This window comes from Chelonia mydas, chromosome 28 (genome assembly GCF_015237465.2).
Source record: "Chelonia mydas isolate rCheMyd1 chromosome 28, rCheMyd1.pri.v2, whole genome shotgun sequence".
Lineage (NCBI taxonomy): Eukaryota > Metazoa > Chordata > Testudines > Cheloniidae > Chelonia > Chelonia mydas.
This window is the reverse complement of record NC_051268.2, coordinates 650,616-718,115: the sequence shown is the minus strand read 5'-3', so window position 1 is coordinate 718,115 and position 67,500 is coordinate 650,616. Positions and strand designations below refer to the sequence as shown.

The 67,500-nt window shown below is 57.3% G+C and overlaps 2 protein-coding genes across 4 annotated transcripts; both read left to right on the top strand.

Moving 5' to 3' along the window:
- The first annotated feature begins 15,978 nt into the window (after window positions 1-15,978).
- On the top strand, window positions 15,979-21,170 carry LOC122463933 (serine-rich adhesin for platelets-like). Its single transcript, XM_043537070.1, has 2 exons — window positions 15,979-20,940; window positions 21,081-21,170. Exons 1-2 carry the CDS (start codon window positions 15,979-15,981, stop codon window positions 21,168-21,170), a joined length of 5,052 nt encoding a protein of 1,683 aa, XP_043393005.1.
- Window positions 21,171-22,622: 1,452 nt separating this feature from the next.
- LOC102943252 (mucin-17-like) lies at window positions 22,623-62,271 on the top strand. 3 transcript variants are annotated; one of them, XM_043537190.1, is made up of 18 exons: window positions 22,623-24,847; window positions 25,232-25,357; window positions 26,328-26,446; window positions 44,630-44,691; window positions 45,294-45,427; window positions 45,904-45,963; window positions 46,729-46,900; window positions 47,365-51,062; window positions 51,447-51,572; window positions 52,543-52,661; window positions 53,096-53,157; window positions 53,760-53,905; window positions 54,416-54,484; window positions 55,453-55,624; window positions 56,265-56,432; window positions 59,450-59,574; window positions 60,053-60,132; window positions 61,132-62,271. In XM_043537190.1, the coding sequence occupies exons 1-18, from the start codon at window positions 22,717-22,719 to the stop codon at window positions 61,165-61,167; spliced, it is 7,605 nt and encodes a 2,534-aa protein (XP_043393125.1). In that variant the 5' UTR covers window positions 22,623-22,716; the 3' UTR covers window positions 61,168-62,271. The 3 variants fall into 3 exon arrangements, with proteins under 3 accessions (XP_043393125.1, XP_043393124.1, XP_043393123.1); XM_043537189.1 differs by lacking the exons at window positions 22,623-24,847; window positions 25,232-25,357; window positions 26,328-26,446 and adding exons at window positions 39,248-42,595; window positions 42,980-43,105; window positions 44,077-44,195 and having other exon boundaries at window positions 59,450-59,562; XM_043537188.1 differs by lacking the exons at window positions 22,623-24,847; window positions 25,232-25,357; window positions 26,328-26,446 and adding exons at window positions 39,248-42,595; window positions 42,980-43,105; window positions 44,077-44,195.
- Window positions 62,272-67,500: the final 5,229 nt, after the last annotated feature.

Sequence of the window (67,500 nt, the reverse complement as noted above, 5' to 3'; positions counted from 1 at the left end):
GAGGACAGGACACTGGGCTGGATGGATCTTTGCTCTGACCAAGTAGGGCCGATCTTATGTATGTGTGTGGGGGGGTCCAGCCCGAGTGGGTCTGGGACCCTAAAGAGACATGGCCTATGTGGGGGGAGAGCTGCAGCAGGGAGGGGTTACCCGTGGGGATACAGGGCCTGGGGCGGGGCTGGAAGGGGTGTGCATGGGGAGGGGACCCCTGGTGGGGTGGGGGGCTGGAGTGGGGAGAGTTTACCTGTGGGGTGCAGGGCCCAGGGGGCACGGGGAGGAGGACCTGGGGGATGGTGTCAGGCCTAGGGGACTGGGAGGGCAGTGGCTTCATGGGGGCTGGGCCCTTGGGGTGCAGGAGGGATGAAGTGGGGAGGAGTTGGGGTCACAGGGTGAAGGGTAAAGCTGTCCCTGGGCCCCGCCCCCTGTACAGGTGAGCCCCTGGCACAGGTATACAGCTCCCCCTAGGTCCTGCCCCCTGGACAGGTGGGTGGCTGTGGGGCTTCCCTGTCCCCACACCTTGGCTCCGACTGAGGCTACCTGTTGCCTAGCGCCCTCTCTGGTGTTGTCCATCGCCTAGTGATGGGGGCTGGCTCCAGTTCCTGGAAGAGGCTCTGCCAGCCCCTGACGTGGGTGCGGGGAGCCGCTGGCCCCATCCCTTCGCTGTCAGCTTGGCCCCCCCCCTCCCCGTCCTGGCCCTGTTTGACTTTCTCTCCAGTGTTTATCCGTGAGCAAATATTGGCACCTTGGCATTAGCCGGGCGGGCTGGGCGAGGCCTTGGCTCTGCTGGGCTCCTCTCCCCGGGGCTCCGATGAAGCTGTGGGGCTGCGGCTCGGGACTGGGGCGGGAGGGCATGTAGCCTGTGCTGGACGATCCCCCTCGGTCCTAAATCCTACCCCCAGCCCCTGTTGCTAACCTGAGCCTGTCCCCTGCTCTCACCCCGTCCTCCCCTATTGATCGGTATCTGCCCAAAGGGTCGTTGGCGCAGCCCCGTGCTCGGGGTGTCCTGAAACCTCTGGAGCTGGGGTGGGACGACGGGGGCTGGATCCCGTGGTGAATCGCCCTGGTCTGTCCACTCCCAGCAAAGCACCAGGGGGACAGGGGCCATCAGGCTGGATCCAGGGGTCCCCTGGGTCTGGCCCAGGCCGGCCATGCCCCATGGGTGACCCCCACCACTGACCCTGATCCCCACAACCCAAATCACAGCCCTTAACCCCTCACTTGGACCTTAATGCCTGCCCAGGAAATGAACCTTGACAGCTAATGGAAACCTCATGCCCTGCCCGTAAAGCTGGGCCAGCTTCCCTGCCAGTGCACCCCCCACCCAGACAACCTCCCCCGTAACCCCCGCTCCATCGAATGACCCACCCCGACGCTGCACCGTGGCCCCGAACTACAGGGTCGAGCGCTTTGCGTGCACCGGTGAATTCACCCTCGGGCTGCCCGGGGAGCGGAGGGGCAGTGCTGGCCTTGTGCACTGTGCACACAAATCTTATACCCATTACCAACGGCAAAGCCGGGCAAGGCCCAGGGGAGGGAAAGGACAAGTAACAGTGACTCAACAACCCGGCCAGGCATGGAACCCGGGCTCCCAGTCCCCCCCTCCTGCTCTAACCACTAGACCCCACTCCCCTCCCAGAACCGGGGAGAGAACCCAGGAGTCCTGGCTCCCAGCCCCCCTGCTCTAACCCCCCAGCCCCCCTCCCCTCCCAGAGCCGGGGAGAGAACCCAGGTGTCCTGGCTCCCAGCCCCCCCTGCTCTCACCCACCAGCCCCGATTCTCCTCCCAGAGCTGGGGAGAGAACCCAGGCATCCTGGCTCCCAGCCCCCCCTGCTCTAACCCACCAGCCCCCGCTCTCCTCCCAGAGCCGGGGAGAGAACCCAGGCGTCCTGGCTCCCAGCCCTCCACCCTGTCCCTGTTACGTCACCTGCCAGGCGAGGCCGGTCTCTGATGCGCACGTCCCCCCGCCCTGGCATTTCTCAGGTACCCAGGGTGACCTTTGCTTTATTTGTTCTGTGAAATCTCAGTTGTTATTTAGAGTCCCATGGAACGTGCGCTGGGATGGGCCCTGGGCGCCAGCCCAGATGTCCCGGCAGGTGGAGAGTTCTCTCCCTCCATGCCCCGGGCTCTGCCACCGGGAACCCCTCACCCCCTTCCTCCCTGCGCCCGGGGGATGGGCACCCCCTGCTCCCACCCATCCCTGAGCCATCTGGGGCCTGGTGGTTCCACACTGCATCCCAGCAGTGCCGCGTGGCTCCGGGCGCTGCGTGGTTCCGTGGGTCGCCACGGCAGCCCATTTGGTGTCAGGCGGGTCCGTGCATGGCCCCGGCAGTGTGGCCCCGGGCAGGTGGTGCCCTGGCTCTGTTCCGGCACAGCCTCCTTCCCCCCAGGCTGGGCCCCCGGCCGGCCGGCCAGCCGCACCCCCCCCTCGGTGCCCTCCAGGGATCACAATTTGCTGAGGGCTCGGGCTGGAGGGAGGAGTAGCCCCCAATTGACAGGGTTGCTGAGCCCCCACGAATCCCGCGGCTCCTGTACCAGGACCTAGCTTGGGGAGGGACCCAAAGCCGCGCCCCCCTGCAGCGGGCCGGTGTTCCCCTTTAAGGGGCTCGGGCCTGGGCCGGCCAGCCCCAGTCACTCACCAGAGCCAGCTGGGCCGGGGCAGGTGTTTGTTATAAAGGGCTGCCGGGCAGGTGCTGCCCCAGGCAGTGGGGCAGGCTGGGCTTTGGGGGAGGCCCAGAGCTGGGGAACCGGTGGCCTGGAGGGGCTGGGGGCTATGCAAGGAGATCCCAGGGGATCTTGTCAGACAGGGAGGTGGCGGGTGGGGAGAAAACCCAGGAGTCCTGGCTCCCAGCCCCCTCTGCTCCGACCCACTAGCCCCCACTCCCCTCCCAGGGCCGGGGAGAGAACCCAGGAGTCCTGGCTCCCAGCCCCCCCGCTCTAACCACTGGACCCCACCCAGAGCAAGGAAGAGAACTCAGGAGTCCTGTTAGGAAAGGGGTACATAACAGGACAGAACATCTCATGTTGCCTCTCTCTAAATGCGTGGGACGCCCGCAGCTTGAGTCCTGTGCGCTGATGTGGTGGCCCCGTCTCCGAAAAGATCTCCTGGGATTGGAAAAGGCTCAGAAAAGGGCAACAGAATTGGTTAGGGGTGTGGAACGGCGGCCGTACGAGGAGAGCTTAATAAAACGGGGAGTTTTCAGCTCGGGAGAGAGACGGCTAAGGGGGGGTATGACAGAGGTCTATAAAATCATGACTTCTGGGGAAAGCAAATAAGGGAGTGGTGTTTACTCCCTCTCATAAATAGGGCTAGTGACACCCAATGAAATTAATAGGCAGCGGGTTGAAAACAAGCAGGAGGAAGTATTTCTTCACCCAAAGCACAATTTGTGGAACTCTTTCCCACAGGACGTGGTGAAGGCCAAGACTATAACAGGGTTCAAAGAAGAACTAGAGACCTTTCCCTGAGGAGGGTTGTGACGAAGTGGGGCTGTTCTTAATGTTTCCTCTGAATCGGGTGGGGGTGCCTCAGTTTCCCCTAGGCAGTTCTTAAGTCTCTAGGGGGTGGGGTAAGGGTGTATGATCATTGCAGAGCCCTAGAGGGCAGGTGTGGGCAGGGGTCTGGACACAGAGAATGGCCGACACCCTGTTTCCTGGCCACGGATGGCCTGGGCCCTTTCCCCATGCGAGGTGAGAGCTAAAGGGTTGGAGAACAAAGGAATCCGGTGACCCCCTGGCCCGGGACAGGGACAAAGCCCAGAGGAGGAGGGGCTGGAGGGAGTTTCAGTTTGGGGCTGGCTGGGACATGGAGTGAAGTGCAGACGTGGTTGTCTGGCTCACTGCCCCCCAAAATGGACCTGGCTGAGGGGTCCTGTTCTCTGCACCTACAAACTCTGTGTCAGACCTTGTTCCTGTCATTTAATAAACCTTCTGTGCTACTGGCTGGCTGAGAGTCCCGTCTGACTGCGAAGTTGGGGGGCAGGACCCTCTGGCTTCCCGAGGACCCCGCCTGGGCGGACTCGCTGTGGGAAGCGCACGGAGGGGCAGAGGAGGCTGAAGGCTCCGAGGTCAGACCCAGGAAGGGGGAAGCTGGGTGAGCTGTGTGTCCTTCCCATAGAGGAGACTCCCCCAGAGTCCTGCCTAACTTCGTAGGGAGCAGTTCCAGAGCATCGCCCGGGGACTCCGTGACAATGGTCCAGCAATGGCTATTAGCCAGGCTGGGCAGGGCTGGAGTCCCTAGCCCCTGTTTGCCAGAAGCTGGGGATGGGTGACAGGGGGCGGATCACTGGATGATTCATTCCCTCTGGGGCCCCTGGCATTGGGCACTGTTGGCAGACAGGACACTGGGCTAGATGGATGTTTGCTCTGACCCAGTATGGCCATTCTTATGGCTCCCAGCCCCCCTGCTCTAACCACCAGCCCCCACTCCCCTCCCAGAGCCGGGGAGAGAACCCAGGAGTCCTGGCTCCCAGCCCCCCTGCTCTAACCACCAGCCCCCACTCCCCTCCCAGAGCTGGGGACAGAACCCAGGAGTCCTGGCTCCCAGCCCCTTGGCCCCGCTCTAACCCACCAGCCCCCACTCCCTTCCCAGAGCTGGGGAGAGAACCCAGGAGTCCTGGCTCCCAGCCCCCCCGCTCTAACCCATCAGCCCCCACTCCCCTCCCAGAGCCGGGGAGAGAACCCAGGAGTCCTGGCTCCCAGCCCCCCTGCTCTAACCCACCAGCCCCCGCTCCCCTCCCAGAGCTGGGGACAGAACCCAGGAGTCCTGGCTCCCAGCCCCTTGGCCCCGCTCTAACCCACCAGCCCCCACTCCCTTCCCAGAGCTGGGGAGAGAACCCAGGAGTCCTGGCTCCCAGCCCCCCCACTCTAACCCATCAGCCCCCACTCCCCTCCCAGAGCCGGGGAGAGAACCCAGGAGTCCTGGCTCCCAGCACCCCTGCTCTAACCCACCAGCCCCCACTCCCCTCCCAGAGCTGGGGAGAGAACCCAGGAGTCCTGGCTCCCAGGCCCTTGGCCCCGCTCTAACCCACCAGCCCCCACTCTCCTCCCAGAGCTGGGGAGAGAACCCAGGAGTCCTGGCTCCCAGCCCCCTGGCCCTCCTCTAACCCACCAGCCCCCACTCCCCTCCCAGAGCTGGGGAGAGAACCCAGAAGTCTGGGCTTCCAGCCCCCCCGGCCCTATCTCACCAGCCCCCACTCCCCTCCCAGAGCTGGGGAGAGAACCCAGGAGTCCTGGCTCCCAGCTCCCTGGCCCCGCTCTAACCCATCAGCCCCCACTCCCCTCCCAGAGCTGGGGAGAGAACCCAGGAGTCCTGGCTCCCAGCCCCTTGGCCCCGCTCTAACCCATCAGCCCCCACTCCCCTCCCAGAGCTGGGGAGAGAACCCAGGAGTCCTGGCTCCCAGCCCCCCGGCCCCGCTCTAACCCACCAGCCCCCACTCCCGTCCCAGAGCCGGGGAGAGAACCCAGGAGTCCGGGCTTCCAGCCCCCCCGGCTCTAACCCATCAGCCCCCGTTCCCCTCCCAGAGCTGGGGAGAGAACCCAGGAGTCCTGGCTCCCAGCCCCCTGGCCCTCCTCTAACCCACCAGCCCCCACTCCCCTCCCAGAGCTGGGGAGAGAACCCAGAAGTCTGGGCTTCCAGCCCCTCCGGCCCTATCTCACCAGCCCCCACTCCCCTCCCAGAGCTGGGGAGAGAACCCAGGAGTCCTGGCTCCCAGCTCCCCGGCCCCGCTCTAACCCACCAGCCCCCGCTCCCCTCCCATAGCTGGGGAGAGAACCCAGAAGTCTGGGCTTCCAGCCCCCCCGGCCCTAACTCACCAGCCCCCACTCCCCTCCCAGAGCTGGGGAGAGAACCCAGGAGTCCTGGCTCCCAGCCCCTTGGCCCTCCTCTAACCCACCAGCCCCCACTCCCCTCCCAGAGCTGGGGAGAGAACCCAGAAGTCTGGGCTTCCAGCCCCTCCGGCCCTATCTCACCAGCCCCCACTCCCCTCCCAGAGCTGGGGAGAGAACCCAGGAGTCCTGGCTCCCAGCTCCCCGGCCCCGCTCTAACCCACCAGCCCCCGCTCCCCTCCCATAGCTGGGGAGAGAACCCAGAAGTCTGGGCTTCCAGCCCCCCCGGCTCTAACCCATCAGCCCCCGTTCCCCTCCCAGAGCTGGGGAGAGAACCCAGGAGTCCTGGCTCCCAGCCCCCTGGCCCTCCTCTAACCCACCAGCCCCCACTCCCCTCCCAGAGCTGGGGAGAGAACCCAGAAGTCTGGGCTTCCAGCCCCTCCGGCCCTATCTCACCAGCCCCCACTCCCCTCCCAGAGCTGGGGAGAGAACCCAGGAGTCCTGGCTCCCAGCTCCCTGGCCCTGCTCTAACCCACCAGCCCCCACGCCCCTCCCATAGCTGGGGAGAGAACCCAGAAGTCTGGGCTTCCAGCCCCCCCGGCCCTAACTCACCAGCCCCCACTCCCCTCCCAGAGCTGGGGAGAGAACCCAGGTGTCCTGGCTCCCAGCCCCCTGGCCCTCCTCTAACCCACCAGCCCCCACTCCCCTCCCAGAGCTGGGGACAGAACCCAGAAGTCTGGGCTTCCAGCCCCCCCGGCCCTAACTCACCAGCCCCCACTCCCCTCCCAGAGCTGGGGAGAGAACCCAGGAGTCCTGGCTCCCAGCCCCCCCGCTCTAACCCATCAGCCCCCACTCCCCTCCCAGAGCTGGGGAGAGAACCTTGGAGTCCTGGCTCCCAGCCCCCCTGCTCTAACCCACCAGCCCCCGCTCCCCTCCCAGAGCTGGGGACAGAACCCAGGAGTCCTGGCTCCCAGCCCCTTGGCCCCGCTCTAACCCACCAGCCCCCACTCCCTTCCCAGAGCTGGGGAGAGAACCCAGGAGTCCTGGCTCCCAGCCCCTTGGCCCCGCTCTAACCCACCAGCCCCCACTCCCCTCCCAGAGCTGGGGAGAGAACCCAGGGGATGCACAGGTAGGTTCTGCCCTTGAAATTCTATTTATAGCTGGTGTTTTGTTTGCCGTAACAATAAACGAACTCCAAGGGCATGAGTGTTGGTAACGAAGGCTCTTTGAAGCGCTGATTAACCACTCATCTCCTTAAGGAGGGAAACTCCTTTTTATAAAAGGCAAATTAGTTATGTCCTGCCCTGACGTCAATGCAGAGTTATCAGGAACCGAGCGGAGAGGGGGTGCCATGCGAACAGCCAGTCACGTGAGCACACGGGGGTCCCATGCGCTGTGATGTCAATGCGCATGCCTGGCCACAAGTCCCACCTGTTCACACATGGGCTGCGCGCTGTCACTCACGCGCGTCCCACCTGCTCGCACGTGGGCTGCGCGCTGTCACTCACGCACGTCCCACCTGCTCGCACGTGGGCTGCGCGCTGTCACTCACGCGCGTCCCACCTGCTCGCACGTGGGCTGCGCACTGTCACTCACGCGCGTCCCACCTGCTCGCACGTGGGCTGCGCGCTGTCACTCACACGCGTCCCACCTGCTCGCACGTGGGCTGCGCGCTGTCACTCACGCACGTCCCACCTGCTCGCACGTGGGCTGCGCGCTGTCACTCACGCACGTCCCACCTGCTCGCACGTGGGCTGCGCGCTGTCACTCACACGCGTCCCACCTGCTCGCACGTGGGCTGCGCGCTGTCATTCATGCACGTCCCACCTGCTCGCACGTGGGTTGCGCGCTGTCACTCACGCATGTCCCACCTGCTCGCACGTGGGCTGCGCGCTGTCACTCACACGCGTCCCACCTGCTCGCACGTGGGCTGCGCGCTGTCACTCACGCACGTCCCACCTGCTCGCACGTGGGCTGCGCGCTGTCACTCACGCACGTCCCACCTGCTCGCACGCAGCTAAGTGCTGTCGCTCACACAGCCTTCCCCGCACGCCCCCATCCTCCAGGGTAGCGAGGCGCTCGGGGATGCGGGTGGGAGTCGCGCCCCCGTTCACAGGCCGGGCGTCGCAAACCGGGGCGGCTCAGCTTAATTTCTGCAGCGAGGGGAACACCAGGCCGCTGGCTCGGGTGAAAGACCCGGGGTCAAGTCCCTGCTGCCTGGAGGGAAGCTCGACACTGCATATACCCCCCCACCAGCCGTCAGCCCCCCGTCAGCGCTAAACGCAGCAGGGTCGCCGGGCCTCGGGGCCTGGGTGGGACCCTCTCCCCTGATATTCCTGGCCCGGCGTGGGGGGCAGGGTATGTGGGTGAGGATGCAGCAGGAGGTGCCCAGAGGCCACGGGGATGGGGGTGCCTGGAGAAGCTCCTGTGCAGAGCAAGAAATCCCCCTCCCCCGCTCAGGCGCCCGGCCCCCCGCTCTCTCACGCGCCCTCGCCCCGAGTTCCAGCAACAGATTTCCTCCAAATATTTGCCCAGCTATGGAAACAGTGCGTCGCTGGCAGCTCCCTGCCCCGCGCTTGGCACCGCCCGGCCTGCGGCCCCGGGCGGGCGGCAGCCCCCCACCCAGCCCCCCAGGGCTCTGGGGTGCCAGCTGCCAGGCCCCGCTGGCAGTATGGGGCCTGGGGTGGGGCCCGGACTCCCTTATCAGCCAGATCGTTGTGGTTTCCAACGCCCGGGGGCCCCTCCTACCTGTTCTCCTCCCTCTATGAAATCCACCAGCCACCCCGAGCGAGCGGCACTTCAGCTCCGAGCAGGATCCTGGAGGCCACCTGGGTGCATCCTCCTCTCCAGAGCCTGGCCCTGGCCCCCCCGCCCATGCGGACCCCTGACTGGAGCGGGGGGATGATGCCGGTGGTGCTCTGCCTCTGGGCAGCCCTGGCCCTGGCCTCCACGGGGGGTGAGTACCCAGGGGACCCCCTGGGGGAGGGCGAGCTGTGGGGTGGGGGCCCCGCTGAGCTCCTGGGGACGCAGGGTGCTACAGCATTGGCTGGCACCCCCCCCCCATCCACTGCAGCCCCCCATGGCTGCCTGGACACCCTTCGGCCCCCCGTCTCTGGCATCCCAGTCCCCCATGGCACCCTATAGCATGTGAGTGTGGGGGCATGAATGGAGGAGGGGAGGGGTGGAAGGGGTAGCTGGAGGCAGTGGAGGGGAATGGAAGGGTGGGGGGCACAGGGGGATGGATGGATGGAGGGGTTAGGGGGATGGAGGAGGGGGGTGGAGGTGGGGGGGGATGGATGGAGGAGGGGTGTGCAGGGAATGGGGGATGGATGGTTGGAGGTGGGGGGATGTAAGGGTGGATGAAAAAGGGGTTGAGGGTGGAGGTGGGGGAATGGATGGAGGAGGGGTGTGGGGGGGTGAAAGGGGGGGATGGAGGGGTGTGTGGGAGGGATGGAGGGGGGGATAAAGGAGGGGTAGGGGGGTGGGTGGGGGGAGGGATGGAGGAAGGGTGTGGGGGGCACAGGGGGATGGATGGCTGGAGGTGGGGGTGTGGAGGGGTGGGTGAAGGAGGGGTTAGGGGGATGGAGGAGGGGTGTGCAGGGAATGGGGGATGGATGGTTGGAGGTGGGGGGATGTAAGGGTGGATGAAAAAGGGGTGGGGGGATGGATGGAGGAGGGGTGTGGGGGGGTGAAAGGGGGGGATGGAGGGGTGAAAGGGGGGATGGAGGAGGAGTAGGGGGGTGGGTGGGGGGATGGATGGAGGAGGGGTGTGGGGGGCACAGGGGGATGGATGGCTGGAGGTGGGGGTGTGGAGGGGTGGGTGAAGGAGGGGTTGGTGAGGGGGGGCATTGGAGGGTGGGGTGGGGGCGATCTGGAGCCCCTCTCCCCGAAGGCCTCCCGTGTCCCAGCCCCCAGCTTTCCAGCCCTCCCGGTGCTCCCCGGAGTCTCCAGGAAACGTGTCGTGGCAGGAAACCTCCAGGAATGGACCCGACCGCAATTGGCAACACCGGGTCCCCGCCCTTCCCCAGCCGCCTGCTCGGTCCTGGGGTGCCTTCGGGGAGCTCTGGGCTGGGGGGCGGCTGCAGCCGGGTCTGTTCGGGCCCCCTTCGCGCCACCCCAGGCAAGGGTGTGTGTGCCCCCCCCCCCGCACTGATCACAGGCGGTGTGAACCCTCTGAACGCTGGGTAGTCAGGCAAAGTGCAGAGGGAAACTGAGGCAGGCATAGAAATGTGACAGAAAATTCCCCCTTCCTTGCCTACCCCCCTTCTGGGACAATGCAGCCGGCTGGGACTGGAGGGGTTAGTGCCCCCTGGACTGGGCAGGGGTGGGGCTGGGGGCATCGCCCCCCCAGACAGGGCAGTCCCATGGGTCAGGAGTGCAGCGATGCTGGTGCCTTCCCTAGGGGAGGGCAAATGGGGCACCCCACTGCAGGGATGCTGCTGCTAAAAGGCTGTTCTGTAGTTGCCCCCCTGGGCTATGGGGCTGGACCCTGCTCCCCCTTTGCCCCCCCGCACCCGGATCTGTCCTCTCCACCCTTCAGTTCTATGGGGCTGGTCCCTGCTGTCCCAGGGCCCCGCACAACCCAATCCCTCCTCCGCACCCTGTGGTTCTGTGGGGCTGGTCCCTGCTGCCCCACAGCCCCCCCACCCCTCGGATCTGTCTTCCCCACACTGAGGTTCTACGGGGCTGGATCCTGCTGGTGAAGGTCTGTGGCTGTCTGGCCTTGCCCCCTTGCTCTGCGGGGTGGGGAGGAAACGGAGGGCGGGGAAGGGAGAGAGAGAAGCTACTCCAGATGAAGAGGGTTTCCACAGGGGAAAACCGCACTGGTTTCGTTCCTTGATTCCTGCCCCTGCCCTGAGTAGCCCAGGGCGATACCTGGCTGGCACACCACGGACATGCCCAGCGGGCAACCTTGGGAACTGAAGGGACTTCAGACAGAGCCACGTCCCCTCATCCCTCAGTGTCGGGGGAGTGGGGGCTGATAGATAAGGTACTGGACCAAAAGCCAGGACTCCTGGGTTCTCTCCCTGGCTCTGGGAAGGGAGTGGGGGCTGGTGGGTTAGAGCAGGGGGCTGGGAGCCAGGACTCCTGGGTTCTCTCCCTGGCTCTGGGAGGGGAGTGGGGGCTGGTGGGTTAGAGCGGGGTGGGGGGGGCCTGTCTCCAGGACACCTCACCCGGCTTCCCCCTTCCTGGGTCTGACCTCGGAGCCTTCAGCCTCCTCTGCCCCTCCGTGCGCTTCCCCCAGCGAGTCCGCCCAGGCGGGGTCCTCGGGAAGCCAGAGGGTCCTGCCCCCCAACTCCGCAGTCAGACGGGACTCTCAGCCAGCCAGTAAAACAGAAGGTTTATTAGACGACAGGAACGTGGTCTGACACAGAGCTTGTAGGTGCAGAGAACAGGACCCCTCAGCTGGGTCCATTTTGGGGGGCAGTGAGCCAGACAACCACGTCTGCCCTTCACTCCATGTCTCCAGCCAGCCCCAAACTGAAACTCCCTCCAGCCCCTCCTCCTCTGGGCTTTGTCCCTGTCCCGGGCCAGGAGGGCACCTGATTCCTTTGTTCTCCAACCCTTCAGCTCTCACCTTGCAGGGGGGAAGGGCCAGGCCATCTGTGGCCAGGAAACAGGGTGTCGGCCATTCTCTGTGTCCAGACCCCTGCCCACACCTGCCCTCTAGGGCTCTGCAAGGATCATACACCCTTATCCCACCCCCTAGATACTTAAGAACTGCCTAGGGGAAACTGAGGCACCCCCACCCGATTCAGAGGAAACATTAAGAACAGTCCTGCTTCATCACACTCTGGGAGGGGAGTGGGGGCTAGTGGGTACGAGCAGTGGGACTGGGAGCCTGGACTCCTGGGTTCTCTCCCTGGCTCTGGGAGGGGAGTGGGGGCTGGTGGGTTAGAGCAGGGGGGCTGGGAGCCAGGACTCCTGGGTTCTCTCCCCGGCTCTGGGAGGGGAATGGGGGCTGGTGGGTTAGAGCGGGAGGGGCTCATGCCGGGGAAAGGAAGCTGTTTGCATAACGGTCCATAATTGTCACTGGACACATAGTCCTACCAGAGCTGGGGATTAACCCCTCAGTTATCAGAAGCACCGGTATTTGCCTTTGTGAGGTGGAAGGTGATCGGTGTGGGCTCAGGGACCCAGGCAAGCAACAGGGCACCTGGAAAGAGGTGCGGAAAGTGCAAATGAGAGAGAGAAATTGGGAGGGGGGGCAGGAGGGGTCTCAAGGTGGGATTTCCAAAAAAACCAACAAAATTTGGTGCCCAGCTCCCAAAGGAATGGCCCTTGGGGTACATAAAAAACAAAGGTCCTGTTGTAAAAACCAGCTTCAAAAGCTAACAGAGGAGATGCAAATATCATAGAATCATAGAATCATAGAATATCAGGGTTGGAAGGGACCCCAGAAGGTCATCTAGTCCAACCCCCTGCTCAAAGCAGGACCAATCCCCAACTAAATCATCCCAGCCAGGGCTTTGTCAAGCCTGACCTTAAAAACCTCTAAGGAAGGAGATTCTACCACCTCCCTAGGTAACGCATTCCAGTGTTTCACCACCCTCTTAGTGAAAAAGTTTTTCCTAATATCCAATCTAAACCTCCCCCATTGCAACTTGAGACCATTACTCCTCGTTCTGTCATCTGCTACCATTGAGAACAGTCCAGATCCATCCTCTTTGGAACCCCCTTTCAGGTAGTTGAAAGCAGCTATCAAATCCCCCCTCATTCTTCTCTTCCGCAGACTAAACAATCCCAGTTCCCTCAGCCTCTCCTCATAAGTCATGTGCTCTAGACCCCTAATCATTTTTGTTGCCCTTCGCTGGACTCTCTCCAATTTATCCACATCCTTCTTGTAGTGTGGGGCCTAAAACTGGACACAGTACTCCAGATGAGGCCTCACCAGTGTCGAATAGAGGGGAACGATCACGTCCCTCGATCTGCTTGCTATGCCCCTACTTATATATCACCCAGAATGTACTTGTAACAGGCACAGTGACAACCTCAGGAACCAAGGAGACAACGACTAGTAAATGGATCACAACACACAACAGAACAGAAATATCTGAGGCCATCACCACTCCCAGCACTTCAAACCCGACCTCCACGGCTGAGACCAGCAGCAGGTCTGAGTCCATCTCCTCGCCCAGAGCTTCCAGTCCGAGCTCTATGACCGAGAACAGCACTGAGTCCGAGTCCGTTTCTCCGTCCAGCACTTCTAGACCAACCTCTGTGACTCAGACCAGCAGCATCTCCGAGTCCATCTCCTCCCCTAGAGCTTCCAGCCTGACCTCCAGGGCGGAGAGCAGCACCATCTCCGAATCCTTCTCCACGCAAAGCACTTCCAGCCCGACCTCTAGGACTGAGACCAGCACCTCTGAGTCCATTTCCTCGCCCAGAGCTTCCAGCCCGACCTCTGTGGCTGAGAGCAGCACTGTCTTCGAGTCCATCTCTACGCCCGGAGCTTCCACCTCGACCTTCACAACCAAGATCAGCACCAACTCTGAGCCTGTCTCCATCCCGAGATCTTCCATCCCGACCTCTATGACCGAGCCCAGCACCAGGTCCGAGTCCGTCTCCATGCAAAGCGCTTCCAGCCTGACCTTTGTGACCGAGACCAGCACCTCTGAGTCCATCCCTCCATCCAGCACTTCTAGACCGACCTCTGTGACTCAGACCAGCATCGGCTCTGAGTCCGTCTCTACGCCCGGAGCTTCCACCCAGATTTCCATGGCCGAGACCAACACTGTCTCTGAGTCCGTCTCCTCACCCAGAGCTTCCAGCTCGACCTCCACGGCTGAGAGCAACACCATCTCCGAATCCGTCTCCATGCCAAGCGCTTCCACCCCGACCTCTAGGACCGAGACCAGCCCTGTGTCCGAGTCCATCTCCTCGCCCAGTGCCTCCAGCAGAACCTCCATGGCCGAGAGCAGCACCATCTCCCAATCTGTCTCCATGCTAAGCGCTTCCAGTCCGACCTCCACAGCAGAGACCAGCACTGTATTTGAGTCGGTCTCCTCCCCTAGAGCTTCCAGCCTGACCTCCACGGCAGAGACTAGCACCGGCTCTGAATCCATCTCCACGCAAAGCACTTCCAGCCCGACCTCTAGGACTGAGACCAGCACCTCTGAGTCTGTCTCCTCGCCCAGAGCTTCCAGCCCGACCTCTGTGGCTGAGACCAGCACTGTCTCCAAGTCCGTCTCTATGCCCAGAGCTTCCACCTTGACCTCGACAGCTGAGAGCAGCACTGTCTCTGAGTCTGTCTCTGTGCCCGGAGCTTCCACCTCGACCTTCACAACCAAGATCAGCAGCAACTCTGAGCCTGTCTCCATGCCGAGATCTTCCATCCCGACCTCTATGACCGAGACCAGCACCAGGTCCGAGTCCGTCTCCATGCAAAGCGCTTCCAGCCTGACCTTTGTGGCCAAGACCAGCACCTCTGAGTCCATCCCTCCATCCAGCACTTCTAGACCGACCTCTGTGACTCAGACCAGCATCGGCTCTGAGTCCATCTCTACACCCGGAGCTCCCACCCAGATTTCCATGGCCGAGACCAACACTGTCTCTGAGTCTGTCTCTTCGCCCAGAGGTTCCAACCCAACATCCATGGCCGAGACAAGCACCATGTCGGGGTCTGTCTCCTCGCCCAGTGCCTCCAGCACAACCTCCATGGCCGAGAGCAGCACCATCTCCGAATCTGTCTCCACACAAAGCACTTCCAGCCCGACCTCTAGGACTGAGACCAGCACCTCCGAGTCCATCTCCTTGCCCAGAGCTTCCAGCTCGAGCTCTATGGTCGAGACCAGCACTGTCTTCGAGTCCATCTCTATGCCCAGTGCTTCCAGCCCGACCTCTGTGGCTGAGACCAGCACTGTATCCGAGTCCGTCTCTACGCCCAGAGCTTCCACCTCGACCTTGATGGCTGAGAGCAGCACTGTCTCCGAGTCCGTCTCTGCGCCCGGAGCTTCCACCTCGACCTTCACAACCAAGATCAGCACCAACTCTGAGCCTGTCTCCATGCCGAGATCTTCCATCCCGACCTCTATGACCGAGCCCAGCACCAGGTCTGAGTCCGTCTCCATGCAAAGCGCTTCCAGCCTGACCTTTGTGGCCAAGACCAGCACCTCTGAGTCCATCCCTCCATCCAGCACTTCTAGACCGACCTCTGTGACTCAGACCAGCATCGGCTCTGAGTCCGTCTCCTCGCCCAGAGCTTCCAGCCCGACCTCCATGGCCGAGAGCAGCACCATCTCCGAATCCGTCTCCACGCAAAGCACTTCCAGCTCAACCTCTAGGACTGAGACCAGCACCTCCGAGTCCATATCCTCGCCCAGAGCTTCCAGCCCAAGCTCTATGGCCGAGACCAGCACTGACTTTGAGTCCATCTCTATGCCCAGTGCTTCCAGCCCGACCCCTGTGGCTGAGACCAGCACTGTGTCCGAGTCTGTCTCTACTCCCAGAGCTTCCACCTCGACCTCGACGGCTGAGAGCAGCACTGTCTCCGAGTCCATCTCTGTGCCCGGAGCTTCCAACTCGACCTTCACAACCAAGATCAGCACCAACTCTGAGCCTGTCTCCATCCCGAGATCTTCCATCCCGACCTCTATGACCGAGCCCAGCTCCAGGTCCGAGTCCGTCTCCATGCAAAGCGCTTCCAGCCTGACCTTTGTGACCGAGACCAGCACCTCTGAGTCCATCCCTCCATCCAGCACTTCTAGACCGACCTCTGTGACTCAGACCAGCATCGGCTCTGAGTCCATCTCTACGCCCGGAGCTCCCACCCAGATTTCCATGGCCGAGACCAACACTGTCTCTGAGTCCGTCTCCTCGCCCAGAGCTTCCAACCCAACATCCACGGCCGAGACCAGCACCATGTCGGGGTCTGTCTCCTCGCCCAGTGCCTCCAGCACAACCTCCATGGCCGAGAGCAGCACCATCTCCGAATCTGTCTCCACGCAAAGCGCTTCCAGCCCGACCTCCACAGCAGAGACCAGCCCTGTGTTCGAGTCCGTCTCCTCACCTAGAGCTTCCAGCCTGACCTCCACGGTGGAGAGGAGCACCGTCTCCGAATCCATCTCCACACAAAGCACTTCCAGCCCGACCTCTAGGACTGAGACCAGCACCTCCGAGTCCATTTCCTCGCCCAGAGCTTCCATCCCGAGCTCTATGGCTGAGACCAGCACTGTCTTTGAGTCCATCTCTATGCCCAGTGCTTCCAACACGACCTCTGTGGCTGAGACCAGCCCTGTGTCCGAGTCCGTCTCTGCGCCCAGAGCTTCCTCCTTGACCTTGACAGCTGAGAGCAGCACTGTCTCCGAGTCCGTCTCTGCGCCCGGCGAGAGCAGCACCATCTCTGAATCCGTCTCAATGCAAAGCGGTTCCAGCCCGACCTCTGTGGTCCAGACCAGCACCGGCTCTGAGTCCGTCTCTATGCCCAGAACTTCCAGCCCGACCTCCATGGCCAAATCCAGCACTGACTCCGAGTTCGTCTCCTTGGCCACCGCTTCCATCCCAACCACCATGTCCGAGTCCATCTCTCTGTCCAGCACTTCCAGCCCGACCTCTGTCACTCAGACCAGCACTGTCCTTGAGTTCGTCTCTACGCCCAGTGCTTCCAGCCCGACCTTCACAACCAAGATGAGCTCCAACTCTGAGTCCGTCTCCTCCCCCAGATCTTCCAGCCTGACCTACACGGCTGAGACCAGCACGATCTCCGAATCCATCTCCACGCAAAGCGCTTCCAGCCCAACCTCTGTGGCTGAGACCAGCACTGTGTCCGAGTCCGTCTCTGGGTCCAGTGCTTCCAGCCCAACCTCCACAGCAGAGACTAACACTGTCTCCGAGTCCATCTCTACACCCAGTGCTTCCAGCCCAACCTCTATGACCAGCACCATCTCCGAATCCGTCTCCATGCAAAGCGCTTTCAGCCTGAACTCTGTGGCCGAGACCAGCACCTCCAAGTCTGCCTCCTCGCCCAGAGCTTCCACCTCGATCTCTAGGACCGAGACCAGCACCATCTCCGAATCCATCTCCACGCATAGCGCTTCCATCCTCACCTCTAGGACCGAGACCAGCACTGCCTCTGTGTCCATCTCCTCGCCCAGAGCTTCCAGCCTGAGCTCTATGGCCGAGACCAGCACCTCTGAGTCCATCTCTCCATCCAGCACTTCTAGACCCACCTCTGTGACTCAGACCAGCACTGTCTTTGAGTTGGTCTCTACGCCCAGTGCCTCCAGCCTGACATCCACAACAGAGACTAGCACCGGCTCCGAGTCCGTCTCCACACAAAGCGCTTCCAGCCCGACCTCTGTGGCCGAGACCAGCACTGTCTCCGAGCCCGTCTCCCTGCCCAGATCTTCCAGCCCGAGCTCTATGACCGAGACCAGCACCAGGTCCAAGTCCATCTCCATACAAAGCGCTTCCAGCCCGATCTCTGTGGCTGAGACCAGCACCTCCGAGTCCAGCTCTCCGTCCGGCACTTCTAGACCGTCCTCTGTGACTCAGAGTAGCACCATCTCCGAGTCCATCTCCTCGTCCAGAGCTTCCAGTCCGACGTCCATGACTGAGACCAGCAGCATCTCTGAGTCCTTCTCCTCCCACACAGTTTCCAGCCCGAGCTCTACGGCTGAGTTGAGCACCAGGTCCGAGTCCATCTCCTCCCCTAGAGCTTCCAGCCTGACCTCCACGGCGGAGAGCAGCACCATCTCCGAATCCGTCTCCACGCAGAGCGCTTCCAGCCCGACCTCTAGGACTGAGACTAGTACTGTCTCCGAGTCTGTCTCCTCGCCCAGAGCTTCCAGCCCGACCTCCACAGCCGAGATCAGCACTGTCTCCGAGTCTGTCTCTATGCCCAGAGCTTCCACCCCGACCTCTAGGACCGAGTCCAGCACTGTCTCCGAATTCGTCTCCACGCAAAGTGCTTCCACCTTGATCTCTGGGACCGAGACCAGCCCCAACTCCGAATCCATCTCCATGCATAGCGCTTCCATCCTCACCTCTAGGACCGAGACCAGCACTGCCTCTGTGTCCATCTCCTCGCCTAGAGTTTCCAGCCCGAGCTCTATGGCCGAGACCAGCACCTCCGAGTCCATCTCTCCATCCAGCACTTCTAGACCCACCTCTGTGACTCAGACCAGCACTGTCTTTGAGTCGGTCTCTACGCCCAGTGCCTCCAGCCTAACCTCCACAGCAGAGACTAGCACCGGCTCTGAGTCCGTCTCCACACAGAGCGCTTCCAGCCTGATCTCTGTGGCTGAGACCAGCACCTCCGAGTCCAGCTCTCCGTCCGGCACTTCTAGACCGACCTCTGTGACTCAGATCAGCACCATCTCCGAGTCCATCTCCTTACCCATAGCTTCCAGTCCGACATCCATGACCGAGACCAGCAGCATCTCCGAGTCCTTCTCCTCCCATGCAGGTTCCAGCCCGAGCTCTACGGCTGAGTCCAGCACCAGGTCCGAGTCCGTCTCCTCCCCTAGAGCTTCCATCCCGACCTCCATGGCCAAGACCAGCACTGTGTCCGAGTCCATCTCCTTCCCTAAAGCTTCCAGCCTGACTTCCACGGCAGAGAGCAGCACCATCTCCAAATCCGTCTCCACACAAAGCACTTACACCCTGACCTCTAGGACTGAGACTAACAGTGTTTCCCAGTCCGTCTCCCTGCCCAGATCTTCCAGCCCGAGCTCAGTGGCCGAGAGCAGCACCATCTCCGAATCCATCTCCACGCAAAGCGCTTCCAGTCCGACCTCCACAGCAGAGACCAGCACCAGCTCCGAGACTGTCTCTATGCCCAGATCTTCCATCCCAACCACCACGTATGAGTCCATCTCTCTCTTCAGCTCTTCCAGCCCGACCTCTGTGACTCAGACCAGCACTGTCTTCGAGTCGGTCTCTACGCCCAGTGCTTCCAACCTGTCCTCCACAGCAGAGACTAGCACCGGCTCTGAGTCCGTCTCCTCCCTCCGATCTTTCAGCCTGACTTCCACGGCCGAGACTAGCACTGTCTCCGAATCCATCTCCACCCAAAGCGCTTCCACTCTGACCTCTAGGACCGAGACCAGCCCTGAGCCCGAGTCCACCTCCTCGCCCAGTGCTTCCAGCCCGACCTCCACAGCCGAGATCAGCACTGTCTCCGAGTCTGTCTCTATGCCCAGAGCTTCCACCCCGACCTCTAGGACCGAGTCCAGCACTGTCTCCGAATTCATCTCCACGCAAAGTGCTTCCACCTCGATCTCTGCGAAAGAGACCAGCACCAACTCTGAATCCATCTCCACGCATAGTGCTTCCATCCTCACCTCTAGGACCGAGACCAGCACTGCCTCTGTGTCCATCTCCTCGCCGAGAGCTTCCAGCCTGAGCTCTATGGCCGAGACCAGCACCTCCGAGTCCATCTCTCCATCCAGCACTTCTAGACCCACCTCTGTGACTCAGACCAGCACTGTCTTTGAGTCGGTCTCTACACCCAGTGCCTCCAGCCTAACCTCCACAGCAGAGACTAGCACCGGCTCCGAGTCCGTCTCCACACAAAGCGCTTCCAGCCCGACCTCTGTGGCCGAGACCAGCACTGTCTCCGAGTCCGTCTCCATGCCCAGATCTTTCAGCCCGAGCTCTATGACCGAGACCAGCACCAGGTCCAAGTCCATCTCCATACAAAGCCCTTCCAGCCCGATCTCTGTGGCTGAGACCAGCACCTCCGAATCCATCTCTCCGTCCAACACTTCTAGACCGACCTCTGTGACTCAGAGTAGCACCATCTCCGAGTCCATTTCCTCGCCCAGAGCTTCCAGTCCGACGTCCATGACTGAGACCAGCAGCATCTCCGAGTCCTTCTCCTCCCACACAGCTTCCAGCCCGAGCTCTACGGCCGTGTTGAGCACCAGGTCCGAGTCCATCTCCTCCCCTAGAGCTTCCAGCCTGACCTCCACGGCGGAGAGCAGCACCATCTCCGAATCCGTCTCCACGCAGAGCGCTTCCAGCCCGACCTCTAGGACTGAGACTAGTACTGTCTCCGAGTCTGTCTCCTCGCCCAGAGCTTCCAGCCTGACCTCCACAGCCGAGATCAGCACTGTCTCCGAGTCTGTCTCTATGCCCAGATCTTCCAGCCCGACCTCTAGGACCGAGTCCAGCACTGTCTCCGAATTCATCTCCACACAAAGTGCTTCCACCTCGATCTCTGGGACCGAGACCAGCCCCAACTCCGAATCCATCTCCATGCATAGCGCTTCCATCCTCACCTCTAGGACCGAGACCAGCACTGCCTCTGTGTCCATCTCCTCGCCCAGAGCTTCCAGCCCAAGCTCTGTGGCCGAGAGCAGCACTGTCTCTGAGTCCGTCTCCCTGCCCAGATCTTCCAGCCCAAGCTCTGTGGCCGAGAGCAGCACCATCTCCGAATCCATCTCCACGCAAAGCGCTTCCAGTCCGACCTCCACAGCAGAGACCAGCACTGGCTCCGAGACTGTCTCAATGCCCCTATCTTCCATCCCAACCACCACATACGAGTCCATCTCTCTGTTCAGCTCTTCCAGCCCGACCTCTGTGACTCAGACCAGCACTGTCTTCGAGTCGGTCTCTGCGCCCAGTGCTTCCAACCTGTCCTCCACAGCAGAGACTAGCACCGGCTCTGAGTCCGTCTCCTCCCCCCGATCTTTCAGCCTGACTTCCACGGCCGAGACTAGCACTGTCTCCGAATCCATCTCCACCCAAAGCGCTTCCACTCCGACCTCTAGGACCGAGACCAGCCCTGAACCCGAGTCCACCTCCTCGCCCAGTGCTTCCAGCCCGGCCTCCACAGCCGAGATCAGCACTGTCTCCGAGTCTGTCTCTATGCCCAGAGCTTCCACCCCGACCTCTAGGACCGAGTCCAGCACTGTCTCCGAATTCATCTCCATGCAAAGTGCTTCCACCTCGATCTCTGAGACCGAGACCAGCACCAACTCCGAATCCATCTCCACGCATAGCGCTTCCATCCTCACCTCTAGGACCGAGACCAGCACTGCCTCTGTGTCCATCTCCTCGCCGAGAGCTTCCAGCCCGAGCTCTATGGCCGAGACCAGCACCTCCGAGTCCATCTCTCCATCCAGCACTTCTAGACCCACCTCTGTGACTCAGACCAGCACTGTCTTTGAGTCGGTCTCTACACCCAGTGCCTCCAGCCTAACCTCCACAGCAGAGACTAGCACCGGCTCCGAGTCCGTCTCCACACAAAGCGCTTCCAGCCCGACCTCTGTGGCCGAGACCAGCACTGTCTCCGAGCCCGTCTCCCTGCCCAGATCTTCCAGCCCGAGCTCTATGACCGAGACCAGCACCAGGTCCAAGTCCATCTCCATAGAAAGCGCTTCCAGCCCGACCTCTGTGGCTGAGACCGGCACCTCCGAGTCCAGCTCTCCGTCCGGCACTTCTAGACCGACCTCTGTGACTCAGATCAACACCATCTCCGAGTCCATCTCCTCGCCCAGAGCTTCCAGTCCGACGTCCATGACTGAGACCAGCAGCATCTCCGAATCCGTCTCCACCCAGAGCGCTTCCAGCCCGACCTCTAGGACTGAGACTAGTACTGTCTCCGAGTCTGTCTCCTCACCCGGAGCCTCCAGCCTGACCTCCACAGCCGAGATCAGCACTATGTCCGAGTCTGTCTCTATGCCCAGAGCTTCCACCCCGACCTCTAGGACCGAGTCCAGCACTGTCTCCGAATTCTTCTCCATGCAAAGTGCTTCCACCTTGATCTCTGGAACTGAGACCAGCACCAACTCTGAGTCCGTCTCCACACCTAGAGCTTCCAGCCTGACTTCCATGGCTCACTCAAGAACAGTCTCCGAGTCCGTCTCCATGCCAGGTGTTTCCAGCCCAATCTCCATGGCCAAGTCCAGCACTGTCTCCAAGCCTGTCTTCTCACCCAGTGCTTCCATCCCGACCACTATGGTTGAGTCCAGCACTGTCCCCGAGTCCATCTCCACGCCCAGAGCTTCCACCCTGACTTCCACTGTAGAGGCCAGCACAGTCTCTGAGTCCTTCTCCACTCCCAGTGCTTCCAGTCTGACCTCCACGGCTGAAACCAGAACTGTCTCCAAGTCCATCTCTACACCCAGTACTTCCAGCTCGACCTCCATGGCTGGGTCAAGCACCGTCTCCGAGCCCGTTTCCATGCCCAGTGCTTCGACCCTGTCCTTGACGTCCAAGTCCACCACCATCTCGGAGTTAGTCTCTACACCCAGGGTTTCCAGCCTGACCCTCACGTCTGAGTCCAGCACCCTCTCCGAGTCCGTCTCCATACCCAGCATTTCAAACCTGAGTTCCACGGCTGATGCGAGCACCGTCACACAGCCAACAGTCTCTGAATTCACCACCAATGGGACAACTGTGACATTGGTTCCACCCCATCCAACTGGTACTGAATTCACAAGGACAGAGACTACCATGGCAAGCACTCCTTCTCTTCCAATGACAGAGACATCCACACACAATGCGATATCACCTTCTTCAGGGCATACCACAATGGAAACAAGCAACAGTGAGACAACCTCAGCAACATCCTCTCCACCGGCTACGGTGCCCAGCTCTTCCACCCAGAGCACCTTCTTGACTTCTGTCTCTCCCACAACACTCTCTGAAAGCATGACGGAGAAAACGACTCTCTCAGGAACGGTGTCTACTCCAGCTTCAGCAGAATTGACCAAGAGTGAAACAACATTGTCAACAACACCCTCTGAGTCTGCTACATCTGAAACATCCACCAGTGAGACAGCGTCTACAAGAGCTACTCACTCTGCAGTTGTTTCAATGTCTTCCAGGGAGATAACAAGAAGTGTCTCTCTCCCAACACTACCTGAAAGTTTCACCAGTGAGACAACCCTAACAACAACTTCTCTTCCCCTGACCTTTAGTGAATATACAAACAGTGAGACTCCCATGGCAACCTCTCTTCCGGTCCCGAGCACAGCCGAAATTTCCACAAGGGAGGAAAGTCTGACGACTGCTTCCGAGTCAACTCTGACAGCATCGTCCAGTGAAAGTCCCATAAGGACGACTGTCACACACCCCGCGGTGTCTGAATTCACCACCAATGGGACAACGGTGACATTGGTTCCACCCCATGCAACTGGTACTGAATTCACAAGGACAGAGACTACCATGGCAAGCACTCCTTCTCTTCCAATGACAGAGACATCCACACACAATGCAATATCACCTTCTTCAGGGCATACCACAATGGAAACAGGTAACAGTGAGACAACCTCAGCAACATCCTCTCCACCGACAACGGTGCCCAGCTCTTCCACCCAGAGCATCTTCTTCACTTCCGTCTCTCACACAAGCCTTTCTGAAAGCACAACGGAGGAAACGACTCTCTCAGGAACGGGGACTGCTCCAACTTCAGCAGAATTGACCAAGAATGAAACAACATTGTCAACAACACCCTCTGCGTCTGCTACATCTGAAACATCCACCAGCGAGACAGCGGCGACAAGAGCTACTCACTCTGCAGTTGTATCAACATCTTCTACTGAGAGTGCCATCACGACAAACGTGTCACACACAACAGTTCCTGAATTCATTACCAGTGCCGCACCCCCAACGACAACTCCTCCACATCTGACTTTAACAGAATTCACAGGCCGTGAGACTACCATCGCAACTAGTTTTCCTGTACAAACGACTTCAAAATCTACCCAGGCTGAGACCACAATATCAACAACTCTCTCTGTACCTGTTACACCTGAAATCTCCACCCTTGAGACGAACTCTACCATGGCCACCTCACAACCACCTCTGACCACCCCTTCCTCTCAGAGCCCTTCAGTGACGTTTCCCTCCCACTCAGCTGTGTCTGAGTTCACCAGAAAGGAGACAACTTTGGCAACAAGCATTGTAAAGACAACTGGGCGCTATTCAACCATGTCTGAAGTCCCCAGTAATGAAACAACACTCACAACAAGTCTTTCCGGGAGAACGGTTCCTGAAGTCACAAGGTCTTCCACACTCTCTGAGGCAGCTACAGCAGAAAGCTCCACCCGTGAGACAAACTTGACAACAGTCACATCCCAGCCAACTGTCGTGACATCTTCCATGGAGAGTAGCACAATGGCATCTGTGTCCCATACAACCCTACCCGAATTCAGCACCAATGAGAGAACCAAGGCAACTGGTCCTTCCACTATTATGACTGAATTCCCAAAGAATGAGACCACCGTAGCCTCAACTCTCTATGTCTCAGCAACACAAGCAACTCACAATCGAACAACACTGGCAACAACTCTTTCTGCGCCTGCTACAAGTGAAATCTCCACCAGTGAGACAAGCTTGACAACAGCCACCTCTCAGCCCATTGTGCCAACATCTTCCATCGAGAGTAGCACCATGACGTCTGTGTCCCGTACAACCGTACCTGAATTCACCAGCAAGAAGTCAACCGTGACTTCGGCCCCTCTCCATCCAACTCCGACTGAATTCACAAGTACTGAGAGTACAGGAGTAACAACTCTTTCTGTCACTAACACAGAGGAATTCAGCAGCCAACAGACAACTTTGACAACAGTCTCTCCTCAGCCGCCTGTGACCACATCTTCCACTGAGTCTACCGTAAAGACAAAAGAGTCCTATCCAACCATATCTTCATCCACCACCAGCGAGACCGCCCTGACAACAACACTTTTCTACTCAAGTCCTCTGGCATCCACCCACCATGAGACACTGCCAATGACAACCCATTTTTTTCCCAGCCCAACCAAATCCACCGGCCATGAGGAAACGTTGGCCACGGCTGTTTCTTCTCCTACCGCCGCAGGGTCCACCCCCGGCATCTCTCGCACAGTGATGACGTCCGAGCCAGCAACAAGTCAAGTGTCTTCTACAAGGTCCATGGCGCCTCCTCTTTCCATCTCGACAGGTTCTTCGGTTCCCACGAGGAAACCCAGCACCGTGACCAGCCATGTGACCCAGACGCAGTCTAGCCGCACAAGTAGTTCCATGACTGTGCCAACCAAAATCCCAGGCACCAGCAGCCACCCCGCAAACACCACTGGCACCACAACCTCTGCGGGTGAGTAGTGGGTTTCTATGGGGAGCAGGGTTCAACGAGGAAGGTAGGGACGGGAGACTGGGAACCGTAGACTCTATTCCTGGCTCAGCCACTGACCAGCACCGTGGGGTCCCTGGTCTCAGTCGGGGCAGGTGCAGTGCCCAGCACGATGGGGTCCTCATTACGGTTTGGGGCATGCAGGGGCTACTGTCATGCACAAAAATCACATCATCCACATCAGTGGCTAACTGGGATATGAAGTTAATTCCTGGCTAGAAACTTGTGGCAAACCATTACCATTTCCCATGCTCACCCAGGAGGTGGCTGCATCTCAGTGCTGGGCGAGGGGTCCCTTTCAGGTGTATGTCCTCATTCAGTCCCATTTCTCTCTTTGCTCCCCTGAAGTTCCCACCACCACGCTGGAGACCCTGAGGTGTCAGAATGGAGGGACCCCCCTTGCGAACAAGTGTCTCTGCCTTCCGGTATTTACAGGGGAGCTGTGCGAAACGGTGATGAACCACGTCAACATTGGTGAGTGGCTCTGGCCTCCCCCATCGCTCTGGGGGTCCCTGTTGGACTGTCAGTCCCTGAGGCTTTTGGGTACCCATTCTCGCTGAGCGGCTTGTTCCCAAGGGTTTGGTTCCTGAGCCCCTATTCTGGGCTCACGGTGCCGTTGGCCGCATCGGCGACCCTGGTGGCTTTACTGGGGTGTTTGTTCCTGCAGCCCATGACTGACACTAGCCTTTTTTGCAAGAGCATCGCACAAGCAAATGTGAGACGGGTGCAAAAACGGCTAATATCAACCCAGGGTGTGTGAACAGGGGAGGGGGTCGTCCTGCTCTGTTGGCGCCGGAAGCCCCGAGCTGGGGGGCTGTGGCCAGCTCTGGGAGCATTAGGGGAGCTTTGGGAAATGGGGCAGTGGCCACCCAGAGGACGATCTGAAGTCTAGAAACCCGACCTAGGGGGTGAGGTTCAACCCGGGCGTGGTTAGCGTGGAGGACGGTGGGGACTTGAGCCCGGCCTGCAGGTCAGGGAAGGGCTAGTCTGAGGGGACAGGGTCAGTTGTTCTCCGGGGCCCCCGAAGGCAGGAGAAGGAGCAAGGGGCTTAATCCGGAGCAGGGCCAAGCTCAGTTGGGTTTTAGGAAACGCTTCCTGGCTCTCAGGGTAGCTCGGCTCCAGAACAGGTGCCATGGGCGGGTCCCATCTCTGGAGGCTTCTCAGAGCAGGTTGGACGAACACCCATCAGGACTGGGCTGGGGTTACTGGTCCTGGCTCAGCGTGAGGATCTGGACTCAGGCTCCCTTCCAGCCGGCCGTTCCTGGATTCTCCAATGATGGACCAACTTTAGAGGCTCAGAAGAGAAGCCAAACTCATTTGGCCCTTTAATTACCCCCGTCCCGATCTCGTGGTGTTTAAACCCAGCCTGGTGAGCCCCCGCTTGTCCTCCCTGGCTCGTGAGCGCTCGGGGCTGCCACAGCTGCACTTTGTTTCCCATTTGCAGATGTGGTGAAGGCGGAGATCAATGTCACCGTGGTGGTGACGAACAGGAACTTCTCTGAAAGCATGGAGGATCCAATGTCCACAGCGTTCAAAGTGTTTGTGGAAATCTTCATTGCCCGGGTGAGGGAGACCAGGCTCAGGAGGGCTGGGGGGAATGCGCGGAGCTGTGGGTGAATGGGGAACTGCTGTAGTGGGGGCAGAGATGGGGTCTGGCACGCCGGTGAGGGGTTAGATTGCAGGGTCTCTGGAGGCAGTGCCCCATTGCACAGGGCCGCGGTGTCTCCTAGGGGCAGGGGCCCTCATGCAATGCATTATGGGAGGTTTGGGTCTTTGGCAGGTGGGGGATGGTCCCTGGGGCTGGGTTGAGCCGTGGAAGGTCCAAGGCAGTCTGGGGGAAGGAGCGTCCCACTGGTTTGGGGGAGCAGGGTCTCTGCTGGGCGGGGGACAGCTGCTGCAGCAGGGCAGGTCTGTGCAGAGCGCAGGGAAGGGGGCCAGGGCTCCATGGAGTAGGGGGAGCACTTTGCGCCCACCGTGCTGAGCCCGCTCTCTTGCAGATGGACCCGATCTACAGGGAGATGGTGCCTGGGTTCCTCAGCATCGAGGTGATCCAGCTGAGGTGAGGTGTGGGGCCCGGGCCCCGTGACGGGAGTGGGGGAAAGGGTCGCCAACTTTCTAGTCACACAAAACGAAACCCCCTGGGCTGGGGCAGGGAGTTGGGGTGCAGGAGGGGTTCAGGGTGAGGGGTTCCTGTGGCACTTGCCGCTGTTTCCAGGAAGTTGTCACCATGTCCCTGCAGCCCCTAGGCACATGGGCAGCCAGTGAGGCTCCACACGCAGCCCGCACCCCGAGGCCTGGCTCCACAGCTCCCATTGGCCGGGAACCTCCACCAATGAGAGCTGTGGGGGTGATGCCTGCAGGCGCGAGGTCAGTGCATGGAGCCTCAGTGGCCGTCCCTGTGCCATGGGGCTGCAGGGACCTGGCGGCAGCTTCTGGGAGCAGTGCGGTGCCCCAGGGCAGGCAGGGACTAGCCTGCCTTACCCGCACTGCACCGCCGGCCAGACGTTTCACCAAGTGGTCGGCAGAGCCAACCGGAGCTGCCAGGGTCCCCTTTCGACCAGGCCTTCCCGTTGGAACCCGGACGCCTGGCAACCCTGGGGATGGGGTGGTGTCATCCCGTGGCCCCCTGATGGCTTTTCTACTCTTCTTCTCCTCCCACAGCAATGGCAGCGTGGTGGTGGATCACCGCGTGGTCCTGTACATGCCCTACGCCAACTACACCAGTGTGTACACCCAGGCCGTGGCCAACGTCAGAGTGCGGCTGAACGCCACCAATTGCACCAGCGCCTCTCCGGGTGTGTACCGCGCGTCACCTGGCCAGCCGGCCTGCCTTTCGCGGGCCCGGCGCTGGCCATCTAGCTTTCGGGGTCCCTGCGAGGTGCCAGCCGCAGACCTGGCGTCTCGTCCCTTCCCTGCAGAGTCTTGTATGCCGTCCCTGCCGTGTTTCCTGCATCTGTCTTGGGCTCCCAGGGGGTGCCAGCCAGCCGAGGGGGTCTCCAGAGCCCCCGAGGAGATGACGGAGACCCCCACCTCGCTCCGCTGCATCTGTCATGCAGACCTGCTAGTGTCTCCCGGGCGTTGGGGTCCCACCGCGCTAGGGCTGTGGGCGCTCAGCATGCTGGACTGTGAACAGCCCCTTCTAACCGCTCGGCCTCCAGCATGCATCCTGCCCCCCAACATGGCTGGAAACATGCAGAAACCTGGAGCCAGATCCCCCCAAAATTGCAGATGCTGCAACTCACATTTGGGTCTCCCTCTCTCTTGTTTTCAGACAAATTGTGCTTTAAACCTGGAGCCACGCAGGTCAACTCGGTAAATCTGAACATAGCAGGTAAGACCCAGAGCCTCTGTCTCTGCCCGTCACTCCCTTCCCGGCGCTCCCAGGATAACGCCAGGTGCCCATCCTGTAGGTTTGTAAGGTCAGAGCCGCAGCTGGTGCGAACTTGCATCACAGCTCAATCTATGTCAGTGGCTTGACAGCAGATTCACCGCAGCTAAGGGTCTGGCCGGCAGATGCAAGGACCCCAGTGATCTCTGCACCCGGCTGAGCGAATGCAGAGCATTTGCAGTTACACAGGCTCCATTTAAATGCTCCGGGAATCCAGCAGCTCCCCGGGGAGGCCGTTCTGGCTGCCATGCACATGTTCCCTGCAGTCTGAATCGGTCAAAGCGTGGCTCCCAGGTGTTAGATGCCTTCTCCCCTGCAGCCCAGGATCCGGTCGCCCTCTGGACCGGTTACAGTTTTGGAGGGTCCCTTGGGACACATCTGGCTGAGCAGTGTCTGAGCATCCAGGGAGGAAGGGTTGGTTTCCTGTGGTATCAGAGTAACAACCGTGTTAGTCTGTATTCGCAAGAAGAAAAGGAGTACTTGTGGCACCTTAGAGACTAACCAATTTATTTGAGCATGAGCTTTCGTGAGCTATGGAAGCTGCAGAAGACTTCTGCAGCTTCCACAGTATGCATCCGATGAAGTGAGCTGTAGCTCACGAAAGCTCATGCTCAAATAAATTGGTTAGTCTCTAAGGTGCCACAAGTACTCCTTTTCTTTTTTCCTGTGGTATTTACCTGCATCGGCTTTCCTCTCCCCCACCCCCAGCGATCTGCAAGAACGACTCCATCATTCCCACGGCGTACCAGAAATATTACTTCCCACTGAATGTGAGCAACGGGCTGATGTGCGTTTCCAACTGCAGCATCCACAACCCCTACGGCCCCTTCTGCAAAGCAGGGGAGCAGTGCTACCTCGGGGCTCAGGGACCCCAGTGCCGGTGAGTCACACACCTCCCCAAAGGGGGCTGCTTTCTGCTGGAGCTATAGATGTCTTCCCTCCCTGCTGCTGTGTCCCGCGCACGAATGAGCTCTCCAAAGCCAGGCAGGGCAGGGGATGCTCTCCTCCATGGGTCACTGCCGACCCCAACGCCTCAGCATGGTGGTAACTGGGGGCGCTGCGCCGCAAGAAGTGGGGAGTCTGAGCTGTAGGGAGTGGGGGGCTCAGAGGGCGTGCTTTTGCCAGGGCAGAACTAGGGACCACCGTGGGGCAGGGAGCGGGACAGGGGCTCAGCAGCGGGTGCTCTCCCCTGCCAGTCAGTGATTTCCACGCTGCCCCAGCACGGTGTCAGGCGGGGTTGCACTGCAGAACGTGGGGCGGGTGACTCAGCAGCGGTCCATGGGAAAGGCATTATCTGTAATTGGTTCCATGAGTGATGAAGCCACGGTAATTTTCCCCACTCAGTCAGCTGACCACGACAGTAGCAGGGACCCAGTCGACGCCAACAACAGCTGAGTTCACAGCACGGGAGACAGCACACAGCACAGCGGTTCAGTCCAGCACAGAGCCACGGAGCTCAGCCACGGCTCCCGTCCCAAAGACGTCTGTAGCCACCACAGAGAAAAGCACGACTTCTTCAGAGACAGCTACAGGAGAACATCTGACGACTGCTTCCCAGTCTCCTCTGACAGCATCGTCCAGTGAAAGTGCGATTAGGACGACTGTCACACACCCCGCGGTGTCTGAATTCACCACCAATGGGACAACGGTGACATTGGTTCCACCCCATCCAACTGGTACTGAATTCACAAGGACAGAGACTACCATGGGAAGCACTCCTTCTCTTCCAATGACAGAGACATCCACACACAATGCGATAACACCTTCTTCAGGGCATAGAACAATGGAAACAGGTAACAGTGGGACAACCTCAGCAACATCCTCTCCACTGGCAACGGTGCCCAGCTCTTCCACGCAGAGCACCTTCTTCACTTCCGTCTCTCACACAAGCCTTTCTGAAAGCACAACGGAGGAAACGACTCTCTCAGGAACGGGGACTGCTCCAACTTCAGCAGAATTGACCAAGAGGGAAACAACATTGTCAACAACACCCTCTGCGTCTGCTACATCTGAAACATCCACCAGTGAGACAGCGGCGACAAGAGCTACTCACTCTGCAGTTGTTTCAACCTCTTCCAGGGAGATAACAAGAAGTGTCTCTCTCCCAACACTACCTGAAACTTTCACCAGTGAGACAACCCTAACAACAACTTCTCTTCCCCTGACCTTTAGTGAATACACAAACAGTGAGACTCCCATGGCAACCTCTCTTCCGGTCCCGAGCACAGCCGAAATTTCCACAAGGGAGGAAAGTCTGATGACTGCTTCCGAGTCAACTCTGACAGCATCGTCCAGTGAAAGTCCCATAAGGACGACTGTCACACACCCCGCGGTGTCTGAATTCACCACCAATGGGACAACGGTGACATTGGTTCCACCCCATCCAACTGGTACTGAATTCACAAGCTCAGAGACTACCATGGCAAGCACCCCTTCTCTTCCAATGACAGAGACATCCACACACAATGCGATATCACCTTCTTCAGGGCATACCACAATGGAAACAGGTAACAGTGAGACAACCTCAGCAACATCCTCTCCACCGGCAACGGTGCCCAGCTCTTCCGCCCAGAGCACCTTCTTCACTTCCGTCTCTCACACAAGTCTTTCTGAAAGCACAACGGAGGAAACGACTCTCTCAGGAACGGGGACTGCTCCAACTTCAGCAGAATTGACCAAGAGTGAAACAACATTGTCAACAACACCCTCTGCGTCTGCTACATCTGAAACATCCACCAGCGAGACAGCGGCGACAAGAGCTACTCAATCTGCAGTTGTTTCAACCTCTTCCAGGGAGATAACAAGAAGTGTCTCTCTCCCAACACTACCTGAAACTTTCACCAGTGAGACAAACCTAACAACAACTTCTCTTCCCCTGACCTTTAGTGAATATACAAACAGTGAGACTCCCATGGCAACCTCTCTTCCGGTCCCGAGCACAGCCGAAATTTCCACAAGGGAGGAAAGTCTGACGACTGCTTCCGAGTCAACTCTGACAGCATCGTCCAGTGAAAGTCCCATAAGGACGACTGTCACACACCCCGCGGTGTCTGAATTCACCACCAATGGGACAACGGTGACATTGGTTCCACCCCATCCAACTGGTACTGAATTCACAAGCTCAGAGACTACCATGGCAAGCACCCCTTCTCTTCCAATGACAGAGACATCCACACACAATGCAATATCACCTTCTTCAGGGCATACCACAATGGAAACAGGTAACAGTGAGACAACCTCAGCAACATCCTCTCCACCGGCAACGGTGCCCAGCTCTTCCACCCAGAGCACCTTCTTCACTTCCGTCTCTCACACAAGCCTTTCTGAAAGCACAACGGAGGAAACGACTCTCTCAGGAACGGGGACTGCTCCAACTTCAGCAGAATTGACCAAGAGGGAAACAACATTGTCAACAACACCCTCTGCGTCTGCTACATCTGAAACATCCACCAGCGAGACAGCGGCGACAAGAGCTACTCACTCTGCAGTTGTTTCAACCTCTTCCAGGGAGATAACAAGAAGTGTCTCTCTCCCAACACTACCTGAAACTTTCACCAGTGAGACAACCCTAACAACAACTTCTCTTCCCCTGACCTTTAGTGAATATACAAACAGTGAGACTCCCATGGCAACCTCTCTTCCGGTCCCGAGCACAGCCGAAATTTCCACAAGGGAGGAAAGTCTGACGACTGCTTCCGAGTCAACTCTGACAGCATCGTCCAGTGAAAGTCCCATAAGGACGACAGTCACACACCCCGCGGTGTCTGAATTCACCACCAATGGGACAAGGGTGACATTGGTTCCACCCCATGCAACTGGTACTGAATTCACAAGGTCAGAGACTACCATGGCAAGCACCCCTTCTCTTCCAATGACAGAGACATCCACACACAATGCGATATCACCTTCTTCAGGGCACACCACAATGGAAACAGGTAACAGTGAGACAACCTCAGCAACATCCTCTCCACCGGCAACGGTGCCCAGCTCTTCCGCCCAGAGCACCTTCTTCACTTCCGTCTCTCACACAAGCCTTTCTGAAAGCACAACGGAGGAAACGACTCTCTCAGGAACGGGGACTGCTCCAACTTCAGCAGAATTGACCAAGAGGGAAACAACATTGTCAACAACACCCTCTGCGTCTGCTACATCTGAAATATCCACCAGTGAGACAGCGGCTACAAGAGCTACTCACTCTGCAGTTGTTTCAACCTCTTCCAGGGAGATAACAAGAAGTGTCTCTCTCCCAACACTACCTGAAACTTTCACCAGTGAGACAACCCTAACAACAACTTCTCTTCCCCTGACCTTTAGTGAATATACAAACAGTGAGACTCCCATGGCAACCTCTCTTCCGGTCCCGAGCACAGCCGAAATTTCCACAAGGGAGGAAAGTCTGACGACTGCTTCCGAGTCAACTCTGACAGCATCGTCCAGTGAAAGTCCCATAAGGACGACTGTCACACACCCCGCGGTGTCTGAATTCACCACCAATGGGACAACGGTGACATTGGTTCCACCCCATCCAACTGGTACTGAATTCACAAGGACAGAGACTACAATGGCAAGCACTCCTTCTCTTCCAATGACAGAGACATCCACACACAATGCAATATCACCTTCTTCAGGGCATACCACAATGGAAACAGGTAACAGTGAGACAACCTCAGCAACATCCTCTCCACCGGCAACGGTGCCCAGCTCTTCCGCCCAGAGCACCTTCTTCACTTCCGTCTCTCACACAAGCCTTTCTGAAAGCACAACGGAGGAAACGACTCTCTCAGGAACGGGGACTGCTCCAACTTCAGCAGAATTGACCAAGAGTGAAACAACATTGTCAACAACACCCTCTGCGTCTGCTACATCTGAAACATCCACCAGCGAGACAGCGGCGACAAGAGCTACTCAATCTGCAGTTGTTTCAACCTCTTCCAGGGAGATAACAAGAAGTGTCTCTCTCCCAACACTACCTGAAACTTTCACCAGTGAGACAACCCTAACAACAACTTCTCTTCCCCTGACCTTTAGTGAATATACAAACAGTGAGACTCCCATGGCAACCTCTCTTCCGGTCCCGAGCACAGCCGAAATTTCCACAAGGGAGGAAAGTCTGACGACTGCTTCCGAGTCAACTCTGACAGCATCGTCCAGTGAAAGTCCCATAAGGACGACTGTCACACACCCCGCGGTGTCTGAATTCACCACCAATGGGACAACGGTGACATTGGTTCCACCCCATCCAACTGGTACTGAATTCACAAGGTCAGAGACTACCATGGCAAGCACCCCTTCTCTTCCAATGACAGAGACATCCACACACAATGCGATATCACCTTCTTCAGGGCATACCACAATGGAAACAGGTAACAGTGAGACAACCTCAGCAACATCCTCTCCACCGGCAACGGTGCCCAGCTCTTCCACCCAGAGCACCTTCTTCACTTCCGTCTCTCACACAAGCCTTTCTGAAAGCACAACGGAGGAAACGACTCTCTCAGGAACGGGGACTGCTCCAACTTCAGCAGAATTGACCAAGAGTGAAACAACATTGTCAACAACACCCTCTGCGTCTGCTACATCTGAAACATCCACCAGCGAGACAGCGGCGACAAGAGCTACTCAATCTGCAGTTGTTTCAACCTCTTCCAGGGAGATAACAAGAAGTGTCTCTCTCCCAACACTACCTGAAACTTTCACCAGTGAGACAAACCTAACAACAACTTCTCTTCCCCTGACCTTTAGTGAATATACAAACAGTGAGACTCCCATGGCAACCTCTCTTCCGGTCCCGAGCACAGCCGAAATTTCCACAAGGGAGGAAAGTCTGACGACTGCTTCCGAGTCAACTCTGACAGCATGGTCCAGTGAAAGTCCCATAAGGACGACTGTCACACACCCCGCGGTGTCTGAATTCACCACCAATGGGACAACGGTGACATTGGTTCCACCCCATCCAACTGGTACTGAATTCACAAGCTCAGAGACTACCATGGCAAGCACTCCTTCTCTTCCAATGACAGAGACATCCACACACAATGCAATATCACCTTCTTCAGGGCATACCACAATGGAAACAGGTAACAGTGAGACAACCTCAGCAACATCCTCTCCACCGACAACGGTGCCCAGCTCTTCCACCCAGAGCACCTTCTTCACTTCCGTCTCTCACACAAGCCTTTCTGAAAGCACAACGGAGGAAACGACTCTCTCAGGAACGGGGACTGCTCCAACTTCAGCAGAATTGACCAAGAGTGAAACAACATTGTCAACAACACCCTCTGCGTCTGCTACATCTGAAACATCCACCAGCGAGACAGCGGCGACAAGAGCTACTCAATCTGCAGTTGTTTCAACCTCTTCCAGGGAGATAACAAGAAGTGTCTCTCTCCCAACACTACCTGAAACTTTCACCAGTGAGACAACCCTAACAACAACTTCTCTTCCCCTGACCTTTAGTGAATATACAAACAGCGAGACTCCCATGGCAACCTCTCTTCCGGTCCCGAGCACAGCCGAAATTTCCACAAGGGAGGAAAGTCTGACGACTGCTTCCGAGTCAACTCTGACAGCATCGTCCAGTGAAAGTCCCATAAGGACGACTGTCACACACCCCGCGGTGTCTGAATTCACCACCAATGGGACAACGGTGACATTGGTTCCACCCCATCCAACTGGTACTGAATTCACAAGGTCAGAGACTACCATGGCAAGCACTCCTTCTCTTCCAATGACAGAGACATCCACACACAATGCGATATCACCTTCTTCAGGGCATACCACAATGGAAACAGGTAACAGTGAGACAACCTCAGCAACATCCTCTCCACCGGCAACGGTGCCCAGCTCTTCCACCCAGAGCACCTTCTTCACTTCCGTCTCTCACACAAGCCTTTCTGAAAGCACAACGGAGGAAACGACTCTCTCAGGAACGGGGACTGCTCCAACTTCAGCAGAATTGACCAAGAGTGAAACAACATTGTCAACAACACCCTCTGCGTCTGCTACATCTGAAACATCCACCAGCGAGACAGCGGCGACAAGAGCTACTCAATCTGCAGTTGTTTCAACCTCTTCCAGGGAGATAACAAGAAGTGTCTCTCTCCCAACACTACCTGAAACTTTCACCAGTGAGACAAACCTAACAACAACTTCTCTTCCCCTGACCTTTAGTGAATATACAAACAGTGAGACTCCCATGGCAACCTCTCTTCCGGTCCCGAGCACAGCCGAAATTTCCACAGGGGAGGAAAGTCTGACGACTGCTTCCGAGTCAACTCTGACAGCATCGTCCAGTGAAAGTCCCATAAGGACGACTGTCACACACCCCGCGGTGTCTGAATTCACCACCAATGGGACAACGGTGACATTGGTTCCACCCCATCCAACTGGTACTGAATTCACAAGGTCAGAGACTACCATGGCAAGCACCCCTTCTCTTCCAATGACAGAGACATCCACACACAATGCGATATCACCTTCTTCAGGGCACACCACAATGGAAACAGGTAACAGTGAGACAACCTCAGCAACATCCTCTCCACCGGCAACGGTGCCCAGCTCTTCCACCCAGAGCACCTTCTTCACTTCCGTCTCTCACACAAGCCTTTCTGAAAGCACAACGGAGGAAACGACTCTCTCAGGAACGGGGACTGCTCCAACTTCAGCAGAATTGACCAAGAGTGAAACAACATTGTCAACAACACCCTCTGCGTCTGCTACATCTGAAATATCCACCAGTGAGACAGCGGCTACAAGAGCTACTCACTCTGCAGTTGTTTCAACCTCTTCCAGGGAGATAACAAGAAGTGTCTCTCTCCCAACACTACCTGAAACTTTCACCAGTGAGACAACCCTAACAACAACTTCTCTTCCCCTGACCTTTAGTGAATATACAAACAGTGAGACTCCCATGGCAACCTCTCTTCCGGTCCCGAGCACAGCCGAAATTTCCACAAGGGAGGAAAGTCTGACGACTGCTTCCGAGTCAACTCTGACAGCATCGTCCAGTGAAAGTCCCATAAGGACGACTGTCACACACCCCGCGGTGTCTGAATTCACCACCAATGGGACAACGGTGACATTGGTTCCACCCCATCCAACTGGTACTGAATTCACAAGGACAGAGACTACCATGGCAAGCACTCCTTCTCTTCCAATGACAGAGACATCCACACACAATGCGATATCACCTTCTTCAGGGCATACCACAATGGAAACAGGTAACAGTGAGACAACCTCAGCAACATCCTCTCCACCAGCAACGGTGCCCAGCTCTTCCACCCAGAGCACCTTCTTCACTTCCGTCTCTCACACAAGCCTTTCTGAAAGCACAACGGAGGAAACGACTCTCTCAGGAACGGGGACTGCTCCAACTTCAGCAGAATTGACCAAGAGTGAAACAACATTGTCAACAACACCCTCTGCGTCTGCTACATCTGAAACATCCACCAGCGAGACAGCGGCGACAAGAGCTACTCAATCTGCAGTTGTTTCAACCTCTTCCAGGGAGATAACAAGAAGTGTCTCTCTCCCAACACTACCTGAAACTTTCACCAGTGAGACAAACCTAACAACAACTTCTCTTCCCCTGACCTTTAGTGAATATACGAACAGTGAGACCCCCATGGCAACCTCTCTTCCAGTCCCGAGCACAGCCGAAATTTCCACAAGGGAGGAAAGTCTGATGACTGCTTCCGAGTCAACTCTGACAGCATCGTCCAGTGAAAGTCCCATAAGGACGACTGTCACACACCCCGCGGTGTCTGAATTCACCACCAATGGGACAACGGTGACATTGGTTCCACCCCATCCAACTGGTACTGAATTCGCAAGGACAGAGACTACCATGGCAAGCACTCCTTCTCTTCCAATGACAGAGACATCCACACACAATGCGATATCACCTTCTTCAGGGCATACCACAATGGAAACAGGTAACAGTGAGACAACCTCAGCAACATCCTCTCCACCGGCAACGGTGCCCAGCTCTTCCGCCCAGAACACCTTCTTCACTTCCGTCTCTCACACAAGCCTTTCTGAAAGCACAACGGAGGAAACGACTCTCTCAGGAACGGGGACTGCTCCAACTTCAGCAGAATTGACCAAGAGTGAAACAACATTGTCAACAACACCCTCTGCGTCTGCTACATCTGAAACATCCACCAGTGAGACAGCGGCGACAAGAGCTACTCACTCTGCAGTTGTTTCAACCTCTTCCAGGGAGATAACAAGAAGTGTCTCTCTCCCAACACTACCTGAAACTTTCACCAGTGAGACAACCCTAACAACAACTTCTCTTCCCCTGAGCTTTAGTGAATATACAAACAGTGAGACTCCCATGGCAACCTCTCTTCCGGTCCCGAGCACAGCCGAAATTTCCACAAGGGAGGAAAGTCTGACGACTGCTTCCGAGTCAACTCTGACAGCATCGTCCAGTGAAAGTCCCATAAGGACGACTGTCACACACCCCGCGGTGTCTGAATTCACCACCAATGGGACAACGGTGACATTGGTTCCACCCCATCCAACTGGTACTGAATTCACAAGGTCAGAGACTACCATGGCAAGCACCCCTTCTCTTCCAATGACAGAGACATCCACACACAATGCGATATCACCTTCTTCAGGGCACACCACAATGGAAACAGGTAACAGTGAGACAACCTCAGCAACATCCTCTCCACCGGCAACGGTGCCCAGCTCTTCCACCCAGAGCACCTTCTTCACTTCCGTCTCTCACACAAGCCTTTCTGAAAGCACAACGGAGGAAACGACTCTCTCAGGAACGGGGACTGCTCCAACTTCAGCAGAATTGACCAAGAGGGAAACAACATTGTCAACAACACCCTCTGCGTCTGCTACATCTGAAATATCCACCAGTGAGACAGCGGCTACAAGAGCTACTCACTCTGCAGTTGTTTCAACCTCTTCCAGGGAGATAACAAGAAGTGTCTCTCTCCCAACACTACCTGAAACTTTCACCAGTGAGACAACCCTAACAACAACTTCTCTTCCCCTGACCTTTAGTGAATATACAAACAGTGAGACTCCCATGGCAACCTCTCTTCCGGTCCCGAGCACAGCCGAAATTTCCACAAGGGAGGAAAGTCTGACGACTGCTTCCGAGTCAACTCTGACAGCATCGTCCAGTGAAAGTCCCATAAGGACGACTGTCACACACCCCGCGGTGTCTGAATTCACCACCAATGGGACAACGGTGACATTGGTTCCACCCCATCCAACTGGTACTGAATTCACAAGGACAGAGACTACCATGGCAAGCACTCCTTCTCTTCCAATGACAGAGACATCCACACACAATGCGATATCACCTTCTTCAGGGCATACCACAATGGAAACAGGTAACAGTGAGACAACCTCAGCAACATCCTCTCCACCAGCAACGGTGCCCAGCTCTTCCACCCAGAGCACCTTCTTCACTTCCGTCTCTCACACAAGCCTTTCTGAAAGCACAACGGAGGAAACGACTCTCTCAGGAACGGGGACTGCTCCAACTTCAGCAGAATTGACCAAGAGTGAAACAACATTGTCAACAACACCCTCTGCGTCTGCTACATCTGAAACATCCACCAGCGAGACAGCGGCGACAAGAGCTACTCAATCTGCAGTTGTTTCAACCTCTTCCAGGGAGATAACAAGAAGTGTCTCTCTCCCAACACTACCTGAAACTTTCACCAGTGAGACAACCCTAACAACAACTTCTCTTCCCCTGAGCTTTAGTGAATATACAAACAGTGAGACTCCCATGGCAACCTCTCTTCCGGTCCCGAGCACAGCCGAAATTTCCACAAGGGAGGAAAGTCTGACGACTGCTTCCGAGTCAACTCTGACAGCATCGTCCAGTGAAAGTCCCATAAGGACAACTGTCACACACCCCGCGGTGTCTGAATTCACCACCAATGGGACAACGGTGACATTGGTTCCACCCCATCCAAATGGTACTGAATTCACAAGGACAGAGACTACCATGGCAAGCACCCCTTCTCTTCCAATGACAGAGACATCCACACACAATGCGATATCACCTTCTTCAGGGCATACCACAATGGAAACAGGTAACAGTGAGACAACCTCAGCAACATCCTCTCCACCGGCAACGGTGCCCAGCTCTTCCGCCCAGAGCACCTTCTTCACTTCCGTCTCTCACACAAGCCTTTCTGAAAGCACAACGGAGGAAACGACTCTCTCAGGAACGGGGACTACTCCAACTTCAGCAGAATTGACCAAGAGTGAAACAACATTGTCAAGAACACCCTCTGCGTCTGCTACATCTGAAACATCCACCAGTGAGACAGCGTCTACAAGAGCTACTCACTCTGCAGTTGTTTCAACCTCTTCCAGGGAGATAACAAGAAGTGTCTCTCTCCCAACACTACCTGAAACTTTCACCAGTGAGACAACCCTAACAACAACTTCTCTTCCCCTGACCTTTAGTGAATATACAAACAGTGAGACTCCCATGGCAACCTCTCTTCCGGTCCCGAGCACAGCCGAAATTTCCACAAGGGAGGAAAGTCTGACGACTGCTTCCGAGTCAACTCTGACAGCATCGTCCAGTGAAAGTCCCATAAGGACAACTGTCACACACCCCGCGGTGTCTGAATTCACCACCAATGGGACAACGGTGACATTGGTTCCACCCCATCCAACTGGTACTGAATTCACAAGGACAGAGACTACCATGGCAAGCACCCCTTCTCTTCCAATGACAGAGACATCCACACACAATGCGATATCACCTTCTTCAGGGCATACCACAATGGAAACAGGTAACAGTGAGACAACCTCAGCAACATCCTCTCCACCGGCAACGGTGCCCAGCTCTTCCGCCCAGAGCACCTTCTTCACTTCCGTCTCTCACACAAGCCTTTCTGAAAGCACAACGGAGGAAACGACTCTCTCAGGAACGGGGACTGCTCCAACTTCAGCAGAATTGACCAAAAGTGAAACAACATTGTCAACAACACCCTCTGCGTCTGCTACATCTGAAACATCCACCAGCGAGACAGCGGCGACAAGAGCTACTCACTCTGCAGTTGTTTCAACCTCTTCCAGGGAGATAACAAGAAGTGTCTCTCTCCCAACACTACCTGAAACTTTCACCAGTGAGACAAACCTAACAACAACTTCTCTTCCCCTGACCTTTAGTGAATATACAAACAGTGAGACTCCCATGGCAACCTCTCTTCCGGTCCCGAGCACAGCCGAAATTTCCACAAGGGAGGAAAGTCTGACGACTGCTTCCGAGTCAACTCTGACAGCATCGTCCAGTGAAAGTCCCATAAGGACGACTGTCACACACCCCGCGGTGTCTGAATTCACCACCAATGGGACAACGGTGACATTGGTTCCACCCCATCCAACTGGTACTGAATTCACAAGGTCAGAGACTACCATGGCAAGCACTCCTTCTCTTCCAATGACAGAGACATCCACACACAATGCGATATCACCTTCTTCAGGGCATACCACAATGGAAACAGGTAACAGTGAGACAACCTCAGCAACATCCTCTCCACCGGCAACGGTGCCCAGCTCTTCCGCCCAGAGCACCTTCTTCACTTCTGTCTCTCACACAAGCCTTTCTGAAAGCACAACGGAGGAAACGACTCTCTCAGGAACGGGGACTGCTCCAACTTCAGCAGAATTGACCAAGAGTGAAACAACATTGTCAACAACACCCTCTGCTTCTGCTACATCTGAAACATCCACCAGCGAGACAGCGGTGACAAGAGCTACTCACGCTGCAGTTGTATCAACATCTTCTACTGAGAGTGCCATCACAACAAATATGTCACACACAACAGTTCCTGAATTCATTACCAGTGCCGCACCCCCAACGACAACTCCTCCACATCTGACTTTAACAGAATTCACAGGCCGTGAGACTACCATGGCAACTAGCTTTCCTGTACAAACGACTTCAGAATCTACCCAGGCTGAGACCACAATATCAACAACTCTCTCTGTACCTGTTACACCTGAAATCTCCACCCTTGAGACGAACTCTACCATGGCCACCTCACAACCACCTCTGACCACCCCTTCCTCTCAGAGCCCTTCAGTGACGTTTCCCTCCCACTCAGCTGTGTCTGAGTTCACCAGAAAGGAGACAACTTTGGCAACAAGCATTGTAAAGACAACTGGGCGCTATTCAACCATGTCTGAAGTCCCCAGTAATGAAACAACACTCACAACAAGTCTTTCCGGGAGAACGGTTCCTGAAGTCACAAGGTCTTCCACACTCTCTGAGGCAGCTACAGCAGAAAGCTCCACCCGTGAGACAAACTTGACAACAGTCACATCCCAGCCAACTGTCGTGACATCTTCCACGGAGAGTAGCACAATGGCATCTGTGTCCCATACAACCCTACCCGAATTCAGCACCAATGAGAGAACAAAGGCAACTAGTCCTTCCACCATTATGACTGAATTCCCAAAGAATGAGACCACCGTAGCCTCAACTCTCTATGTCTCAGCAACACAAGCAACTCACAATCGAACAACACTGGCAACAACTCTTTCTGCGCCTGCTACAAGTGAAATCTCCACCAGTGAGACAAGCTTGACAACAGCCACCTCTCAGCCCATTGTGCCAACATCTTCCATCGAGAGTAGCACCATGACGTCTGTTTCCCATGCAACCGTACCTGAATTCACCAGCAAGAAGTCAACCGTGACGTCGGCCCCTCTCCATCCAACTCCGACTGAATTCACAAGTACTGAGAGTACAGGAGTAACAACTCTTTCTGTCCCTAACACAGAGGAATTCAGCAGCCAACAGACAACTTTGACAACAGTCTCTCCTCAGCCGCCTGTGACCACATCTTCCACTGAGTCCACCGTAAAGACAAAAGAGTCCTATCCAACCATATCTTCATCCACCACCAGCGAGACCGCCCTGACAACAACACTTTTCTACTCAAGTCCTCCGGCATCCACCCACCATGAGACACTGCCAACGACAACCCGTTTTTTTCCCAGCCCAACCAAATCCACCGGCCATGAGGAAACGTTGGCCACGGCTGTTTCTTCTCCTACCGCCGCAGGGTCCACCCCCGGCATCTCTCGCACAGTGATGACGTCCGAGCCAGCAACAAGTCAAGTGTCTTCTACAAGGTCCATGGCGCCTCCTCTTTCCATCTCGACAGGTTCTTTGGTTCCCACGAGGAAACCCAGCACCGTGACCAGCCATGTGACCCAGACGCAGTCTAGCAGCACAAGTAGTTCCATGACTGTGCCAACCAAAATCCCAGGCACCAGCAACCACCCCGCAAACACCACTGGCACCACAACCTCTGCGGGTGAGTTGTGGGTTTCTATGGGGAGCAGGGTTCAACGAGGAAGGTAGGGACGGGAGACTGGGAACCGTAGACTCTATTCCTGGCTCAGCCACTGACCAGCACCGTGGGGTCCCTGATCTCAGTCGGGGCAGGTGCAGTGCCCAGCACGATGGGGTCCTCATTACGGTTTGGGGCATGCAGGGGCTACTGTCATGCACAAAAATCACATCATCCACATCAGTGGCTAACTGGGATATGAAGTTAATTCCTGGCTAGAAACTTGTGGCAAACCATTACCATTTCCCACGCTCACCCAGGAGGTGGCTGCATCTCAGTGCCGGGCGAGGGGTCCCTTTCAGGTGTATGTCCTCATTCAGTCCCATTTCTCTCTTTGCTCCCCTGAAGTTCCCACCACCACGCTGGAGACCCTGAGGTGTCAGAATGGAGGGACCCCCCTTGCGAACAAGTGTCTCTGCCTTCCGGTATTTACAGGGGAGCTGTGCGAAACGGTGATGAACCACATCAACATTGGTGAGTGGCTCTGGCCTCCCCCATCGCTCTGGGGGTCCCTGTTGGACTGTCAGTCCCTGAGCCTTTTGGGTATCCATTCTCGCTGAGCGGCTTGTTCCCAAGGGTTTGGTTCCTGAGCCCCTATTCCGGGCTCACGGTGCCGTTGGCTGCATCGGCGACCCTGGTGACTTTACCGGGGTGTTTGTTCCTGTGGCCCGTGACTGACATTAGCCTTTTTTGCAAGAGCATCGCACAAGCAAATGTGAGACAGGTGCAAAAACGGCTAATATCAACCCAGGGTGTGTGAACAGGGGAGGGGGTCGTCCTGCTCTGTTGGCGCCGGAAACCCCCAGCCGGGGGGGCTGTGGACAGCTCTGGGCGCATTAGGGGAGCTTTGGGAAATGGGGCAGTGGCCACCCAGAGGACGATCCGAGGGCTAGAAACCCAACCTAGGGGGCGAGGTTGAACCCGGGCATGGTCAGCGTGGAGGACGGTGGGGACTTGAGCCCGGCCTGCAGGTTGGGGATGGGCTAGTCTGAGGGGACAGGGTCAGTTGTTCTCCGGGGCCCCCGAAGGCAGGAGAAGGAGCAAGGGGCTTAATCCGGAGCAGGGCCAAGCTCAGTTGGGTTTTTGGAAACGCTTCCTGGCTCTCAGGGTAGCTCGGCTCCAGAACAGGTGCCATGGGCGGGTCCCATCTCTGGAGGCTTCTCAGAGCAGGTTGGACAAACACCCGTCAGGACTGGGCTGGGGTTACTGGTCCTGGCTCAGCATGTGGATCTGGGCTCGGAGTCCCTTCCAGCCGGCCGTTCCTGGATTCTCCAATGATGGACCAACCTTAGAGGCTCAGAAAAGGAGCCAAACTCATTTGGCTCTTTAATGACCCCCGTCCCGATCTCGTGGTGTTTAAACCCAGCCTGGCGAGCCCCCGCTCGTCCTCCCCGGCTCGTGAGCGCTCGGGGCTGCCACAGCTGCACTTTGTTTCCCATTTGCAGACATGGTGAAGGCGGAGATCAATGTCACCGTGGTGGTGACGAACAGGAACTTCTCTGAAAGCATGGAGGATCCAATGTCCACAGAGTTCCAAAAGTTTGTGGACATCTTCCGTACCGAGGTGAGGGAGACCAGGCTCAGGAGGGCTGGGGGGAATGTGCGGAGCTGTGGGTGAACGGGGAACTGCTGTAGTGGGGGCAGAGATGGGGTCTGGCACGCCGGTGAGGGGTTAGATTGCAGGGTCTCTGGAGGCAGTGCCCCATTGCACAGGGCCACGGTGTCTCCTAGGGGCAGGGGCCCTGATGCAATGCATTATGGGAGGTTTGGGTCTTTGGCAGGTGGGGGATGGTCCCTGGGGCTGGGTTGAGCCGTGGAAGGTCCAAGGCAGTCTGGGGGAAGGAGCGTCCCACTGGTTTGGGGGAGCAGGGTCTCTGCTGGGCGGGGGACAGCTGCTGCAGCAGGGCAGGTCTGTGCGGAGCACAGGGAAGGGGGCCAGGGCTCCATGGAGTAGGGGGAGCACTTTGCGCCCACCGTGCTGAGCCCGCTCTCTTGCAGATGGACCCGATCTACAGGGAGACGGTGCCTGGGTTCCTCAGCATCGAGGTGATCCAGCTGAGGTGAGGTGTGGGGCCTGGGCCCCATGACGGGAGTTGGGGAAAGGGTCGCCAACTTTCTAGTCGCACAAAACGAAACCCCCTGGGCTGGGGCAGGGAGTTGGGGTGCAGGAGGGGTTCAGGGTGAGGGGTTCCTGTGGCACTTGCCACTGTTTCCAGGAAGTTGTCACCATGTCCCTGCAGCCCCTAGGCACATGGGCAGCCAGTGAGGCTCCACGCGCAGCCCGCACCCCGAGGCCTGGCTCGGCAGCTCCCATTGGCCGGGAACCTCCACCAATGAGAGCTGTGGGGGTGATGCCTGCAGGCGCGAGGTCAGTGCATGGAGCCTCAGTGGCCGCCCATGTGCCATGGGGCTGCAGGGACCTGGCGGCAGCTTCTGGGAGCAGTGCGGTGCCCCAGGGCAGGCAGGGACTAGCCTGCCTTACCCGCACTGCACCGCCGGCCGGACGTTTCACCAAGTGGTCGGCAGTGCCAACCGGAGCTGCCAGGGTCCCCTTTCGACCAGGCCTTCCCGTTGGAACCCGGACGCCTGGCAACCCTGGGGATGGGGTGGTGTCATCCGGTGGCCCCCTGATGGCTTTTCTACTCTTCTTCTCCTCCCACAGCAATGGCAGCGTGGTGGTGGATCACCGCGTGGTCCTGTACATGCCCTACGCCAACTACACCAGTGTGTACACCCAGGCCGTGGCCAACGTCAGAGTGCGGCTGAACGCCACCAATTGCACCAGCGCCTCTCCGGGTGTGTACCGCGTGTCACCTGGCCAGCCGGCCTGCCTTTCGCGGGCCCGGCGCTGGCCATCTGGCTTTCGGGGTCCCTGCGAGGTGCCAGCCGCAGACCTGGCGTCTCGTCCCTTCCCTGCAGAGTCTTGTATGCCGTCCCTGCCGTGTTTCCTGCATCTGTCTTGGGCTCCCAGGGGGTGCCAGCCAGCCGAGGGGGTCTCCAGAGCCCCCGAGGAGATGACGGAGACCCCCACCTCGCTCCGCTGCATCTGTCATGCAGACCTGCTAGTGTCTCCCGGGCGTTGGGGTCCCACCGCGCTAGGGCTGTGGGCGCTCAGCATGCTGGACTGTGAACAGCCCCTTCTAACCGCTCGGCCTCCAGCATGCATCCTGCCCCCCAACATGGCTGGAAACATGCAGAAACCTGGAGCCAGATCCCCCCCAAATCGCAGACGCTGCAACTCACATTTGGGTCTCCCTCTCTCTTGTTTTCAGATAAATTGTGCTTTAAACCTGGAGCCACGCAGGTCAACTCGGTAAATCTGAACATAGCAGGTAAGACCCAGAGCCTCTGTCTCTGCCCGTCACTCCCTTCCCGGCGCTCCCAGGATAATGCCAGGTGCCCGTCCTGTAGGTTTGTAAGGTCAGAGCTGCAGCTGGTGCGAACTTGGATCACAGCTCAATCTATGCCAGTGGCTTGACAGCAGATTCACCGCAGCTAAGGGTCTGGCCGGCAGATGCAAGGACCCCAGTGATCTCTGCACCCGGCTGAGCGAATGCAGAGCATTTGCAGTTACACAGGCTCCATTTAAATGCTCCGGGAATCCAGCAGCTCCCCGGGGAGGCCGTTCTGGCTGCCATGCACATGTTCCGTGCAGTCTGAATCGGTCAAAGCGCGGCTCCCAGGTGTTAGATGCCTTCTCCCCTACAGCCCGGGATCCGGTCGCTCTCTGGACCGGTTACAGTTTTGGAGGGTCCCTTGGGACACATCTGGCTGAGCAGTGTCTGAGCATCCAGGGAGGAAGGGTTGGTTTCCTGTGGTATCAGAGTAACAACCGTGTTAGTCTGTATTCGCAAGAAGAAAAGGAGTACTTGTGGCACCTTAGAGACTAACCAATTTATTTGAGCATGAGCTTTCGTGAGCTATGGAAGCTGCAGAAGACTTCTGCAGCTTCCACAGTATGCATCCGATGAAGTGAGCTGTAGCTCACGAAAGCTCATGCTCAAATAAATTGGTTAGTCTCTAAGGTGCCACAAGTACTCCTTTTCTTTTTTCCTGTGGTATTTACCTGCATCGGCTTTCCTCTCCCCCACCCCCAGCGGTCTGCAAGAACGACTCCATCATTCCCACGGCGTACCAGAAATATTACTTCCCACTGAATGTGAGCAACGGGCTGATGTGCGTTTCCAACTGCAGCATCCACAACCCCTACGGCCCCTTCTGCAAAGCAGGGGAGCAGTGCTACCTCGGGGCTCAGGGACCCCAGTGCCAGTGAGTCACACACCTCCCCAAAGGGGGCTGCTTTCTGCTGGAGCTATAGATGTCTTCCCTCCCTGCTGCTGTGTCCCGCGCACGAATGAGCTCTCCAAAGCCAGGCAGGGCAGGGGATGCTCTCCTCCATGGGTCACTGCCGACCCCAACGCCTCAGCATGGTGGTAACTGGGGGCACTGCACCGCAAGAAGTGGGGAGTCTGAGCTGTAGGGAGTGGGGGGCTCAGAGGGCGTGCTTTTGCCAGGGCAGAACTAGGGACCACCGTGGGGCAGGGAGCGGGACAGGGGCTCAGCAGCGGGTGCTCTCCCCTGCCAGTCAGTGATTTCCATGCTGCCCCAGCACGGTGTCAGGCGGGGTTTCACTGCAGAACGTGGGGCGGGTGACTCAGCAGCGGTCCATGGGAAAGGCATTATCTGTAATTGGTTCCATGAGTGATGAAGCCACGGTAATTTTCCCCACTCAGTCAGCTGACCACGACAGTAGCAGGGACCCAGTCGACGCCAACAACAGCTGAGTTCACAGCACGGGAGACAGCACACAGCACAGCGGTTCGGTCCAGCACAGAGCCACGGAGCTCAGCCACGGCTCCCGTCCCAAAGACGTCTGTAGCCACCACAGAGAGAAGCACACACACGACTTCTTCAGAGACAGCTACAGGAGAACATCTGACGACTGCTTCCCAGTCTCCTCTGACAGCATCGTCCAGTGAAAGTGCGATAAGGACGACTGTCACACACCCCGCGGTGTCTGAATTCACCACCAATGGAACAACGGTGACATTCGTTCCACCCCATTCAACTGGAACTGAATTCACAAGGACAGAGACTACCATGGGAAGCACTCCTTCTCTTCCAATGACAGAGACATCCACACACAATGCGATAACACCTTCTTCAGTGCACCCCACAATGGAAACAAGCAACAGTGAGACAACCTCAGCAACATCCTCTCCACCGGCTACGGTGCCCAGCTCTTCCACGCAGAGCACCTTCTTGACTTCTGTCTCTCACACAGCCCTTTCTGAAAGCACGATGGAGGAAACGACTCTGGCAACAACGGTTTCTGCTCCAGCTTCAGCAGAATTGACCAAGAGTGAAACAACATTGTCAACAACACCCTCTGCGTCTGCTACATCTGAAACATCCACCAGTGAGACAGCGGCGACAAGAGCTACTCACTCTGCGGTTGTTTCAACCTCTTCCAGGGAGATAACAAGAAGTGTCTCTCTCCCAACACTACCTGAAACTTTCACCAGTGAGACAACCCTAACAACAACTTCTCTTCCCCTCACCTTTAGTGAATATACAAACAGTGAGACTCCCATGGCAACCTCTCTTCCAGTCCCGAGAACAGCTGAAATTTCCACAAGGGAGGAAAGTCTGACGACTGCTTCCGAGTCAACTCTGACAGCATCGTCCAGTGAAAGTCCCATAAGGACGACTGTCACACACCCCGCGGTGTCTGAATTCATCACCAATGGGACAACGGTGACATTGGTTCCACCCCATTCAACTGGTACTGAATTCACAAGGACAGAGACTAGCATGGCAAGCACTCCTTCTCTTCCAATGACAGAGACATCCACACACAATGCGATAACACCTTCTTCAGTGCACCCCACAATGGAAACAAGCAATCAGACAACCTCAGCAACATCCTCTCCACCGGCAACGGTGCCCAGCTCTTCCACGCAGAGCACCTTCTTGACTTCTGTCTCTCACACAGCCCTTTCTGAAAGCACGATGGAGGAAACGACTCTGGCAACAACGGTTTCTGCTCCAGCTTCAGCAGAATTGACCAAGAGTGTAACAACATTGTCAACAACACCCTCTGCATCTGCTACATCTGAAGCATCCACCAGTGAGACAGCAGCTACAAGAGCTACTCAATCTGCAGTTGTTTCAACCTCTTCCAGGGAGATAACAAGAAGTGTCTCTCTCCCAACACTACCTGAAACTTTCACCAGTGAGACAACCCTAACAACAACTTCTCTTCCCCTGACCTTTAGTGAATACACAAACAGTGAGACTCCCATGGCAACCTCTCTTCCGGTCCCGAGCACAGCCGAAATTTCCACAGGGGAGGAAAGTCTGACGACTGCTTCCGAGTCAACTCTGACAGCATCGTCCAGTGAAAGTCCCATAAGGACGACAGTCACACACCCCGCGGTGTCTGAATTCACCACCAATGGGACAACGGTGACATTGGTTCCACCCCATCCAAATGGTACTGAATTCACAAGGACAGAGACTACCATGGCAAGCACTCCTTCTCTTCCAATGACAGAGACATCCACGCACAATGCGATAACACCTTCTTCAGTGCACCCCACAATGGAAACAAGCAATCAGACAACCTCAGCAACATCCTCTCCACCGGCAACGGTGCCCAGCTCTTCCGCCCAGAGCACCTTCTTCACTTCCGTCTCTCACACAAGCTTTTCTGAAAGCACGACGGAGGAAACGACTCTCTCAGGAACGGGGACTGCTCCAACTTCAGCAGAATTGACCAAGAGTGAAACAACATTGTCAACAACACCCTCTGCGTCTGCTACATCTGAAACATCCACCAGCGAGACAGCGGCGACAAGAGCTACTCACACTGCAGTTGTATCAACATCTTCTACTGAGAGTGCCATCACGACAAACGTGTCACACACAACAGTTCCTGAATTCATTACCAGTGCCGCACCCCCAACGACAACTCCTCCACATCTGACTTTAACAGAATTCACAGGCCGTGAGACTACCATGGCAACTAGCTTTCCTGTACAAACGACTTCAAAATCTACCCAGGCTGAGACCACAATATCAACAACTCTCTCTGTACCTGTTACACCTGAAATCTCCACCCTTGAGACGAACTCTACCATGGCCACCTCACAACCACCTCTGACCACCCCTTCCTCTCAGAGCCCTTCAGTGACGTTTCCCTCCCACTCAGCTGTGTCTGAGTTCACCAGAAAGGAGACAACTTTGGCAACAAGCATTGTAAAGACAACTGGGCGCTATTCAACCATGTCTGAAGTCCCCAGTAATGAAACAACACTCACAACAAGTCTTTCCGGGAGAACGGTTCCTGAAGTCACAAGGTCTTCCACACTCTCTGAGGCAGCTACAGCAGAAAGCTCCACCCGTGAGACAAACTTGACAACAGTCACATCCCAGCCAACTGTCGTGACATCTTCCACGGAGAGTAGCACAATGGCATCTGTGTCCCATACAACCCTACCCGAATTCAGCACCAATGAGAGAACCAAGGCAACTAGTCCTTCCACTATTATGACTGAATTCCCAAAGAATGAGACCACCGTAGCCTCAACTCTCTATGTCTCAGCAACACAAGCAACTCACAATCGAACAACACTGGCAACAACTCTTTCTGCGCCTGCTACAAGTGAAATCTCCACCAGTGAGACAAGCTTGACAACAGCCACCTCTCAGCCCATTGTGCCAACATCTTCCATCGAGAGTAGCACCATGACGTCTGTTTCCCATGCAACCGTACCTGAATTCACCAGCAAGAAGTCAACCGTGACGTCGGCCCCTCTCCATCCAACTCCGACTGAATTCACAAGTACTGAGAGTACAGGAGTAACAACTCTTTCTGTCCCTAACACAGAGAAATTCAGCAGCCGACAGACAACTTTGACAACAGTCTCTCCTCAGCCGCCTGTGACCACATCTTCCACTGAGTCCACCGTAAAGACAAAAGAGTCCTATCCAAACATATCTTCATCCACCACCAGCGAGACCACCCTGGCAACAACACTTTCCTACTCAAGTCCTCTGGCATCCACCCACCATGAGACACTGCCAACGACAACCCGTTTTTTTCCCAGCCCAACCAAATCCACCGGCCATGAGGAAACGTTGGCCACGGCTGTTTCTTCTCCTACTGCCGCAGGGTCCACCTCCGGCATCTCTCGCACAGTGATGACGTCCAAGCCAGCAACAAGTCAAGTGTCTTCTACAAGGTCCATGGCGCCTCCTCTTTCCATCTCGACAGGTTCTTTGGTTCCCACGAGGAAACCCAGCACCGTGACCAGCCATGTGACCCAGACGCAGTCTAGCCGCACAAGCAGTTCCATGACTGTGCCAACCAAAATCCCAGGGACCAGCAGCCAGCCTGCAAACACCACTGGCACCACAACCACTGCGGGTGAGTTGTGGGTTTCTATGGGGAGCAGGGTTCAACGAGGAAGGTAGGGACAGGAGACTGGGAACCGTAGACTCTATTCCTGGCTCAGCCACTGACCAGCACCGTGGGGTCCCTGGTCTCAGTCGGGGCAGGTGCAGTGCCCAGCACGATGGGGTCCTCATTACGGTTTGGGGCATGCAGGGGCTACTGTCATGCACAAAAATCACATCATCCACATCAGTGGCTAACTGGGATATGAAGTTAATTCCTGGCTAGAAACTTGTGGCAAACCATTACCATTTCCCACGCTCACCCAGGAGGTGGCTGCATCTCAGTGCCGGGCGAGGGGTCCCTTTCAGGTGTATGTCCTCATTCAGTCCCATTTCTCTCTTTGCTCCCCTGAAGTTCCCGCCACCACGCTGGAGACCCTGAGGTGTCAGAATGGAGGGACCCTCCTTGCGAACAAGTGTCTCTGCCTTCCGGTATTTACAGGGGAGCTGTGTGAAACAGTGATGAACCACGTCAACATTGGTGAGTGGCTCTGGCCTCCCCCATCGCTCTGGGGGTCCCTGTTGGACTGTCAGTCCCTGAGCCTTTTGGGTATCCATTCTCGCTGAGCGGCTTGTTCCCAAGGGTTTGGTTCCTGAGCCCCTATTCCGGGCTCACGGTGCCGTTGGCTGCATCGGCGACCCTGGTGGCTTTACCGGGGTGTTTGTTCCTGTGGCCCGTGACTGACACTAGCCTTTTTTGCAAGAGCATCGCACAAGCAAATGTGAGACGGGTGCAAAAACGGCTAATATCAACACAGGGTGCGTGAACAGGGGAGGGGGTCGTCCTGCTCTGTTGGCGCCGGAAACCCCCAGCCGGGGGGGCTGTGGCCAGCTCTGGGTGCATTAGGGGAGCTTTGGGAAATGGGGCAGTGGCCACCCTGAGGACTATCGAAGGCTAGAAACCCGACCTAGGGGGTGAGGTTGAACCCGGGCATGGTCAGCGTGGAGGACGGTGGGGACTTGAGCCCGGCCTGCAGGTCGGGGATGGGCTAGTCTGAGGGGACAGGGTCAGTTGTTCTCCGGGGCCCCCGAAGGCAGGAGAAGGAGCAAGGGGCTTAATCCGGAGCAGGGCCAAGTTCAGTTGGGTTTTAGGAAACGCTTCCTGGCTCTCAGGGTAGCTCGGCTCCAGAACAGGTGCCATGGGCGGGTCCCATCTCTGGAGGCTTCTCAGAGCAGGTTGGACAAACACCCGTCAGGACTGGGCTGGGGTTACTGGTCCTGGCTCAGCATGTGGATCTGGGCTCGGAGTCCCTTCCAGCCGGCCGTTCCTGGATTCTCCAATGATGGACCAACTTTAGAGGCTCAGAAGAGGAGCCAAACTCATTTGGCTCTTTAATTACCCCTGCCCCGATCTCGTGGTGTTTAAACCCAGCCTGGTGAGCCCCCGCTCGTCCTCCCCGGCTCGTGAGCGCTCGGGGCTGCCACAGCTGCACTTTGTTTCCCATTTGCAGATGTGGTGAAGGCGGAGATCAATGTCACCGTGGTGGTGACGAACAGGAACTTCTCTGAAAGCATGGAGGATCCAATGTCCACAGCGTTCAAAGTGTTTGTGGAAATCTTCATTGCCCGGGTGAGGGAGACCAGGCTCAGGAGGGCTGGGGGGAATGCGCGGAGCTGTGGGTGAACGGGGAACTGCTGTAGTGGGGGCAGAGATGGGGTCTGGCACGCCGGTGAGGGGTTAGATTGCAGGGTCTCTGGAGGCAGTGCCCCATTGCACAGGGCCGCGGTGTCTCCTAGGGGCAGGGGCCCTGATGCAATGCATTATGGGAGGTTTGGGTCTTTGGCAGGTGGGGGATGGTCCCTGGGGCTGGGTTGAGCCGTGGAAGGTCCAAGGCAGTCTGGGGGAAGGAGCGTCCCACTGGTTTGGGGGAGCAGGGTCTCTGCTGGGCGGGGGACAGCTGCTGCAGCAGGGCAGGTCTGTGCGGAGCACAGGGAAGGGGGCCAGGGCTCCATGGAGTAGGGGGAGCACTTTGCACCCACCGTGCTGAGCCCGCTCTCTTGCAGATGGACCCGATCTACAGGGAGACGGTGCCTGGGTTCCTCAGCATCGAGGTGATCCAGCTGAGGTGAGGTGTGGGGCCTGGGCCCCATGACGGGAGTTGGGGAAAGGGTCGCCAACTTTCTAGTCGCACAAAACGAAACCCCCTGGGCTGGGGCAGGGAGTTGGGGTGCAAGAGGGGTTCAGGGTGAGGGGTTTCTGTGGCACTTGCCGTTGTTTCCAGGAAGCTGTCACCATGTCCCTGCAGCCCCTAGGCACATGGGCAGCCAGTGAGGCTCCACACGCAGCCCGCACCCTGAGGCCTGGCTCCACAGCTCCCATTGGCCGGGAACCTCCACCAATGAGAGCTGTGGGGGTGATGCCTGCAGGCGCGAGGCCAGTGCATGGAGCCTCAGTGGCCGCCCATGTGCCATGGGGCTGCAGGGACCTGGCGGCAGCTTCTGGGAGCAGTGCGGTGCCCCAGGGCAGGCAGGGACTAGCCTGCCTTACCGACAGTGCACCGCCGGCCGGACATTTCACCAAGTGGTCGGCAGTGCCAACCGGAGCTACCAGGGTCCCCTTTCGACCAGGCCTTCCCGTTGGAACCCGGACGCCTGGCAACCCTGGGGTTGGGGGAGTTTCATCCGGTGGCCCCCTGATGGCTTTTCTCCTCTCCTTCTCCTCACACAGTAAGGGCAGCGTGGTGGTGGATCACCGCGTGGTCCTGGATGTGCCCTACGCCAGCTATGCCAGTGTGTACACCCAGGCTGTGGCCAACGTCAGTGCGCGGCTCAAAGCCACCAATTGCACCAATAGCTCGACCAGCACCTCTCCAGGTCTGTACCGCACCTTGCCTGGCCAGCCGGCCCCCCTTTCATGGGCCCAGTGCTGGCCATCCAGCTTTTGGGGTCTCTGCGAGGTGCCAGCCATCCCGCAGACCCGGCATCTCATCCCTTCCCTGCAGAGCCTTGCATGCCGTCCTTGCCATATTTCCTGCATCAGTCTTGGGCTCTCAGGAGGCACCAGCCAGCCTAGGGGGTCTCTAGAGCCCTCTGGGGTGATGACAGAGACCCCCCTTACTCTGCTGCATCTGTCCCGCAGAGTGGTTAGCCCCTTCTCTCATTCGGCCTCCAGCTGGGCCTGCCCCCCTGTGCAGACATGGGCCCCCCAGGACCAGCGCTAGTGGCATCCCTATAGTTCACACCCGCCTGCTCCCAGAGCTCCAGCGTTGTGGCTTCTGTCCCAGCCCTGGGGTCCTCGCTGCTCCCCACCCCTATCCCCAGGTGGAAAGCCACCAGGGTCCGTGCCGAGGGGCGCCACTTACGGGCCTGGATCTTCTCTTTCAGCTGAGGGGCAGGAATTGTGCTTCAAAGCCAACGCAACGCACGTCAACACGGTCCCCCTGATGATGGCAGGTGAGATGCAGTCTTGGAGAGGCGGGGTGGGCGGGGACCATCTGGCCTGACCTCCAGATACCCACCTCCAGAGTAATTCCCAGGTCTGTTAGAAAAACCTCTTTCCTTTGCTGTAACATGGGTGGAGACTCCAACACAGCCCCTGGGAAATTTGTCCCCCGCTTTGTTACCAGCACTGCCGGAAGCCTGGGCCTTTGCGGGTCAGACCGCACCCCCCAAGTGACGGAGGCTCCACCACTGGGACTAGCGAGTTGATTCCCCTGGTTAATCAGCCCCCAGCATCACAGACATGGTGCCCCATTTCCAGGATCCCCTTGTCTCACTTTGGCGTCTGCCCATCTCACCGGGAATGGAGCCGCGGTCGAAGCCTATGGAGTCACAAACAGCACAGAGCAGCCGGGATGGGAAATTCGGCCAAGAGATTTTCAAACCAGGAAGGAAAATGAGACCAATTGTTGTTGGCTGTTCGGGGCATTCTGCCGGCCTCTAAAGAGAACAGACAAATGCGGACGTCAGATGCCCCCTTGTTTGTGTGTTAACACTGACATAGGCAGCAAATTCCCAACTGATGATAACTGGGGGAACTTGCTGCCCCAAGGTCTGCCTGAGGCCCAGTAGCATTGGCCAGAAAATGGAAATCCCATCCCGTACAAAATGTCACGTAACTGGGGGGAATGGAAATATGCTGCACTGGGAGGAAAGGTCAAGGGGTGACATTTTATACAGGGAGGATGTTCAAAAAAAGAATCCCAGTGCGGGAGACCCAGAACGGGTGGTCCTGCTGCCTCCAGCATCCTGGGAAGGCTGGTATCTGCTCCTGCTGGCTCTTGGGGGGTGGCAGGGGGGGCCTGGAGACCTCAGGACGGAACTAGAGCCCCAGCGTGTTTTCCTGGAGGGCGGTTCTGGGGCTGGCCCAGCTGGAACTGGAGGGATGCCCGTGCTGACCTGCTCTGGCCCTGTCTCCCCAGGTGTGTGTCTGAACAACTCGATCATCAGCCAGGCCTACCAGAAATACTTCCTGCCCGTCAATGTCTTGGGGCAGCTGATGTGCGTCTCCAACTGCAGCATCCACCACCCCGACACCTATGCCTGCAACGGCCGGGGGTACTGCTACATCCAGCTGGGGGGACCCACCTGCTAGTGAGTGTCACCGCCCAGGGCGGAGGTGTGGGGAACTCAACTGCAGCTGGGGAGGGGGATGGAGGCCGGCTGTAACACATGGGTGCCAGGAACCCGCTGCTGGTCCGAATGCCACACTCTGGAGCGGCAAAAAATGGGAGGGGAGGTCACTGGGGCACAGGGCTGGTCACCCCCCTCTTCAGCATTTGCTCCTGGGGAGCATTGGGCAGACTTGGGTCAGGCCTGAGCCTCGGCACCGGGGCTGGGACCATCTCTTGCTGAATGGGGTCAGGGGTCCCTTTCCCACACTTCTGACATCAGAACCCCCTACCCCTGCTCTAACCCCCTAGGCCCCTCCTCTTCCCAGAGCTGGGGAAAGAACCCAGGCATCCTGGCTCCCAGCCCTCCCTGCTCTAACCCATGAGATCCCTCTCCCCTCCCAGAGCTGGGGAGAGAACCCAGGAGTCCTGACTCCTAGCCATCCCTTCTCTAACTCACCAGCCCCCACTCCCCTCTCCGAGCTGGGGAGAGAACTCAGGACTCCTGGTTCCCAGCCCCTTGTCTCTGACCCACCAGCCCCCACTCCCTTCTCAGAGCCAGGGAGAGAACCCAGGTGTCCTCACTGCGTCACAGTCCTGATGGCCTCCCCCTCTCTCGGCAGCTGCCAGCACTCGGATTGGTACTGGTTCACGGGCAGTCACTGCGAACAAGTCGTGAGCAAGGTGGGCGTAGCAGTGGGGGTGGCGCTCGGCCTGGTCGTGCTGCTGCTGGTGATTCTTGTCCTGGCCATCTGCCTTGCCTGGCGTCGGCACTGGAGTGGCAAGCACAGGTACGGGGGGAGGGCCTGGGGCAGGCGGGGCCTGGGGAGGCACAGCATGGTGGGATCTAACCCATCCTGGGCAGGGGTTTGTCTGACCTGCTCTTAATAACCTCCAAGGACAGCGATTCCACCACCTCACTGGGCAATTTATTCCAGGGCTTAACCACCCTGACAGTTAGGAAGTGTTTCCTGATGTCAATTTAAACTTCCTTGTGACGGGTTTGGTCAGAGAGACCCCTCTCGGGACTGCCACCTGATGTGCTGAGACTACCTCTGATCTCATTTTCCCTGCCAGCTTGGGACGTCCATACCCTGTCTTGTTGAGCCAGAAATGCCAGCCTGCTGCAAACACAGACCCAGGTCTGAGCCATGTCCCCCAAAAGCTGCAGACTTAACTGAAAACAGCTTAAGAAGTGCTATTGTCTCTAGCACCCAGACACCCAGCTCCCATTGGGACCCAAACCCCAAATCAATCCGTTTTACTCTGTATAAAGCTTAAACTCATAAACTCATAAATTGTCCGCCCTCTATAACACTGATAGAGAGATATGCACAGCTGTTTGCTCCCCCAGGTATTAATTACTTGTTCTGGGTTAATTAATTAGTAAAAAGTAGGATTTAAATGGTTCCAAGTAATAACAGACAGAACAAAGTAAGGTACCAGGCAAAATAAAACAAAAACACGCAAGTCTAAGCCTAATATAGTTCCAATAAGCTTCTTTCACAGGCTAGACTCCTTTCTAGTCTGGGCCCGATCCTTTCCCCTGGTACAGCCCTTGTTCCAACTCAAGTGGTAACTAGGGGATTTCTCATGACTGCAGCCCCCTTTGTTCTGTTCCTCTCACTTTTATAGCTTTGGCACAGGGCGGGAATCTTTTGTCTCTCTGGGTCCCCACCCCTCCTTCTAAATGGAAAAGTACCAGGTTTAAGATGGATTCCAGTACCAGGTGTTATGGTCACATATCCTATGAGTCCCCCAAGCCTCCATTCTTCCTGGCCTGGCTCACAGGAAGGCCTGCCTGAAAACAGAGCCATTTACAACCAATTGTCCTAGTTGATGGGCGCCATCAAGATTCCAAACCACCATTAATAGCCCACACTTTGCATAATTACAATAGGCCCTCAGAGTTATATTTCATATTTCTAGTTTCAGATACAAGAGTGATACATTCATACAAATAGGATGACCACACTCTGTAGATTATAAGCTTTGTCATGAAACCTCACAAGAGACCTTTTGCATGAAGCATATTCCAGCGACATTATATTCACACTCATTAGCATATTTTCTTTAAATCATATGGAGTGCAGCGTCACACTCCCTTGCTGCAATTTAAGCCCATTGCCTCTTGTCCTGTTAGAAGAGGTTAAGGAGAACCAAAGCGGTGGAGCTCCTGGAGTCTCTCACTCGAAGGCAAGGTTTTTAATCCTTCTCATGACTCTTCTCTGACCCCTCTGTGATTTAATCACCATCTGGCTGGAACTGTGGGTGCCAGAACGGGCAACAGATGCTCAGACTCATGGATTTTAGTCTTTTCCCTTCCCTTCCCCTGCCCCAGTCAGGTAGGGAAGGATTTCATAGAAGGGGAAACTGAGACACTGATTTCAGCCATGGTCGCACCCAGGCTAGGCACAGAGGGAAAACTACCTCTCTGCCCCTACTTGATGGAAACCTCAGAAAATTCCCTGAACTGAAAATTCCGCCCTCCACCCCCAGAAATCTCAGTTTGGGATAGTTCGGTTTCAACCATTTTCAGTCTTTAAAAGTTGGGAACCGGAAAATTCTATCCTTTTTTTGGTTCGTTGGTTTCATTTGGAAAATGGCAAACTGGGGCAGTACAATTTCAAAACTCTTTTTTCCCCCAGAGTCAAAAACTGCATGGATGCCTGAGGCTTTCCTATGCCCCATTTTGAGAAATGAGTGTTTTTTGACCCCCCAAAATCCCATTTTGTCAACCCCCTCTGCCCCGGATAATCTGCACTGGGAAGGACAGAGGGCCAGGGAGGGGTCTGGTCTTTCCGGTGAGCCTAGGACTGTCGCTGCCTTGAGAGCCAGCGGGGGCAGGTGTATCGAATGCACACTCTCCCCCCGGGGGACGATGCCAGGGGGACAGGCGCCGAGTCCTGCAGAGTGTTCAGAATGATATTGCAGAGAACGCCCACATTCGTCACACCCTGGGGCCAGGCATGGGTCAGACCCCAGCGTCCAGCCACGCCCAAGAGAGAGGATCTCAAGCTGGCCTGGGTGAGGAGCAGGGCGGCCGACAGGGCCAGGGGAACGGAGGGGCCAGTCTCTCCAGAGGTGGTTGGAAGATGCAGCTCGCTGAGTGGGTGAGATTTGCTGGCCCGGGCTAAACAGACGCTCAGACACATGGTCCTTCCTGGCCTTGAATGCTCTGAATCTCCTTCCTTAGAAGTTTCTAAGGTCGGGCTTGACAAAGCCCTGGCTGGGATGATTTAGTTGGGAATTGGTCCTGCTTTGAGCAGGGGGTTGGACTAGATGACCTCCTGTGGTCCCTTCCAACCCTGATCTTCTATGATTCTATGAATCTGAGACCTTTTCTTGGCCTCATCACTGTGGCATCTGGGTGGCTCCACTGAGTCACCAATAGATTTTAGTCTCTCCCCCTGCCCCACCCCATCAGGTAGGGAAGGATTTCATAGAGTGGGAAACTGAGGCACGGGAGAGGAGGGATTTGCCGTGAGCTGGGGGAGCCAGGCCCCCAAGCTGAGACTCAGGACTCCTGGGTTCTCGCCACAGTTTTGCTGCAGACCGCGTGGCTTGGGGCGAGTCCAGAGGCTGATCCTCTCGGACGGGCTTTGTGCGCCAGGCCGTGCTGGGGTTGTACTGAGGACAGGCTGCGCCAGGCTCTGGCCAGTTTTGAAACCAGAGAATTTGAGACATTTGGGGGGGATGGAAATTGGAGGTGGGTATGTGGCAGCCGGCCCCCCCTGAGTGCACATGCCGGGGACTGCGGGGGGCCGGGCCTTGGTGCTGACGGGCGGTATGGCTGCTCTCTCTGCAGTGTGGCAGACCTGGAGGAGAGTCAGGAGAAGTGGTACAACGACAAGGAGTGGGAGTGGAACACGCCACCCCCGGGAATCACTGCCAGGACCCCGACTGCACCCAGCTGGACAGGTAACATCCCAGGTGTGTAGCCACGTCCCCCGGCTCTGGGCCTAAGGGTGCCAGGCTGACCTCAGCCTCCCCTCTCCACTCTGCTGGCCTGGCTCCTTCATGCTCTGCAGGGGTGCTGAGCAGTGGGCGCTGGGAGAGGGTCTGGGTGGAAGGGGGCTGGCTGGGCAGGGGGTTCGGCTGCTGCCTCCAAGGCACAAAGAACTGGGAGATCTGGGAGGAGCCTGAACCCAAGGTACTGGCCAGGTGCAGTGGGTGCCCGGGGCCAATCCTGCCACAAAGGGCTGATTCTGGGGCAGCCTTAGCCCGGCGGGGGTGGAGGGGGGCTGGGAAAGGGAGGGGATGGAATGGGGGCAGGAGAAAGTGCATGGCAGGGTGGGGTCAGGGGACCAGGGTGCAGTGGGGCAGGGGCAGGAGTGTTGGGATAGCCGAGGGTGGAGGAAACTGGACCCCCAAATGGTAGCTGCTCACCCCATTCTGGGGTCTCTTGCAGGGACTGAGGGAGGCACTGGCAGCCACAGAGTCTCCTCATCCTTCCGGCCTTCCCTGGACAAAGTAGACACGTCTCTGCAGGTACCTGGCCATTGGCAGAGCTGGGGGGAGCCCAGGGCTGGGCTAGCAGGGGCTGTGGGTCGGGTTGCCAACTTTCTAATTGCACAAAATGAACACCTTAGCCCCACCCCTTCCCTGGGGCCCCACCCCTTCCCCAAGGCCCCGCCCCCTGCTCACTACATTCCCTCTCTTCCTCAGTGGCTCACTCTCCCCCACCCTCACACACTTTCAGTGGTCTGGAGCAGGAAATTGGGGTGCAGGAGGGGGTGAGTGCAGGGTCTGGGGTGGGACTGTGGATGAGGGTTGTGGGGTTCAGGAGAGAGCTCCAGGCTTGGGGGTGGGGCAGAGGGGTTCAGGGTGTGGGGGGGAGCACTGGGATGGGGCAGGGGGTTGAGGTGCTGGGGAGGTGAGGGCTCAAGCTGGGGGTGCAGGCTCTGGGGTGGGGCTGGGGATGAGAAGTTTGGGGTGCAGGAGGGGGCTCTGGGTTTGGGAGTGGCTCAGGGCAGGGGGTTGGGGCATGGGCTTACCTCCAGCATCTCCCAATCAGCGGTGCAGTGTGGGGTCTAAGGCAGGCTTCCTGCCTGTCCTGACTGCACTGCACCCCAGAAGCGGCCAGCAGCAGGTCCGGCTCCTAGACAGAGGTGTGGCAGGTGGCTCTGCATGCTGCTTTCACCCACAGTCACCGCCCCTGCAGCTCCCATTGCCCATGGTTCCGGGCCAATGGGAGTGCGAAGCCAGTGCTCGGGGCAGGGGCAGCTCGTGGAGCCCTGTGGCACCCCTGCCTAGGAGCTGGACCTGCTGGCTGCTTCCAGGGCACAGCACGGTTCCAGGAGAAGTAGGGACTCGCCTGCCTTAGTCCTGAAGCACCATGACTGGGTGCTGACTGGAGCTACCAGGGTCCCTTTCTGACCGGGTGTTCCGGTCAGAAACTGGACACCTGGTCACCCTAGCTGCGGGTCGGGAGTGAGGGGCATTGGGCACTCCGCATTGCCTGACCCAGGCTGGCTCTGCTTCCCCCAGACGCAAATTGCCCGGCCCCAGGTGACCCGTATCTGAGTCCCGGCAGCTGGTCTGGCCTGCGACATCCAGGACTGATCCAGCGGCCGTAGCTGTTGGAGGAGGCTGCTCCCCGGGGATCTGCACCCGTCAGACCTGCGGAGCTGAGGCCGGGGGGCCCAGGCCGGACGTGAACCCGGAGCCACCACCAGGCCAGTCACTCTCTGCTGCCAAGACCCCCCCGTGGGGCAGGGACGCAGCGGATCCGGGACTGGACACTGCTGAGCTCCCGGGGACTGGCAGGCACCAAGCCGGCCGGGATTGGGACAGTGCTGCTGTTGGTGGTGGTGGGACACTGGGCACTGGGCCATGGGGTCAGGGCAGTGGGGCAGGAGGTGGTAGCGTCCCCAGCTCTGCCTGCGTCTGGGGGCGGGGCGTTCCTCTTTGGCAGCCAGGTGCCAGGTGCACGGGTGGAGCTTTCCCAGGCCCTGGCTGGCCGCACTGAGGTTGTTTGCACAGCGGGTTCAGCAGATCGTTTGTCAAAGAGGAAGAATGGGCAGGCCAGGAAGGTGCTGGCTGGCACCAAGCCCCTCTGCTGGCGATTTCCGGGGTGGGGGTGTTGTTGATTTCCAATTGTTTCCTTTGCCTGGAGCAAACAGGGGCGGGATGGAGGTAGGGGGAACGGGGGCTGCGTTCCCAAGGGGTGAGGCCAGGGGACCCAGGCATCCAGAGGAAGTGAGGATGGCCCATTTCCAGCTGGGAGGAGGTTCTCAGTGAAGACAGGGGACCCAGGCGTCCGGGGGAAGAAGCCACGCTATAGCAGAGCAAGGCAAAAGGCATTGGCCAGGTTCATTGCTCTGCAGGGGGGGCGCCCCTGGATCAGATTTCCCCACCCCCGGGAGGGGGCTGCCTCTCCTCATGACAGACTCCCCCAAGACAGGACAGCCCCCCCGGATTTTGCTCCCTGACAGCCCCTGCGGACTGAAATAATGTAAGTGTAAGAAATTAAGCTCTGCTGTTGTGATTCTCGGAGGGGAAATAAAGCGGTGAGAAAATGCCAGGCGTGAGTGGGTTTCCTTGCCCGGGGGTGGGTGTTATTTTGAGAATGGGGCTCTTGTTACCTAAGGCTCCCCAGTGAGGAACTGTGTCTCCAGACACATGCCCCCCACAGACGCCCAGACAGGGAGTAGGAATTCCCCCCCCCAATTCAGGGCAGACTTGGGGGCGGGGACGAGAGCAGCGTGTCCCCCCCCCAGATCATGCTCATGTCTGTGCCCCGGGGGGCGTCTGGTGCCTGCCAAGCCGCACAGCACCTGTACCCAAACCTGGCTGCTGGGGCTGCTCGGTCCTGGGAGGGGATGGGTCGGCCCCAGTCTGCCCAGCCCAGGGCTGGCTTGTGCCAGCTGATGAAGTGGTGCCCAAACACCTGACAAGGGTGCACGTGTCCCTGCTATCGCGGCACGTGACTGCCAAGTCAGACGGCAACGGGGCAGATAGTGGCGGCCGGACCTGAGCCCGGGGCGAGTCACGTGAAAAACAAACTTGTAGAGAAAGAAAGAAGGGGGGGAAAGGAGGCCCAGGTGGAGGGCGTGGTGCGAAGGCAAACACTTGAGTGAATAGCAGCTGGGACACTGACATGCCAGCTTGGCACAGTCCCCCTGTCCGCTCCGCCCCTCCGTGCCCACTTGTGGTGGGTTCCCAGGGCTCTGCCTGTCCCAAAGATGGGCAGGGAGCCAGCGCTGTGCCAATATTTAACACGGATAAATGGGCCAAATATTTGGGCAAGATGCCGGAGCGGCTGATATGGGACTTCGTTCGTGTGGAATGAAAGGAGGGGGAGGGTTAATTAAGAGTTTATGGAGAACAGAGACTGGCCGGCTCCCTGGTGCTGATGAGATGACGTCAGAGACTTGCACTCCTGGGTGGTGCTGGGCTTGGCACCGCACGGCAGGTTGAGAAACGAAACTAGAAGGACAGAGAAGGAACAGGGCCGCCGCGCATTGGGTTAGGAGACGGCCACTCGGTCTCAGTCTGGAACTGTCGAGGGGCAGTCACGGGTCCCTTCTGGGAGATGCTTTAGTCCAGCACAAGCGACCGGGCGCGGTCCGGGGAGAGCTGGGTGAATTCTATGACCTGGGTCAACACAAATCTATGCGATAACCCCCCTCCTCCCCCACGGTTTGAGTTGCTCTCTGTTAGAGACCAGTTTGAGACCCAAACCGGAAGCACCTGGGTGCAGTCAGAGGCCAGGATCTGATCTGGCCTATGTCTGCTACCTTCCCTGGTGGCAACGGGGCAGGTCCAGGCAGCGTGTGATGGACAGCGTGGCCCAGCCACTCTGACGCCCCCATGAGCCGAGTTTGAACCTGGGTCCCTCAAAGGAGGGAGCGTGTTAGCTGACGGCAGTAGTAGGGCTGTTATCCCTCAAAAAGAGGCACATCTGTCATTGGCACAGTTCATCTTGTGGGACCCCCGTCTCCGCAGTAGGGCCGGGATGACAAAAGGGACAGAGCGGGCAGCAGTAGTAGAGCCGTTATCTCCAGCCCGCTGGGTGCGGCCCAAGGGGGCTGGACTTTGAGCCCGGGCGAGGCTGGCAGAGCAGCCGAAGATGGACGAGAAGAGGCTCCTGACCCACCTTGCTCTCCTGGAAGCAGGCCGCTCACGTGGCAGACCTTGGACCGGTTTACGACTGCCCTGCATGGTGCTGATAACCCAGCTGCTGATAAGGGGCCCTGCTGTTCCCTGGCCATAACCAGGAGCGTATACTAGCCAGGGTTCAATGTCTTTATGGTGGCTGAACGAGGGTTGTTTCTTCCCCTCCCTCCCCGCTGCGATGGCAACAGTGCCGCAAATAGACTCCAAAGCGCATCCCACATCAATGGTGCTAATTGCGGTCCAAAGATCCTTGGTGCAGGAGGCTGGATTGTCCTGGACTTTTCGTCCCTGGAAGCCCCTTGCAATGTTCCGGCTTCAAGTCACGCAGAGCGCCCCGCCTGTGTCACCGTCCCGTCCCACACACCCCGAGGCCTCATCTCAGCTGGGGCTGGGCAGTGCCTGGCCCCATGGGGCCCGGCTCTTGGTCAGGGTCTGGGCAGCACCTAACAGGACGAGGCCCTGATCTCAGCTTGAAAAACAGCCCTACTACTGCTGGATGCAGGAGCGGCTCGGGGAGGTTCTCCGGCCTTGAACCCTGTGGGCCTGAGGCGGGACCTGTGCTTGGACCTCTGTAGATGGAGCGGGCGTCTGTGTGAGGCTGTATCAGCCCCTGGCTCTCCTGGGCAGCCCCGGCTTCCTGAAGGAGCAGGAGAGGCTGAGCAGACCATCCCCTCCGAATGCTCAGCCAGCACCAGGGTGGGGGACAATTCACACCTAGTCATGGGAAGGTTGAGCTGCAAGGGACCTTGAGGAGTCATTCGGTCCAGCCCCCCCCCCCCCCCCACCGGAGGGCATCTGGTCTAGCCCCCTGCCCTGAGCCAGGACCAGTAACCCCAGTCCAGCCCTGATGGGCATTTGTCCAACCTGCTCTGAAAACTCCCCAGGGACAGGACCCCCACCCCACCCCTGTATTGCCCTGTTCTGGAGCCGAGCTCCCCGGAGAGCCAGGAAGCATTTCCTAAAACCCAACCAAGCTCGGGCCTGCTCCGGATTAAGCCCCTTGCTCCTTGTCCTGCCTTTGGGAGCCCCAGAGAACAACTGACCCTGTCCCCTCAGATCAGCCCTTCCCCGACCTCCAGGCTGGGCTCAAGTCCCCTCGTCCTCCATGCTAAATGTGCCCAGGTTTAACCTCGTCCCCTAGGTCAGGTTTCTAGCCCTTGGATTGTCCCCTGGCTGCTTCCCAGTTTGCCCCCAGCTCCCCTGAAGTCCTGCACTTAGGACGGGAGAATCCCAGGCATGGCTACAGGCTGGGGACCGACTGGCTAAGCAGCAGTTCTGCAGAAAAGGACCGAGGTGTTACAGTGGATGAGAAGCTGGATATATTGCACCCTCAGCAAGTTTGCGGATGATACTAAACTGGGAGGAGTGGTAGATACGCTGGAGGGGAGGGATAGGATACAGAAGGACCTAGACAAATTGGAGGATTGGGCCAAAAGAAATCTGATGAGGTTCAATAAGGATAAGTGCAGGGTCCTGCACTTAGGATGGAAGAATCCAATGCACCGCTACAGACTAGGGACCGAATGGCTAGGCAGCAGTTCTGCGGAAAAGGACCTAGGGGTGACAGTGGACGAGAAGCTGGATATGAGTCAGCAGTGTGCCCTTGTTGCCAAGAAGGCCAATGGCATTTTGGGATGTATAAGTAGGGGCATAGCCAGCAGATCGAGGGACGTGATCGTTCCCCTCTATTCGACATGGGTGAGGCCTCATCTGGAGTATTGTGTCCAGTTTTGGGCCCCATACTACAAGAAGGATGTGGATAAATTGGAGAGAGTCCAGCGAAGGGCAACAAAAATGATTAGGGGTCTAGAGCACATGACTTATGAGGAGAGGCTGAGGGAGCTGGGATTGTTTAGTCTGCAGAAGAGAAGAATGAGGGGGGATTTGATAGCTGCTTTCAACTACCTGAAAGGGGGTTCCAAAGAGGATGGCTCTAGACTGTTCTCAATGGTAGCAGATGACAGAACGAGGAGTAATGGTCTCAAGTTGCAAGGGGGGAGGTTTAGATTGGATATTAGGAAAAACTTTTTCACTAAGAGGGTGGTGAAACACTGGAATGCGTTACCTAGGGAGGTGGTAGAATCTCCTTCCTTAGAGGTTTTTAAGGTCAGGCTTGACAAAGCCCTGGCTGGGATGATTTAACTGGGAACTGGTCCTGCTTCGAGCAGGGGGTTGGACTAGATGACCTTCTGGGGTCCCTTCCAACCCTGATATTCTATGATTCTATGATTCTATGATTCTATAAGTCAGCAGTGTGCCCTCTTTGCCAAGAAGGCTAATGGCATTTTGGGATGTATAAGTAGGGGCATTGCCAGCAGATCGAGGGAAGTGATTATTCCTCTCTATTTGGCACTGGTGAGGCCACATCTGGGGTATTGCATCCAGTTTTGGGCCCCCAACTACAGAAAGGATGTGGACAAATTGGAGAGAGTCCAGCGGAGGGCAACTTAAATGATTAGGGGGCTGGGGCACATGACTTACGAGGAGAGACTGAGGGAATTGGGATTGTTTAGTCTGTGGAAGGGAAAAACAAGGGGGGATTTGATAGCTGCTTTCAACTACCTGAAAGGGGGTTCCAAAGAGGATGGATCTAGACTGTTCTCAGTGGTAGCTGATGACAGAACAGGGAGTAATGGTCTCAAGTTGCAGTGAGGGAGGTTTCCAGCACAAATGCAGGTTCTGGGAGTGGCTAAGTCATTATGCAAGGTAGCCTATTTCCCCTTGTTTTTTCCTACCCCCCCGCCCCCCAGACATTCTGGTTAAACTTGGATTTATGCTGGAAATGGCCCACCTTGATTGTCATGCACATTGTGGGGAGAGTGGTCAGTTTGGATGAGCTATTGCCAGCAGGAGAGTGAGTTTGTGTGTGTGTGTGGGGGGGGGTGTGAGAAAACCTGGATTTGTGCTGGAAATGGCCCACCTTGATTATCATGCACATTGTAGGGAGAATGGTCACTTTGGATAAGCTATTACCAGCAGGAGAGTGAGTTTGTGTGTGTGGTTTTTGGAAAAAAAGGGGGGGGGTGAGAAAACTTGTAGTTGTGCTGGAAATGGCCCACCTTGATTTTCATGCCCGTTGTAAGGAGAGTGGTCACTTTGGATAAGCTATTACCAGCAGGAGAGTGAGTTTGTGTGTGTGGTTTTTGGAGGGGGGTGAGGGGGTGAGAGAACCTGGATTTGTGCTGGAAATGGCCCACCTTGATTATCATACACATTGTGAAGAGAGTGGTCACTTTGGATAAGCTATTACCAACAGGAGAGTGAGTTTGTGTGTGAGGGGGCGGAGGGTGAGAAAACCTGGATTTGTGCTGGAAATGGCCCAACTTGATTATCATACACATTGTAAGGAGAGTGATCACTTTAGATAAGCTATTACCAGCAGGAGAGTGGGGTGGGAGGAGGTATTGTTTCACGGTCTCTGTGTATATAATGTCTTCTGCAGTTTCCACAGTATGCATCCGATGAAGTGAGCTGTAGCTCACGAAAGCTCATGCTCAAATAAATTGGTTAGTCTCTAAGGTGCCACAAGTACTCCTTTTCTTTTTGCGAATACAGACTAACACGGCTGCTACTCTGAAATCTATCTATCATAGAATCATAGAATAACAGAGTTGGAAGGGACCTCTGGAGGCCATCTAGTCCAACCCCCTGCCCAGAGCAGGACCAATCCCAATCCTATCTATCTATCTCTATACACCCCCTCTATTTATCACCCCAACCCCTACAGCCAGCTCCTTC

What these genes read in the sequence shown, in the direction of transcription:
- LOC122463933 (XM_043537070.1), top strand. Translation starts at nt 15,979, where the DNA reads ATGGCTGAGACCAGCACTGTCTTTGAGTCCATCTCTATGCCCAGTGCT. An exon ending in CCAGCACTGTCTTTGAGTCG is followed by an intron (nt 20,941 to 21,080) that starts GTCTCTACACCC and finishes CTCCCTGCCCAG; the next exon opens with ATCTTCCAGCCCGAGCTCTA.
- LOC102943252 (XM_043537188.1), top strand. Translation starts at nt 39,259, where the DNA reads ATGGCAAGCACCCCTTCTCTTCCAATGACAGAGACATCCACACACAAT. An exon ending in GCTCAGGGACCCCAGTGCCA is followed by an intron (nt 46,901 to 47,364) that starts GTGAGTCACACA and finishes TTCCCCACTCAG; the next exon opens with TCAGCTGACCACGACAGTAG. An exon ending in GGTCCCCCTGATGATGGCAG is followed by an intron (nt 54,485 to 55,452) that starts GTGAGATGCAGT and finishes CTGTCTCCCCAG; the next exon opens with GTGTGTGTCTGAACAACTCG.